The sequence below is a fragment of the Procambarus clarkii genome, unplaced genomic scaffold (assembly GCF_040958095.1).
Source record: "Procambarus clarkii isolate CNS0578487 unplaced genomic scaffold, FALCON_Pclarkii_2.0 HiC_scaffold_107, whole genome shotgun sequence".
Taxonomy (NCBI): domain Eukaryota; kingdom Metazoa; phylum Arthropoda; class Malacostraca; order Decapoda; family Cambaridae; genus Procambarus; species Procambarus clarkii.
In genome coordinates, this window is record NW_027189140.1 from 2,534,857 (window position 1) to 2,587,320 (window position 52,464).

The following is a 52,464-nucleotide window of genomic DNA, read 5'->3' on the forward strand; positions in this document are numbered from 1 at the left end:
ATTGAACTCAATAGCAGAATCAGAGGCTGAAAGCTGACCATCGTTATTAGACAGGAGAGTCGGTTTGTTATTTAAAGATTTCTTTGATCCCAATATTTGTGAAATTGTGCTCCAAGTTTGTTTAATGTTGCTCTTTATTTGAGTAAATTTATCTTCGTAGTATTTAGTTTTGGCTCGTCTAATTATCTTAGATAGCAATAATGAGTAATTCTTTGAGAATTCTTTGGAGACAATTCCTAACCTATACTTCTTCTCAAGGTCGTGTTTTTTGTTAATGGATTTCTGTATTCCCTTTGTAAGCCAAGGATTGTTAAGCCTTTTGCTTGTGACTTGTTTTGTAAGCCTAGGACAGTGGGTGTTATAAAGGCTAAGAGTTGTTTGTAGAAAAGATTGCACTGCTAGGTTGATGTCCCCTATGTTACCTAATTCGGACTCCCAGTTGACATTATCAGCAGCAGTTATAAAATTGTTTATAGCAGTTTCATTGTGCAGCCTAAAGCTTAACTCCCTTGTTTCTAGAGGTGGTGTGCTAATGTTAGTTAAGAGAAATGTGGGGTAGTGGTCTGTAGTGCTATCGGTGATTACAAATATTTGTAACACAAACTATTCAGTGCGTATGTATTTACCAAAGAGTATTTGGTAATACATAAAGTTTTATATTTGTTTACAAATATAAAAGATAAATTGAAAGTTAAAGATGTTATAGTTGCTTGACTAAATATAATGTAAGTAGGATATAATTTGGTGGTCAGAGAGCGCGACTCACTGTAAGGTGAGCGAAGACGAGGAGTCGTGCTTTATCTTTTGTCTTCCTCTCCCTTCACCCGTCTAGTCATGGACACACAGACCAAACAAGTGGTGGGCCGTGGCTGCAAGAGGAAGGAGGATGGCCGTCAGACTATCAATGGTCCCGGAAAAAGACTAAAATACACCGATGACGCCACTATATACGAGGTCAGTCCTGACGGAGAGGTCCTAACAATCTACCTGCTTTAGCCCCCTATACTCACTGAGCCTCCATCCCTGAAGGGCTTGGAGAAGATTGCCCTGAAGGGCCACAATTTCCTCCAAGCGAAGGTGAACGGTGAGTCCTGCACCTTGGCTGTGGACACCGGCACTTCAATCAATTTGATAAAAAACAATGATGCAAGAAAACTTGGTTTGGATAAGAATGTATCCGCCACCAACAATTGCAAAATCTGCTTATATAACGGAGTCAGAAACCTTAGTATTAAGACTGTCGAAAATGTTAAATTATAACTAGAAAACAACAAGGAGTTGGTCACTAAAGTCAAAATTTACCCGCCAGAAATGGATAATTTTTTCAACATAGACCCGGACCCCGTGCTTTTCTTTAGTTTCCCTCTCATGACTGAGTACCATGTAATACAGCAGTTTAAGCAGGATAATTCTGACTTCTATTTCAAGAATCTCCGAAGGTTTCAAAATAAAGGGTTTGGGTTGTGTACGTCCAGATAATTACACCTTAGAATCTCACTTCCAACTTTATCAGAACCTGACAATTGCACAAACAAAATACACATCGATACGGGGGCGCATGAGACGTATGTCTCAATGTTATATTTAAAGAGAATAGGACTTGAGAAAAGTCCTCCCAAAAAACTGAGGTTACACATGGGGGGCGACGCATATGTGGAGGAGGACTTACGTGTCCATCCAAATCTAGAATTCAACTATCCCTTCGTCATAGGCACGAAGTTATTGGCGAAATATACATGTACACTGGACGCATCCTCTTTCTATTTGTTCTTTAATATTAAGAATAAAACCTATATGTCTCTGTTATACTGATGACCTCCAGAATCCTAACTGGACTTTAATAAAGTAGTGTTCATGTGTCATTATTACTTGCCCGAAACACTATGCGTGCTATATTGACTTTATAAGAATGTAAAATAAACTTCATTCCTATGTTCTCTCTTAACCCCCAATGTATCTTCTTGTATATAAATAAATAAATAAATAAAAAAAGCTTCCTCCTGATAATTACCTTACGTTACATTTCAGTTTGCTACAAAGTCTTCCCAACTTGATACCTTTATTTAATAATTACTTGTATGTTGAGGTTCAAGCCTCAGGCCAGTGCTGGTACAGCTTGGGTTATTCAGCACCATGTTGTTTCGGTACATGATCTTCAGCTCATTTTATTGTCTGTATTTATGTTAGTTTAGAAAATAAATGTTTTATATTTTTAGTTTAATAGTGACAATACACTTAAGAGACTGGTATAATTGGCAAGTAGAAATGAGAAGGATGGACATTGAAGTATTTATTTGCAATATCTTCAGCAAAAGACCGTTTTAATTTTCAATTGTATCATAGCATGAATATATTTTATTTAATAAAATATGCTTTGATTAAGCATTCTGCTTGGGATTAATTTATATATTAATCATGTGCCTCACCTTACCTAAGAATTTTTGTTGTTTAAGTTAAGTTCAGAAAGTGTTTGTTAAATCTAAGTGATCATTAAAAAAATAAAATACTTTTAATTCATAAAAGCATAACAATTAAAACCTATTGACCTGTGTGAGGCAGCTCGTATATATATCCACCAAAACTTATTTATATATACAGTATGTCTAACGTACACTTGAAGCAATCCATCAATCTCTTGTATGTTATGTTATCCAGAAATTTATTTCATAAATCAACAACCCTGTTTACAAACCAGTATTTATCTGGATCTCTTTCCAAACCTAAACTTAGCCAATCTATATCCATTGTTTCAAGTTCTATCCTGTGTTGATATTTTAAAAATCTTGTTAACTTCCCCTTTGTGTTTGCCCAACCATTTGGGCTGGACGGTAGAGCGATGGTCTCGCTTCCTGCAGGTCGGCATTCAATCCCCGACCGTCCAAGTGGGTGGGCACCATTCCTTCCCCCATTCCATCCCAAATCCTTATCCTGACCCCTTCCAAGTACTATATAGTCGTAATGGCTGGGTGCTTTCCCCTGATAATTACCTTATTCCCCTTTGTTATAACCTCTCATGCATCTATATACAGTACTTCTAAACCCTCTCATGTATCTATATATACAGTACTTTTCTATCCTCTCATGCATCTGTATACAGTACTTTTCTATCCTCTCATGCATCTATCTTCAGTACCTCTCTACCCTCTCATGCATCTGTATACAGTACTTCACTGATGCTTGACTCCCTCACTCTTCGTGTGAACAAAGTGAATATCTTTCCAGGAGCCTTTCTTCAGTGGCTGCCCTGGCTTGTGCTCTGGCTCTCAGAGCAAAGCAATTACACTTCAGGTATTCACGAGACTATCACAGTCTATTGCAAGCAAGAGCATTGTACAATTATTCCTTGTTAACTCGGAGGATTTTCTGGGGCTGCCCCTACAGCTCCCCTGAGCTTACTAGGCTGATATGCTAATGTCAGGCTTTGGCATCAGTCATGTGTATGGAGTTCTTTGGACCTACTGGGGACCACGAGCCAGAACCTGACCTAGAGAGGCAAGGGGAGCAATGGCCTATAGAAACCCCTGTGTGGTTGGAAGCATTCTGTCGGCCAGGGTTAGCTGGTCTTGAGACTTGGGCAGCCTCGGGGGATGCCCCTTCCGGTGTAGCGGCGGAGGCAATCGAGTCTAGTCCCCCGGCCGAAGCCTCTGGGTCTGGCCAGTGGGCCCCCCTTCTGTTCGGTTTCTACGGCTGCGTCGGCCTTGTTTGGTGAGGTCGGTGCTTGGGGGAGAGGACTCGGCCCCGGATCCTGCGGAGGAGGACCTTGGGGCAGGGGAGGGGCTGACTTAGGGGCCTTGGGCCCCGCTGGACCCTGCTTGGGTTTTTCTGCCCTCTGAGCGGGGCTTGTTGTTACAAGAAGTGGGGTTCTCTTTTCCCCCCTCTGCATACGAATTGGACTTAGTGTCTGCCCCTCCCCTGGTTCGGTTTCATGTCCCTCTGGGTGCTTCGGTTCCGTCTTTCCGGAGGTTTTCGGCTTATTGCATCTAACTTGCTGCGGTGTGGATGGCCCATGCGGCAAACCTCCTGCGTGACCTGGATTATGCCTCGGCAATGGATCCCTCGGCTTTCAGGTTTGGGACTTCGTTCCTTTTCTGGCTCTGTTACGAAGTTCCGGAGTCTTCCTGGCTGGCGGACTGTCCTGTCTTTTTCTTGGAGGCTTGGCACTCCTTCTGCCGTTCCCGTGCACTTGAGTGGCGGGAGGCTTCGATGGTGCTGCAGATTTTCCTGGGAGGCGACCTTGAGCACCTCAATGAGTGCTTGTTTGCTCCTGCCATTCCCTGGGATGTTGGTGTCGTTCAGCTTTATGTGCAGGTAGCTGAGGACTTGCGCATCTTGGGCCTTTTGGCTTCGGCCTTGCGCTTTGTTTTCCTCCTCGAGGTATCTTCCGACTGGCTCACGGAGGATGTGGGGGCGCTTGGGGCTGTTCTGGGTTCTGGCGCCTTGGCCTCGGCGGCTCGCTTGTCGGCTGCCTTGCTGAAGCTTTTCGTGCTGATTTTATGGGATGCGGTTGCGCTGTTTTATGCTTCCCGGCTCACGTGTCATCATGAGGTGCTTGCCTCCTCTGTGGAATCCGCTTCGGCATTGGCTCTTAGGATCCCGCTCTATTCGGACTGCTCCCCGGTGGTTCATTGTCTGAACAGGGGGGGGGGGGGGTTTGATGCGGTCCTTGGCTCTTTGGTGCTGGTCGCTTTGCGTGACTCGTCTGCCGAGTTCTTAAGGTTTGGCTCTCCTAGCAGTTCACATGCGGGGAGTGTCCAACATCTTGGCCGACGGCCTGCCTCGTTTCGTTCCCCACTCCACGGAATGAACGGTCAATGCCGACTCCTTCCATTCGCTTTGCCAGACGTTCGGGCGCCCCGAGGTGGACCTCTTTGTGTCGGCATGGTTGCGGCGCCTTCCCCAGTAAGTGGCACCCTTCCCTGACTGCGAGGCCGTCGGGGTCGATGCCTTCCGGCAGGACTGGTCGAGGTGAGGGTTCCTTTACCTCTTTTCCCTGGTTCCGCTGTTGCTCCGCGTCCTGACTCTCTTGGAGACTTACCAGGGGAGAGTTGTCCCATGGTGGCCGGCCCAGTCGTGGTTTCAGGCGCTGCTTGTCCGGTGTCAAAACACGGTTTTCCAGCGGCTCCGCCTCTTCCAGCAGATCGGACCGGTACGTCACGTGGATGGCTCGATCTTCTAGATTCTTCGCGTATGTTTTTTTTTACTCGAGTCTATCATCATCTCTCTGGTGGTCAGGTGGATTCTTTGTTAGGGTTCCACCAGTGAGCTTCTTCTCAGCGGCAGTATGAGGTTTCCTTCCGGTTCTTCTTACGTCTTCGTCGTTGTTCTTCACTTTGTTAGTGTGGTGTTGTCCTTTCTCTCTTGGTTGTTCCAGGACCATCATCTTATGCCTAACACTGTCGCCTCGTATTGAGCGGCACTGGCGGAGCTGCTTCAGCTTGCTTTCGGTATTGATGTTACGTCTGCACCGTTTCGGAAGCTGTCTCGGGCATTGTTTCACCTCTGGCCTGCTCATGCGCCGCCTGAGCCGTCCTGGTCTTTGGACAGAGTGCTCTCTTTTCTTCTCAGTTTGTTGTGGTCCCTTCAGTTCCAGATTGTTTTTTGAAGGCTCTTTTCCTATTGGCATTAGCCTCTGGGGGTCGGGTTGGAGAGATTCATGCTCTCCTCCGGCGCTGGGGTTTCTGCTCCTTTGGTTGGAGCGGTCGGTTTGTTCGTCTACAGCCTTCTCCTTCTTTTCTGGGGAAGAGCGAGACTGCTGCTTTCCGGAGGGGTCCTTGAGTTGTTGTTGCTTGGTTTGTTAGGCCGGGGGTGCATCATGTTTTGTGTCCGGTTGCGTCTCTCTGCCGTTATTTGCGTGCCACGGCTTCTGTGTCCGTGGACGTGCTTTGGGTTGATCCAGTTTCCCTTCTTTCCTGTTTGCAGGTGCGAGGTCTCCCAGGTCGTCCGCAGAGTTATTAAGGCTAGCCAGCCTGCGGTCTATCCCCATGCCCCAAGACGTTCGCAAGTTCGCGGCTCTTGCTGCCGTCTTTGGGAATATGTCTTGGGGTGGCATTCAGGTGTGGGGATTTTGGCGGTTGAACAGGGTCCTGGCTGTTCGTTATCTTGTTAACGTTCCTGGGGCCCGGTTGGGCCTGTGTCGCTTTGGGTCGACGGATGCAGTCAGTTGTCTCGACTTCTGGTTGAGGAGTGAGCAGCAACCACCTCCCGGGTAGGTCCCTATCTTTTCCTCTGTGGGTAGTTAGCTCTGGGGAGGGTCTTCCACACACTGAGTGTGTGGAAGACCTAACCACACACTCAGACCTTGACAAGACCTAACCACACACTCAGACCTTGACAAGACCTAACCACACACTCAGACCTTGACAAAACCTAACCACACACTCAGACCTTGACAAGACCTAACCACACACTCAGACCTTGACAAAACCTAACCACACACTCAGACCTTGACAAGACCTAACCACACACTCAGACCTTGACAAGACCTAACCACACACTCAGACCTTGACAAGACCTAACCACACACCCAGACCTTGACAAGACCTAACCACACACTCAGACCTTGACAAGACCTAACCACACACTCAGACCTTGACAAGACCTAACCACACACTCAGACCTTGACAAGACCTAACCACACACTCAGACCTTGACAAGACCTAACCACACACTCAGACCTTGACAAGACCTAACCACACACTCAGACTGCAAAAGACTTGGTGTAAATTCCTTACATAAATTTCACACATAAACAAGTGTGGGTTTTTATCCTATGTTATTATATCTGTGAGAAGACATTGCCATTACTAATAATAATAATGTAATTTATGTTAACACTTGTCACTTGGACTGCAACAAATCAATTTATTAATTATGTTAACATTTGTCACCTGGACTGCAATAATAAATAATCACGTACAACACTTGACGGTAACACACAAGTACAGTACAACACTATAATGTACACACAACACAATAATCAATAACTGCAAAAATAATTCACAGGTGTTTGTGGTGTTTGTGTGTTACTGAGGAAGTCTTGGTTGTAGGGTTGATGTAAAGTCATGACTTGGTTACTGACTTTAATACTTAATATGATTACATGACTAGTAGCTACCAAGCTTGGCGGGCGTCCTGTACGCTCTTGTTTACCTCCTCTCTCTGGCGTCTCAGCCGCTGCACATAGAAAACGGATGGTACCATTTTCTGTGAACATGACATCCCTCCTTTTCTTTAAAAAGAATGAATACAGGATGTCTACCATGCTTGTAGCACAAAGCAAAGTTATTGACACAAAGTAAGTTATTACCATATCAAGAGATACTGCATACATTTAACATTAATTAAGCACACAAAGACTTTAAACAACTTAATCTTTTCCACAAAGGATTTCAATGTTAAAAATACATATGCAATGTTAAACAAACATGAAAGAAACTGTAATACAAAGTTACAAAATATTGAATGAGATATCTGCATTATTCAAACAATATTAAATTTAGTTCAGCATGACAAGTAAATATTTTTTTCATTACATAGGAACACAATTAATCATCAAATCGTGTAGGGCGTTTAACATGACGTTTAGGACGAGAGTCCTTAAATGCAATAACATCCCTTGATGAATTGTTTGTCGGGTTATAACTATTTTTTTCTTTTTCTTTTGCACGACTTTGCACTTCATCATTTTCTACACTAGTTGGAATCACTTTGAAATAAGCCATATTACGTGTTATACTATGATCTCTATTACTAGCTGTTACCATAGTTCCTTTTACACTAATCACTTTATATGGCTTTGTATCATACGGCATATCTAACTTTCCCTCTTTTTTCTTTTTAACGAGAACAGTGTCACCAACCTTTATGAACTGTTCCTTTGCACGTTGATCATGAGCAATTTTCATTTTGCCCTTGGCTAGTGCATCCTTCTGAGCGAGACGTTTATCCGTTACCTCGGCTGGCATGACGGGTAGTGCGATTCTCATAGGACGTCCAAATAAAAGTTCGCCAGGCGACTTGCCCAGTGTTCCATGTGGTGTTGCACGGTAGTTCCTGAGAAAAGCATACATAGCTTGTTTCCAGGATCGTCCTTCGGCATGAGCACAGCGTACCGCTTTCATGAGAGGTTGCATGAATCTCTCAACTTCTCCATTTGCTTGAGGATGTAGTGGCATCACACGGCGGTGTTTGAATCCAATATGCTCAGCAAAGTTGACAAAGTCTTGTCCATTGAATGGCGGTCCATTGTCTGTCTTGACAACTTCAGGAATGCCAAAGTTTGAAAAGATCTTGTCGAGTTTCGGGATGACAGCCTTTGCAGATGTGGAAGTGATGATTTCTACTTCTGGATAACGTGAGTGATCATCAATGACTACCATCAAGTACTCTCCAGTTGGTAGTGGTCCGCAGAAGTCCATCGATACTTCCGTCCATGGTGCAGCAGGTAGTGGTGAAGGTTGTAGAGGTGTTGGTCTTGAAGTATCCACTGCAGCTTGGCAAGGGACACAGGCATCATGCATATCCTTTGCTTGACGATCAATGCCAGGAAACCACACCTTTTCTCGTAGCAGCTGTTTCGTCCTAACAAGACCTTGGTGTCCTTGATGTGCAAGCTTCAGAGCACGTTGCTGGAGAACAGCTGGAATCACGATACGAGTACCTCGCAGCACAGTGTCGCGTTGTTGCGTAACACTTAATTCTGTCTGGATGCGTTCAAGTGCTTTGAATGCATCTTGGTCAACTCCTGAGGGTGGGATGCGTGGAAACTTTTTCTTAGTCAATGCATCCACTGTTGCTTGCAGAGTTGGGTCCTCCAGGGTTGCAGTACGGATTTCATCAAGAGTGAGAGCCTTAGGGACTGCATCACAGGTTACAGAGTGTACATATTCCTCGGCAACTTGCTGATGCTTGGTGATGGTGAAACTGTTGGCAGGATGTCGACTGATGTAATCAGCGGGATTGCCTGCACCCGGCTTGTATTTCACCGTAAAGTTGTATGGTTGCAGACGAAGAGCCCATCTCTCAATGCGAGCTGGTGGTTTGGACTTTGGATTATTGAAGATGGTCTCCAACGGTTTGTGGTCAGTGACCATCGTGGTGAAGGGCGCACCAAGCAGATACACATTGAAGTGTTCACAGCCCCATACAAGAGCAAGAGCTTCCTTCTCTGTCTGTCTGTATCGTTGCTCAACATCTGTGAGAGAACGGCTGGCGTAGGCAATTACTACTCTGGAATCTGGTTGACCAGGTTTGTGTTGGGCTAAAACAGCACCTAATCCAACAGGACTAGCATCCACCGTTAATTCAGTGTCCATTGATGGATCAAAATACGCAGCAGTCGCATTCTCTACTAGTGCATCTTTCACAGCATCAAATACATTTTGCTCGATATCGCTCCAGTACCATGATGCATTTTTCTTCAGGAGCTCACGTAGAGGCTTCGTAATGGTAGCAAAATCTGGAATGAAGCGAGAACAGTAGTTTGCCATTCCCAGAAAACTATGTACTTCAGTGGACGTTGAAGGAGGTGCAGCGTTCTTGATATCTGCAACTTTCTTACGATCTGGAGACAGACCTTTGTCACTAAGTACATGTCCAAAGAATTCAATTTTATGTTGATTGAACTCACACTTTGCTCGGCTTAACGTCAAATTCTTTTCTCGTAAGCGTTGCAATGTTGCACGAAGAGCTTTGTCGTGTTCAGCTTGGGTACGGCCATAAACAATGATGTCATCAGACATGTTGTCAGCATTAGGTATGTCTTGCAATACCTGGCTGATGATGTGCTGGAATACCTCGGCAGCACTGTTAATACCAAAACTCAGGCGCTTGTACCTATACAGACCTCGATGTGTCGTAAACGTTGTGATGAAGCGACTCTCATCATCAAGTTCAAGCTGATGATAGCCCTTGTTTAAATCTAACTTGCTGAATATAGTTGCACCATTCAAGCGGTAGATCATATCATCTACAGTCGGTGTAGGATGGCGTTCACGCATTATTGCCTTGTTGGGAACACGCATGTCCACACAAATGCGTATCTCATCTGGATTCTTCGGCTTTGGTGGAGTGACAATTGGGCTTACCCATGGTGTTGGGCCTGTTACTGGTTCAATGATATCTAGTTCTATCAGCCTATCCAGTTCAGCATCGACTTTCTTGCGAGTATGGAATGGTTGTCGGCGATGTGGTTGGGCAACTGGAATTACATCTGGGTTGATATGCAGATGTACTTTGCTATCAGTATAACAACCTATGGATTTAAATCGATCAGAAAATTCAGCAACAATACCATCAACATTGTTTGCAGATTCCACTGCTACAGCATTAGAAAGCTGAAGTAGCCCCAATTTGGTTGAAGTCTTGTAACTGAGTAAAGACTCCTTTGCATTCCTAACAACATGGAATGTAGTAATGAGCATTGCATTCTTTGACCTAATCTCTGCAGTGAAAGTTCCAATCACTGGCAAGGCTAACTTCGAAGCATAGGCAGTGGCTTTGCCATTATAGTTTTCAAGCTTTGGGAACTGTTTTTTAAATTTTTCATAACAGTGGAGAGGGGGTTACATTACACCCCACCCCCTCTCAACACTCCCGGTAACCCCACCACTCGGTTACCTGGGACGGTGATAATGACACCATTCACCCAGCCGACACCTCCCACCACACGAGGTTGTCCAAGCCAGAGTTCCTGCCAGCAGAGCACAGCTGTCCAGACGTCAACGTACCATGGTGGGCCCCAGTCTTGCAGTTCATCATCAGAGGCACCCACCTGCCTGCTGCGACACACCGTGCAGGCACACCGGAAGTGGAGGCGCGAGGTCAACAAGCGGGTATGCCAGCAGCAGTCACCTACCAGTTCCCCCTCGTCCTTGGGGATGCCACATCACTGACTCCACCAAGATGCGCAACGAGGCGGTCACATTCCAACGGCACCTCCCTACTGAGTGTGCTTGACTCGCCAATAGGGTGCACGTTTCGCACCATCGGCCCAAGGTCAGGCACATTAGGGCATGCGCGATAAGGCGTACCGGCTCAGTAGAATGTGACACAAGCAACGCCTGTGTAGTGATGGGCCCCAGGAGCTGAAGTCGGGATCCACCTGGCCTGCCGCCACGCCACCCACGCCCCAACACCTGCACCTGCTTACTTCTGTTGCAAGACATCGTCGACGTCACACTCTCTGCCCTGCTGTCACGACTCCTGCTATGTAGCTGATGTCACTCATCATCGACCGTCAGCTTCAAGCAACTGGAGGTGAGATGTGCCTCCATACATCTCTCCTAACACCGTTCACTTGTGACCGGCCAAGTCCCCGGCCGCTGTCACTTGCCGCTGCTCTTCACACCACCACCTTCGAGGAGTTTGATAGCTTGACGAGGAGTCTGTTACCAGTAGACTCGCTCTGTCACCAGACGTACCCCCAGAGCTGTTACAAGAAGATCTTAGGGTATATGCAGGCATCATCGACGGGCAGACGCTGGACCAACATCAGGTCTCCAACATCGTCACCAACATCACGTCACCAACATCACGTCTCCAACATCACGTCTCCAGCATCACGTCACCAACATCAGGTCTCCGACATCGCCACCAACATCGGGTCTCCAACATCAGGCCACCTCGCGAGAGTATAACGGATGCACGATAGAAAACGCGTATATAAACACGAACATTAATGTGTCAAGATTTACGAATGATGGTTCAGAGAAATGACTCTATTATTAACGGTGTCAAATAGTTTTGTCTAATTGGGTTAAAAGTGTAACATTTATGGGGATGTAAAGTAACTAGGCCTAGAAAAAGTGGTCCTAGACAATGTTCTTAGCTAGATGACTTCGGTCTCTAGCACAAACTTTTTCTTGAAATTTCTTATTATTTTATTTCATACATGTGTCTATGTGATAAGTCGGTCCTGGTGATGAGTGTCCAGGTTTCCTGTTTGGTACCAGTGTATGGGTACATATTTTTTTTTTTATTTGCATGCCTTTTTATTTCATTAAAATGTTGTAATGTTAAGTAATGTTTCTGTTGTGGTAAGAGGTAGTCTTACTTTTAGTGTGTGCAGGGTGCATAGAGATTGACCCTGGCACTATTGTCTTGTGTGGTATATGGATTGGCCCACAAGTGTCGTGTTAACGTACGGTTCTATTTATGAGTCTTCATGTCTATTGTTGTATTTTTACCATGTTTTATAACTTGTATAACTCATACGTTTGGCTGTGGGTCATGAGGTACCCAGCAGATGTTTGGGGTATGCCCACTTAGGTATAATGTTTCCTGTTATTTTTAATTAGTTAGATTTAAATGTTAGAGTAGGAATATTACTTATATATATTTTTTTTTCTCTTCATGTTGCTGTTCATTTTTTTTGTATGTTTTGTTCTTTAGACCTTCTGAGGAAGACTTGCTAGCCTGCCTAGTGTGCAGGCAGGATATGTCATTGGTTCTTAGTATTCGTTATTGCCATGTATTGTCACTCAGGGTTGTATTATGTAGCCTTGTGTTATTCCTTGTATTTTGACATTATATTATCTTTAGTTACTTGTAATTTTCCTATTCCATTAGGAATTTTTTTTTTTATGTCATACTAGTTTTAAGGCGATTTTTTGTTTTGGTCTTCCAGCCTTCTGAGGGAGCCTTGCTGGACTGCCCGGGTGCAGTCGGGATTTGTTTTTTTTCATTGTTACTTTATTGTCATATTAGGATATCAGAATTGTATCATGTGTGACGGTATCATTGCTTGTACTTTGGCCAAGGTATTTTTTTTTGTACTTTTGTTTCTTTCATTATACATTTATGTTTTGTTCTTACTGCAGTATAACTGTATAATGTACTTTGCATCATGTTAATTTAGTTAGCTTACTTTTATCATTATGTCACTGGCATTTTTTTTTCTTTTAGGGTTAGTTGTGGTATTTTGGATGAGTTAGGATAAGACAAAATTGGGCTTAATTATCATACACCCGATTTTGTCTTAACTCCGGGGAAAGGGAGCTGTAACACCCAGGACCTCCCCCCCCCCTTAGAGTTCACACCCAGGAAAGCCTTCTCCAAGAGGTCAGCCCAGATGACCTCCGGTTTATCTTGTATATTGATTAAAAATTCCTGGGTTAGTCTTAGTCAGCATAGTTTCAAGTATGTAATATTTCATGCAAGGGAATTAGACTCCAGATTCTTATGTGTAAACATCCCTGGATCTCCCCCTTTTGGCCAGGTCAGAGGTCAGTCACACACGTAATTAATAACTCCTCTCTTGAAGAGTGTATGGTGAATGTCAAACAAGCTTATTGAAATATTTCTTGAGTGTTTATACACTTTTGGTGGGTAGCAACAGCAGATCTCCCCCTCCCCCCTGTGGGGGTTGTATATAGAGGGCCTGTAGGAACATAGGAGAGGCAGAGGGCGGTACACCGGGATCGAAAGCGGGGCTGTGAAGAACATCTCAGCCCGGGAGAGAGATAGCTTAAGGTAATGTGTGTGATCTCTGAGTTTTTGTTCCATGTCCAAATTTCTTAACTTTTTGCCAGTGTTAGTGTAGCATTTATAAGTAGTGATTGACATAATTTTGGTCTCAATAAACTCGTTAAATTTCCCGTCTGTGTCAATTGTTGAATCCTCTTAGCCTTTTGGATATAGTGGCTGACAACCGTTTTCATAATTAATGACAGTCATAGAAGTACTCTCCAAGTCAAGCAATGTTTCTTGCCTCGTTGCTTGATATAGTTTCAATGGTCAAAGGCAGATGGTGGCAGCGTATTTAATCTCTGTGTTAGCATTTCCTTATTGGCAGTGTACCTTTGGTTCCGGTGTAACCATCATATGTCAGCCCATAACAGTGTTACCAAGCGCAACCAATGGGGAAGTGTTACTCAGGATAGTTAGTGTTCCATTATAGTGGTGTTCCATTATAGTGGTACATTTTAGGGTGGTGTTACAATAGAGTGGTGTTACAGTAGAGGTGTTGGTCTTGAAGTATCCACTGCAGCTTGGCAAGGGACACAGGCATCATGCATATCCTTTGCTTGACGATCAATGCCAGGAAACCACACCTTTTCTCGTAGCAGCTGTTTCGTCCTAACAAGACCTTGGTGTCCTTGATGTGCAAGCTTCAGAGCACGTTGCTGGAGAACAGCTGGAATCACGATACGAGTACCTCGCAGCACAGTGTCGCGTTGTTGCGTAACACTTAATTCTGTCTGGATGCGTTCAAGTGCTTTGAATGCATCTTGGTCAACTCCTGAGGGTGGGATGCGTGGAAACTTTTTCTTAGTCAATGCATCCACTGTTGCTTGCAGAGTTGGGTCCTCCAGGGTTGCAGTACGGATTTCATCAAGAGTGAGAGCCTTAGGGACTGCATCACAGGTTACAGAGTGTACATATTCCTCGGCAACTTGCTGATGCTTGGTGATGGTGAAACTGTTGGCAGGATGTCGACTGATGTAATCAGCGGGATTGCCTGCACCCGGCTTGTATTTCACCGTAAAGTTGTATGGTTGCAGACGAAGAGCCCATCTCTCAATGCGAGCTGGTGGTTTGGACTTTGGATTATTGAAGATGGTCTCCAACGGTTTGTGGTCAGTGACCATCGTGGTGAAGGGCGCACCAAGCAGATACACATTGAAGTGTTCACAGCCCCATACAAGAGCAAGAGCTTCCTTCTCTGTCTGTCTGTATCGTTGCTCAACATCTGTGAGAGAACGGCTGGCGTAGGCAATTACTACTCTGGAATCTGGTTGACCAGGTTTGTGTTGGGCTAAAACAGCACCTAATCCAACAGGACTAGCATCCACCGTTAATTCAGTGTCCATTGATGGATCAAAATACGCAGCAGTCGCATTCTCTACTAGTGCATCTTTCACAGCATCAAATGCATTTTGCTCGATATCGCTCCAGTACCATGATGCATTTTTCTTCAGGAGCTCACGTAGAGGCTTCGTAATGGTAGCAAAATCTGGAATGAAGCGAGAACAGTAGTTTGCCATTCCCAGAAAACTATGTACTTCAGTGGACGTTGAAGGAGGTGCAGCGTTCTTGATATCTGCAACTTTCTTACGATCTGGAGACAGACCTTTGTCACTAAGTACATGTCCAAAGAATTCAATTTTATGTTGATTGAACTCACACTTTGCTCGGCTTAACGTCAAATTCTTTTCTCGTAAGCGTTGCAATGTTGCACGAAGAGCTTTGTCGTGTTCAGCTTGGGTACGGCCATAAACAATGATGTCATCAGACATGTTGTCAGCATTAGGTATGTCTTGCAATACCTGGCTGATGATGTGCTGGAATACCTCGGCAGCACTGTTAATACCAAAACTCAGGCGCTTGTACCTATACAGACCTCGATGTGTCGTAAACGTTGTGATGAAGCGACTCTCATCATCAAGTTCAAGCTGATGATAGCCCTTGTTTAAATCTAACTTGCTGAATATAGTTGCACCATTCAAGCGGTAGATCATATCATCTACAGTCGGTGTAGGATGGCGTTCACGCATTATTGCCTTGTTGGGAACACGCATGTCCACACAAATGCGTATCTCATCTGGATTCTTCGGCTTTGGTGGAGTGACAATTGGGCTTACCCATGGTGTTGGGCCTGTTACTGGTTCAATGATATCTAGTTCTATCAGCCTATCCAGTTCAGCATCGACTTTCTTGCGAGTATGGAATGGTTGTCGGCGATGTGGTTGGGCAACTGGAATTACATCTGGGTTGATATGCAGATGTACTTTGCTATCAGTATAACAACCTATGGATTTAAATCGATCAGAAAATTCAGCAACAATACCATCAACATTGTTTGCAGATTCCACTGCTACAGCATTAGAAAGCTGAAGTAGCCCCAATTTGGTTGAAGTCTTGTAACTGAGTAAAGACTCCTTTGCATTCCTAACAACATGGAATGTAGTAATGAGCATTGCATTCTTTGACCTAATCTCTGCAGTGAAAGTTCCAATCACTGGCAAGGCTAACTTCGAAGCATAGGCAGTGGCTTTGCCATTATAGTTTTCAAGCTTTGGGAACTGTTTTTTAAATTTTTCATAGTGGCACTCAGCAATGGTATCAATGTTTGATCCAGTGTCAATGAGAACTTTGAGACAAATACCAGCAATGTATACACATGTCTCTGGGTTGTTTGGAAGATCATTCCATTCTGTGATTGATTGTACTCCATAAGTATAATCACCTTCACTGTCATCTGAGACTGGTTGTAATGAAATGTTGTCTTGTACATTATTAACATTCTGGATATGAGGTGCAATATTGTGTTTACCACCTCGACCCCTATGACCTGATCCTCGTACAGTGCTTTTATTCATTGACTGTGGTTTCTTTAGTGCAGAACGACACATAGCACCAAAATGACCTAGTTTTCTACACTCATAGCACTTCATACCTTGAGCAAGACAAACATTATCTTGGTGTGGGTAGTCTCCTCCACAATTGTAACATTTATTGTTGACACCCTCTGATGTGGGTCGTTGTGACTGCTTGAGCCTTGTTCCTTGACCCCAGTTGTGACGTGGTTCTCGGCTAAATTTACTGTTAGGTTTGCCATGATATCTTCTTTGATCACGGTGTCCTCCCTGAACCTTACGTACCTCATCACTGTTAGTAACAGTGGCAGAACCGTTATTGGCACTGCACTCCATGACACGAGCATCATGTGCAGCATCTTCCATTCGACGAGCAATATCCAGTATCTTGGTAAGAGAACTTTCATCATCAACAAGTTCTAGAGCTCTTCGACGGAGACGTGTAGATGTGCATGTTTCAATTATTTGCTGTTTGATTTCTTTGTCAACATCAGCAAACTCACAATGGGCTGCTAAACCCTGCAGACGTGTGTGGTATTGATCCACAGTTTCATTAGAGAGTTGTTTTGCTCTCCTGAAATGCATAATTTCCATAGCAGTATTTTGCCTTGGTTTGAAATGCTCTGTTAGTTTGGCTTTGGCAGTGTCATAATCTTTGGCACCACCAGTGTCTTTCAGTGTGTCAAAGATGTCACAAACTCTATCACCTGCATAATGAAGTAGAAAGGCACGCTTTCTTTCAGCACTTTTGATGTCAGAAACTATCAACAAATTTTCAAACCTTTTAAGCCATTTGACCCACCTCTGTGACAGGTTTGTCTGGTCACAGTCAGGATCAAATGCAGGAAACTGAGGTATATTTGCCATTTTTACTGAATAAATGTAAACTTATCACTTAAATGTTCCTCAGAATATTAAACACTTACTGCACTGTATATGTTAGTCAAGAATTCACTGTAATTACTTTAATTTTGCAAAGCACACAAGCATTTTAATGCAAAAGTTCACAACAGTGCACAATATAGCAGCAACTGACTTCTTACCTAGCCCTTGTGTACATGTGTTGTTCCTACTCACAGCAGCAGCACAGCAGTTGTCAGCAGTTGGTACAGCAGTTGGTACAGCAGTTGGTACAGCAGCAGTTGGTACAGCAGTCAGTTCAGTGTGATGAATTTTGTAGCACGAAGCGTCGTTTCGTAACCAAAACATCAGGTTTTGTACACATCAAAGCGTCGTTTCGTACACAACGTCGGCAGATTCCTCAGTACAGTTTCTTCAGCACAGCTTGGGTAGCACACAGCTTGGGTAGCACACAGCATCGGTTAGCACACAGCATCGTTTAGCACACAGCATTGGTTAGCACACAGCATCGGTTAGCATACAGCATCGGGTATGGCGCTCACAGCTTCTCTTCCTCCTCCAGGCAGCATGCTTCTCCCTTGTGTTTGAAACTGAACAAATACCTGCGTTCACAGTTCATCCTCGTCGCCAATGTAGTGTTTGTGTGTTACTGAGGAAGTCTTGGTTGTAGGGTTGATGTAAAGTCATGACTTGGTTACTGACTTTAATACTTAATATGATTATATGACTAGTAGCTACCAAGCTTGGCGGGCGTCCTGTACGCTCTTGTTTACCTCCTCTCTCTGGCGTCTCAGCCGCCGCACATAGAAAACGGATGGTACCATTTTCTGTGAACATGACAGTGTTAACTACACACAACACTCAGTGACTTATTCATCCACTGGTATCTGGAAAGAATATAAAATGCACTGTATCACACAGATACTGAAATACTCAATAATGAAATAATGATATACTGTAATAATATAATATCAATACCAACACCGTACAACTCAAATGCACAAAAATATAAGATATATTAAATGTGTGGAGTGTGTGTAACACTTACACCAATGACAGTGAACGGATACAGTATCACGCAGACTGCTGTACTGACACTTATCCCGTTGCTTCTTCGACCAATCTACCTCTCACCTGTACCGGGTGATAACAATGCGGCTCGGATGGCTGATCCAAGATCAACACAAGAGAAAACACTTTAAGAACAAGAAATGGTCACTGCTTGCATCACAAGCGGGGATGTTTCTGGCGGGGGAGAAAGAAACAATTGCGCAGCGCGTCCCGCGGCGTTGCGCGGGCAGTTTGGGGCCGTATAAATACGGGCGCACAACGGGGCTCCGCCTCACTCCGCCTGCCCTCGCCGCTGCCCTCGCAAAACTCACTGCTGCTCAGCGAGTCGTAAACACATAAGTTTAGCCCGCTCAACTGTTCTCACAGCATGGACCCTACAACAGTTCCTCGCGACAACGACTCGGAGCGACCCGTTAGGGGCGTCCTGCCCTTCTCAACATTTAAGGTAGTTTTTGTGTATTGTTGGCGCGCGGGACCAGTGTTTGTGTTGGCGCGTCAGACCAGTGTTTGTCTCTTTGTTGGCGCGCGCGCCCTGAAGCACGCCTGGTGGTTCAGCGTTGGTGACCAAATGCAGGTGCAGTGGTCCTAGAGGGGAAGGTGACCCTCGGTGTTATGGGGCACTGGGTTTTCTCCAGTAGGTGGCTGTTATTTGAAGCACACTCGGGAGGAGGCCTGTCCACCCCTACCCTCTCCTTCCCCATCTGTCAGCCCTGTCCTTAAGCTCCCCACCCAGTCGACGTGAGGTATGCTGTTGGGCGACTTCTGTTATGCCGTTATTTATTATTTACGTTCTTTATATGTCCTTCCTTACAGTCTGACTGTTAGTCAGGGTGTGTTTCCTCACGCTACAATATTTACTGTAATTTTACCTTTGCTGTCGCCCCTAGCTTTAATTTTCATGGATTTGTATTTTCATAAGTTCCTTAATTTATTAATGAATTTAATGGTGGCAAGCTGCATGTTTCTTTTGCAGGCTTTTCATTCAGGTCTGTTTTAACTTTTGCTTATTGCCTATTAGTTATTAGGTAAAGTCAGCTAGGTTAGGCTAGCTGCCGAGTCACAGGCCTCTGGCCACCAGCTTTAAGTTTAATGGACTAGTTTTTCCATAAGTTTCCTTAACTTATTAACGAATTTATTGCAGTGTCAAGCTCCCTGTTTCTTTTGCAGGTTGTACATTTAGTTTTATTTAACTTTAGCTTGTTGCCTTTAAGTTATTAGGGAAAGTCAGCTAGGTTAGGCTAGCTGCTGTGTCACAGGCCTCTGGCCCCTAGCTTTGTTTTCATGGACTTGTTTTCCCACAAGTTTCCTTAATTTACTACTGAAATTTATGCAGTGTTAAGCTGCATGTTTCTTTAGCTGGATTTAAATTTAGGTTTGTTTTAACTTCTGGTCTTTGCCTTTAAGTTAGTAGGTAAAGTTAGCTAGGTTAGGCTAGCTGCAGTGTCTCAGGCCTCTGGCCCCTAGCTTCGTTTTCTGGATTTGTTTCCATAAGTTTCCTCATTTTATTATTGAATTTTATGCAGTGTCAAGCTGCGTGTTTCTTTAGCTGGTTTTACATTTAGGTTGTTTTAACTTTTGGTCATTGCCTATAAGTTATTAGGTAAAGTCAGCTAGGTTATGCTAGCTGCTGTGTCTCAGGCCTCCGGCCTCTAGCTTTAAATTTTCTTGGACTTGTGTTTTCCATAAGTTTCCTTAATTTATTATTGAATTTAATGCAGTGTCAAGCTGCATGTTTCTTTTGCAGGCTTTTCATTCAGGTCTGTTTTAACTTTTGCTTATTGCCTATAAGTTATTAGGTAAAGTCGGCTAGGTTAGGCTAGCTGCAGTGTCTCAGGCCTCTGGCTCCTAGCTTTGTTTCATGGACTTGTTTTTCCATAACTTTCCTTTATTAATGAATTTTATGCAGTGTCAAGCTGCATGTTTTCTTTAGCTGGTTTTACATTTGTTTGTTTAACTTTTGCTATTGCCTTTAAGTTATTATGTAAAGTCAGCTAGGTTATGCTAGCTGCTGTGTCACAGGCCTCCGGCCTCTAGCTTTAAGTTTTTATGGACTTGTTTTCCATAAGTTTCCTTAATTTATTACTGAATTTTATGCAGTGTCAAGCTGCTAGTTTCTTTGCTGGTTTTACATTCGTTTGTTTAACCTCTGCTTTGCCTTTAAGTTATTATGTAAAGTCAGCTAGGATGTGATAGTTGTCGGGATCGGGCCCTTGCCTCTTGCTTTAAGTTTCTTCTGGCCCTGCATTTATGTTTAGTTTCCTCAGCAAATGTCCTGCATTTTACATTGCCCTTGCTGCATGTTTTTACTTTACTGGTTTACAATTGTTTACCTTATGCTTCACCTTTAAGTAAAGTCAGCTAGGATGTCCTAGATGCTGTCTTCGGGCCTCATGCCTCTCCCTTTAAGTTTATCTCGGACTCGTATTGATTAGTTCCATCAGCAATTTATTACTAATTATGCATTGCCTAAGTGCATGTCATTTTACTTACTGTTTTACCTTTATACTTGTTTCCTTGACTTTGTCAAAGTTATTAAGTACTGACGCTAGACAGTACCAGTTTCGTTTACCAGTCCAGTAAACGTTTTTACAGTCGTTTTGTCTGCCCGGTGTAGCCCAGAAGAATCTGCAGCCTCCCGGCTGCTGGCTTATCCAGACATGTGTGGCCTCCCAGGACGCTGGTTATCAGACGTATTGTCTGCTCGGTGTAGCCCGGAATATACTGCGGCCTCCCAGGCCGCTGGTTATCAGACGTTTTGTCTGCTCAGTGTAGCCCGGAAGATACTGCTGCTTCCCAGGCCGCTGGTTTATTCAGACGTTTAGTCTGCCCAACGTAGCCAGGAAGGTTGACAGCCGCTGCCGTCTTAGCTGACTGCGTTCAGGGGCTGCTCCCCAGCCGACGTCCTTCCTGCGATGAGTTAAGCCGACGTCTTTCCTGCGATGAGTTAAGCCGACGTCCTTCCTGCGATGAGTTAAGCCGACGTCCTTCCTGCGATGAGTTAAGCCGACGTCCTTCCTGCGATGAGTTAAGCCGACGTCCTTCCTGCGATGAGTTAAGCCGACGTCCTTCCTGCGATGAGTTAAGCCGACGTCCTTCCTGCGATGAGTTAAGCCGACGTCCTTCCTGCGATGAGTTAAGCCGACGTCCTTCCTGCGATGAGTTAAGCCGACGTCCTTCCTGCGATGAGTTAAGCCGACGTCCTTCCTGCGATGAGTTAAGCCGACGTCCTTCCTGCGATGAGTTAAGCCGACGTCCTTCCTGCGATGAGTTAAGCCGACGTCCTTCCTGCGATGAGTTAAGCCGACGTCCTTCCTGCGATGAGTTAAGCCGACGTCCTTCCTGCGATGAGTTAAGCCGACGTCCTTCCTGCGATGAGTTAAGCCGACGATGTTCTACAGGTATTATATTTATATTGGTCATATAAATACACGGCCTTTCTGGCCGCGGGTTTATCCAGACGTGTTGTCTGCCGGTGTAGCCCGGAATCTACTGCGGCCCCCCAGGCCGCTGGTTTCTCCAGACGTTTTGTCTGCCCAATGTAGCCACGAAGGTTGTCATAGCCGCTGCCGTCTTCGCTGTCTGCGCTCGGGGGTTCATGTCCAGCCGACGTTCTTCCTGTGGTGAGTTAAGCTGGCGATGTTATTCAGGTATCTTATTTACATTGGCCATATAAATATGTGGTCTTTCAGGCCGCTGGTTTATCCAGACGTGTTGTCTGCCTGGTAGCCCGGAAGTCACAGTGGGCCCCCCCCCCCCCAGGCCGCTGGTTTATCCAGACGTTTCATCTGCCGGTGTAGCCCGGAACGTTTCCACAGCCACCGACTGTGGAAACTTACAAGTGTTAATCCCGTTTCTCTAACGAATTATAGTCCAGCTTTATTTTGAGCATACTTTGTTTTGCAATTTATAATTATTTATGTTATAATTGTATTAATTGTAATTATGTTATAATAGCACAGTTTGCCTAGTTTCCTCAGTAGTTACAGTACTTTCGTTTGGCTCTTGCAGTTATTCACGTCGCTTATTTGGTTATATTTATGTTATGCATCTCCTCCGTTCCCTTAATGTAATATGGCTATATATCCACGCCGATTGTATACCCTTATTTTGTACTTGCAGATACCACGTGCCATGCCTTGCCCTATTCATAATTATGTTCTACATCTCGGCGCTAACATGCCTCCTGTTTCAGGTTACCTCGGACTTTCTTTCCCAATCAGCCTCCTTAATTTACTCCGACAGTTGATGCGTTGCTCATGTCGCATGTTTATTTTTGCATTGCTGTGTCCAGTATGCTTGCCCACTTTTACCCTGCCTTACGTCATCAAGTAAAGACAGCCAGGATGTGCTATTTGCAGAGTTACCAAGTAATTTATTAAGTAAAGTCAGACAGGCAGTGCAAGTTGCAGAGTTACTAAGTAAATTATTAAGTTAAGTCAGCCAGGATGTGCTATTTGCAGAGTTACTAAGAATTATTAAGTAAAGTCAGACAGGATGTGCTATTTGCAGTATTCGCGGGCCCTTATTTTAGCTTCACGTCTCCTGGCCCTGCATTTTTGCCTAGTTTCATCGGTAGTTACAGTAGTTTATGCTTAGCTTTGCAGTTTAGTTTCCTCAGTGGTTACAGTATTTACGCTTGGCTCTTGCAGTTTATTCACGTTACTTATCAGGTTATATTTGTTATGCTTTCCCTCCGTTCTCTTAATGTAAAAATGGTTATATATGCACGCCGATTGTATACCCTTATTTTGTACCTGCAGACTTCACGTGCCATGACTTGCCCTATTCAGGTGACCTGGACAGGGGGGTGGCCCCCACGTTGCCTGGGGCACGGTACACTCCAGCAGATGGCGGCGTCGAAGCGTCGTCGGGAACGTCGTATATTTAATGATATCCCGTTCTTTGCCTTCCTAAGACAATGTAAATTAAGATTTTATACGCTTATATGGAAGGTTTCTTATTTTGTACTGGCAGACATCTCGCGACATGCCTTGCCCTTCCTCTTAATTACGTTCTACATTTCAGCACTAACATGCCTCCTGCTTTCAGATTACCACGGATTCCTTTTCCCAAACAGCCTACCTTAATTTACTCCGACAGTTGATGCTTTGCTCATGTCGCATGTTTAATTTTGCGTTGCTGTGTTCAGTATGTTTGTTCATTCTCCTTGCCTTACGTCATTACGTAAAGTCAGCCAGGATGTGCTATTTGCAGAGTTACTAATTAAATTATTAAGTAAAGTCAGCCAGGATGTGCTATTTGCAGAGTTACTAAGTAAATTATTAAGAAGTCAGCCAGGATGTGCTATTTGCAGAGTTACTAAGTAAATTATTAAGTCAGCCAGGATGCGCTATTTGCAGAGTTACTAATTACTAATTACTAGTCTTTTGCTGGGCTACCTTTATGCTTCTCCCCTTCCTGTCTAGGTATGTTTAGGTATGGCTAGCGGTGCGCGAGCCGCGGCTTATCGGTTCCTCCTACGTCTGCGTGTCTGTTAATTTTGTTATTGTTGGACTCGCAATTTGATTTGTATTTATTACGGAAAAATTTTTCTCCCGCAATTTACTCTTTGTTTAAGTTTCACGTTCAATTTGTTATTAAGGGACTATCAATTAGGATTTGTATTAATCTATTGCTTTGCCTCTATGACTTTAAGTTATTTTCAGCTAAGGTACGCTAGTTGCAGTGCATTCGGGTGGCCCCCCCCCCCCACAATTTTTTTTTTCTCCTCCGGTTATTTCGTCCTATTACACTCGTTTCCCTCATTATATATTCTATTCTGAATTTTGTGCATTATATCTGACCACCCATTCTTCATCGTATCGACAGTACTTAAGTTACATTTGGATGCTACCGAGAAGTTTAGCATGGCCTCGCGCACGGTGTCATGCAAAAAACTGGCCATTCGGCCTTCCTTTCGGCAAGCTCAAGCCAGTCAGTTAGCATGACGTCGGCCAGCTTGTGGTTGGCCAGCGCAGCCAGCATGCTGTTGGCCATACGGTCGCTAACGTTCTTTGGCCATCCGGCCTTCTGGGCTATTTTACTCTTCTTGTTCCTTCGCCATTGTTGTTTCCTACTACGTAATAGTATTCTATTTAATTTTACCTCATCTATCATTAGGTTAGGGGCCCTTTCCTCCAACCGCTATTCCTTCCACTGCGCTCTGCCCGCTTGGCGCTCAACGCCGGCTTCTTCTGTTCCCTTTATTCGCAGCCACGACAAGCCGGAACCCCCCCCCCCCCCTTCACACCCTACTGCGGCGAGGAAGAGAACGCGAGCCGGATATTCCTCTGATCACCATCAACGCACGCAGCGGTGCCGGGATGCAGCCGCCCAGGGCCTACATTAATACTATTATCTTCTTTATTTGCTGGGCTATATGGCAGTATTAATATTATTCCGTATCGTTACTGTCATTCCAGCATTATTTTATTAAAATATAAATTGTTATTATGGTTTGGCGTTGCTTTCTTAATTTCTTCCATTCTGCGGCACTTGCCGTCATCTGTTATTTACGATATTACATTGTATTCTTCATTGTACGATTATTTACGACATTGTATTCTTATTATTATCCTTATTACAGTTACTGAATGGCAGCTCCCTGCCGCCGATTTCACTTTGCTCCTGTTCTAAAGATGTTGCCGAAGTTCACGGCGTACTAGCTGCGGCTCGCAGACGCTCATTGACAACACAAGACTACACTCAGCGGCCACTCAAGGCAGACTCCTTGGCTTCTATCCAGCCCAATCACCCGTCTGGAGGCAGAGATGGGATAGAGACCAAGGGTAATGTTCCCCGCTCACATTCTACATCCGATTAGGACACAAGCATGTTATAGATTTGGCTTTAAGAATTGGTTCTTCCATTTTATTGTTTATGTATATGTTGCTTAGTTGTTATACCCTTTCTTGGTATATGTATTGTTTATATTCAAGATTTATAGTGTTTCGTCTTACCCTGTTATAGTTGCTTTGTGCCTCCTTGCTGTTCTACCGGTTTCTCCCACCTTTGCTCTTAGCAAAGGTACTTCCCCCTTCCGTTTGCTGGAAGATTCTTAGATTTGTTAGCCCCCTTCATTGCTACAGTATAATTATTCGGATGCTCTTTATTCATCCAGGATTGTTAATTAAGGTTTCTCTTAATTCCTGCTGCCGGGCTCCCTCCCCCGTTTTTCGTCTCCGTATTGATTCAGCTAGGGTTTCCCTCTCGTCTGTGCTCTTGCCTGTCACGATAACACTGCACGCCGCTTCTGCCCACCCTTACTGCCTTATATCTTTCAGCCCGGGGGAGGTGAGCTACGCGACAAAAAAAATCGACGCACGCTCCGACTGGACCAGGTATCGCTTACATGGTCAGGAATCAACACTCTTCGGATCCTACAAGCACAGATCCTACAAGCGCTCCTGTCACCAGGCGAGATTTCTACAGGATCCTACGCGCTGCCCTCTCGGCGCTAGGCTTGACTTCAGATGACTACGCTCCGCACCCAGCTGTCTCGGGACGGGCTCGCCACATCAGAAATAATGGCAAACGGCAGGCGGAAGAGTAGTGCTCACATCCTACGTCAGACGGGACGTTGTTGCTCTGCTACATAGAGTGCCTCATGCGGCCAGCTGGCACTCGCCCTTCGGGGGGGGGGGGTCCGGCCGCTGGCCTGCGGTGGGGGTGCAGCGCCGGTCCCCAAGTGTCCCGCTGTCCGCAGCTAATACTTTGCCCAGTCTAGGTGCTAGTAAGCCCTACTTGTAGTCACACCCCCTTCTCCTTATCCATTAGGTCTTTTACGGCCTCTTGGCCGGGTACATTACGTGTTATGTGGTCTCTCACTTATTAGTTATTCTTTGTGTCCTGCCTGTTATATCCTAGTGTTATATAATTACTACACATTTGCACTCGGCCTTAATTCTAGTACCAGTTAACCTTTAGGTTTCTGCAGAATTAGTTTCCATGTCACTATAGGCCAAGGTCTCATACTTACTACGGGTGTACCTTTTAAGTTAAATCTAGTCCTTGGAATTGTTACTGTTAATTCTTACTTTATATATTTACTTTATATATTTACTTTATATATTTTAATATAAACGTTATATATTCCTTAAATTATATTTGAAACTTTGTATATTTACATGTTCAATATTAAGTTTTATATAATATCAACTTTGTTAAGTCTATAATATAAACCGTGTTTAATATAAACTTTATATAATTACTTACTTTATGTGAACTTTATATATTTACATGTTCTGCAGAATTTAATCTTCAATAAACTTTAACGCCCCATACTGCCAGTATCTTTCTCCCCCTGGTCAGAAAAAATGTTTGTGGTCACTTTAGGGCCAGCCTGTCACTCACACCTTGCATACACACAATGTTGGACTGTAGATGCTCAGATATAATACTCCAGCAATTACTGCACGTGATGACATGCGAGTAACACAGTCGACACAGGGTGGCAGGTGCAACTGGATCAACGGGTGTTCCGTGGCCGAGCGTGGCGCGACGAGCAAGCTGGAGTAGCGGTGACGGCAGCTACACACAGGGTGGTAGGGTTAGCTCACACACACAGGGTGGGCTCACGTGATAGGGTGGCGTGGCTTGGCGAGAAATTCACCAAGGCCACAAATCGCTCCGAAAATAAAGTTATCTCACTCCGAGAAATTAATGGTAGCAGTGGGGAATCAATGTACAGTACTTCACTGATAACCCGGTCTCATTAATCTCAATATGAAGATGTTCATGATGATCACTGATATAACGTTGGCAAGTCTCGCTGCTTCTTGCTGTGATCACGTGGTGACACAATGTCTCTCTCTTTTCTCAAGTGACTTAACCGGATTCTGCAGCGAATCGCACTAAGTGAAATTAGGCAGGTGACGAGATAATGTAATAATGTCATAAGGCGGGAATCTAGGCTATTGGCCAGTAGCATAGATCCTCACATCTGTGTGTAACGAAAGATCTCGACAGAATGCCGAGGCCAGGGCCTGCTTGGCACTACAATGCTCTCCTTACCTTCTGTGCCAATATATGAAATTGACCAATGAGGCACTAGGCACTGAGGTCTAAACCAATCAGGACTGTTCCCTCTAAGTGGAGAGAGGCTGTAATGTCACAACTACATTATGTCCGAGGCCTAGTGTTTATCGTGATGGTTGACTTCCCTCTACCTTTCTGACAGCAAGCTTGAGAATGTTCCTCCTCACTCCATTTCTCGACACTTGCTCCCTGGAGTCAACAAGTTGATATCACATAACAACCAGATAAAACTCCTTCCTTTCCCTGATATCCTTAAAAAAATACCTTCCTGATATCCCTAAAAAAAACAAGAGTAATGCCAGTTCATAAAGGAGGCAGTCCGGCAGACATAAACAATTACAGACCATTATCAAATCTACCTATACAGTATTATCAAAAATATTTGAAAAAATTATTTACAAACAGCTCTAATCCTACCTCATAAAATTCAACATACTAAGCCCTCTGTTAGTTTGGCTTCTGCTCACAAAAAGAGTACCAACTATGCAATTATTAGTCTACTTGATATAATCTACACAGTCATTGACAAAAATGATTTCCCAATTGGACTCCTCATTGACCAGAGTCATGGCCTTTGATACTGTTAACCATAACTATCTCTTACTTGAACTTCACAATTATGGAATCCGAGGCCTTGCCCTGAACTATATTCGATCCTATCTTAGTGACAGACATCAATATGCAGCCATCAATGATATAACCTCCCCCACTCTACCATTAACTGTAGGGGTGCCACAGGGTAGCATCCTAGGACCTCTCCTATTTCTTATATACATCACTGATCTGCCTAATTTGTCTAACATTCTTACACCTATATTATTTGCTGACGATACTACCTTCATCTACTTAGACCCCAACCCACACACACACTAAATAATCTTGTAAATAACAAATTAAAAAAAGTCCACTCATGGACGTCAACCAACAATTGCACACTAAACATAGAAAAGACCTACTACATTTTATTTGGAAGTAAATCAACAAATGTAATTCAGCTTCGGATAGACAACGTTAACATCAGCAATACTAATGATGGAAAGTTCCTTGGCTTATACATACACAAGAGACAACTTCAGCACCCACATAAAACACACAACCAAGAAAGTCTAAAAAATGGTTGGTATACTATTTAAAATCAGATATTATGTTTCAAGCTCTCTTTTCATTATACTACACACTAATCTATCCCTATCTTACTTATGGTATCTGTACGTGGAACTCAATCACTGCAACCTACCTCAAGCCCATCGTCATCCAGCAAAAATCTGCTATCAGAACTATAACAAACTTTGCTTTCAGACAATACACAGCCCCTCTGTTTAAATCCCTAAACATGCTAAACATAAACTTACTCCATACATTCTCTTGTGCCATTTACATGTACAGAACCTTGTTCCTAAATGCTAATCTTGATCTGAAGCTTTTCCTTGATAGGTGTAATAGAACCCATGATCACCACACCAGAAATAAATATATCTTTGATATTCCCAGAGTCAAACTAAATCTGTGTAAATACTATGCAAATAAAGGTACCTAGTCTATGGCACTTACTCCTAATGAATTGAAAAGCTGTCCAACCTATGCTTTATTCAAAACTAAAACCAAAAAATACCTAATTTTATCCTCATAGTTTCCTCCTTAGTGCTTTAAACTCTAAAACTCACTGAACTTTTGTGCTACCCACTCCCTCAACATATGTGCCTAAGCCATACAACCTCACCATTGTAATCACTGCTCTCATCTTATATCATGGATGTTATATTGAACGCATATTTTACTACTATATACAGTACCTATAAATAATCCTCATATTGTACCTGTTGATAATCCACAAATTTTACTATAATGTACCTACTAAACTTTTCAATTTTTCTTACAATGTGCCTGTTAACATTTTTCAATTTTGCTAGAAATTCTTGTGGTCGATCTCGAACCTATTGATGTGACAATGTGTATTGAATTTTGTAACTAGCTCATCAAGATTGTAACTTGCTTAGCTAAATGAATTATGGGGTTCAGTCCCTGAGCCCATTATGTGCCTCTGTAACACTTTCCACTTCTGCCCACAAGATGGGTATGGGGGGTGCATAAGCAATGAACTAACTAAACTGCTATAAATTACGCACTTAAATTTATTGGTTAGATTAAGGACCTGCCTGAAACGCTATGCGTTAGTGGCTTTACAAGAATTTAAAAAATCAATGCTATGTACTCTCATAAACCCAATGTATCTTCTATATATATATATATATATATATATATATATATATATATATATATACATATATATATACATATATATATATATATATATATATATATATATATATATATATATATATATATATATATATATATGCCTATACTTGCATAAACCACAAGTGAAGATAAACAATCTTTGGACAACACCCACCAGTGGGACTCGAACCCAGAAAGCACAACTACCTTCCAGTAGCTGGCATAACTAGTATGCTTTAACCCACTACGCCATCAGACCTTACAAAAGAAGTAGATAGTTCGAGATATATATATCTCAAACATCTCTACCTCCCGAAGGCACCAGATGAGTGAGGGGTCAGTCTGCAATTTTCGTCAAGCCACTGTCAATGTGAGAGAACTCGTGTCCAGCTTATAAGCCTATACTTGCATAAACCACAAGTGAAGATAAACAATCTTTGGACAACACCCACCAGTGGGACTCGAACCCAGAAAGCACAACTACCTTCCAGTAGCTGGCATAACTAGTATGCTTTAACCCACTACGCCATCAGACCTTACAAAAGAAGTAGATAGTTCGAGATATATATATCTCAAACATCTCTACCTCCCGAAGGCACCAGATGAGTGAGGGGTCAGTCTGCAATTTTCGTCAAGCCACTGTCAATGTGAGAGAACTCGTGTCCAGCTTATAAGCCTATACTTGCATAAACCACAAGTGAAGATAAACAATCTTTGGACAACACCCACCAGTGGGACTCGAACCCAGAAAGCACAACTACCTTCCAGTAGCTGGCATAACTAGTATGCTTTAACCCACTACGCCATCAGACCTTACAAAAGAAGTAGATAGTTCGAGATATATATATCTCAAACATCTCTACCTCCCGAAGGCACCAGATGAGTGAGGGGTCAGTCTGCAATTTTCGTCAAGCCACTGTCAATGTGAGAGAACTCGTGTCCAGCTTATAAGCCTATACTTGCATAAACCACAAGTGAAGATAAACAATCTTTGGACAACACCCACCAGTGGGACTCGAACCCAGAAAGCACAACTACCTTCCAGTAGCTGGCATAACTAGTATGCTTTAACCCACTACGCCATCAGACCTTACAAAAGAAGTAGATAGTTCGAGATATATATATCTCAAACATCTCTACCTCCCGAAGGCACCAGATGAGTGAGGGGTCAGTCTGCAATTTTCGTCAAGCCACTGTCAATGTGAGAGAACTCGTGTCCAGCTTATAAGCCTATACTTGCATAAACCACAAGTGAAGATAAACAATCTTTGGACAACACCCACCAGTGGGACTCGAACCCAGAAAGCACAACTACCTTCCAGTAGCTGGCATAACTAGTATGCTTTAACCCACTACGCCATCAGACCTTACAAAAGAAGTAGATAGTTCGAGATATATATATCTCAAACATCTCTACCTCCCGAAGGCACCAGATGAGTGAGGGGTCAGTCTGCAATTTTCGTCAAGCCACTGTCAATGTGAGAGAACTCGTGTCCAGCTTATAAGCCTATACTTGCATAAACCACAAGTGAAGATAAACAATCTTTGGACAACACCCACCAGTGGGACTCGAACCCAGAAAGCACAACTACCTTCCAGTAGCTGGCATAACTAGTATGCTTTAACCCACTACGCCATCAGACCTTACAAAAGAAGTAGATAGTTCGAGATATATATATCTCAAACATCTCTACCTCCCGAAGGCACCAGATGAGTGAGGGGTCAGTCTGCAATTTTCGTCAAGCCACTGTCAATGTGAGAGAACTCGTGTCCAGCTTATAAGCCTATACTTGCATAAACCACAAGTGAAGATAAACAATCTTTGGACAACACCCACCAGTGGGACTCGAACCCAGAAAGCACAACTACCTTCCAGTAGCTGGCATAACTAGTATGCTTTAACCCACTACGCCATCAGACCTTACAAAAGAAGTAGATAGTTCGAGATATATATATCTCAAACATCTCTACCTCCCGAAGGCACCAGATGAGTGAGGGGTCAGTCTGCAATTTTCGTCAAGCCACTGTCAATGTGAGAGAACTCGTGTCCAGCTTATAAGCCTATACTTGCATAAACCACAAGTGAAGATAAACAATCTTTGGACAACACCCACCAGTGGGACTCGAACCCAGAAAGCACAACTACCTTCCAGTAGCTGGCATAACTAGTATGCTTTAACCCACTACGCCATCAGACCTTACAAAAGAAGTAGATAGTTCGAGATATATATATCTCAAACATCTCTACCTCCCGAAGGCACCAGATGAGTGAGGGGTCAGTCTGCAATTTTCGTCAAGCCACTGTCAATGTGAGAGAACTCGTGTCCAGCTTATAAGCCTATACTTGCATAAACCACAAGTGAAGATAAACAATCTTTGGACAACACCCACCAGTGGGACTCGAACCCAGAAAGCACAACTACCTTCCAGTAGCTGGCATAACTAGTATGCTTTAACCCACTACGCCATCAGACCTTACAAAAGAAGTAGATAGTTCGAGATATATATATCTCAAACATCTCTACCTCCCGAAGGCACCAGATGAGTGAGGGGTCAGTCTGCAATTTTCGTCAAGCCACTGTCAATGTGAGAGAACTCGTGTCCAGCTTATAAGCCTATACTTGCATAAACCACAAGTGAAGATAAACAATCTTTGGACAACACCCACCAGTGGGACTCGAACCCAGAAAGCACAACTACCTTCCAGTAGCTGGCATAACTAGTATGCTTTAACCCACTACGCCATCAGACCTTACAAAAGAAGTAGATAGTTCGAGATATATATATCTCAAACATCTCTACCTCCCGAAGGCACCAGATGAGTGAGGGGTCAGTCTGCAATTTTCGTCAAGCCACTGTCAATGTGAGAGAACTCGTGTCCAGCTTATAAGCCTATACTTGCATAAACCACAAGTGAAGATAAACAATCTTTGGACAACACCCACCAGTGGGACTCGAACCCAGAAAGCACAACTACCTTCCAGTAGCTGGCATAACTAGTATGCTTTAACCCACTACGCCATCAGACCTTACAAAAGAAGTAGATAGTTCGAGATATATATATCTCAAACATCTCTACCTCCCGAAGGCACCAGATGAGTGAGGGGTCAGTCTGCAATTTTCGTCAAGCCACTGTCAATGTGAGAGAACTCGTGTCCAGCTTATAAGCCTATACTTGCATAAACCACAAGTGAAGATAAACAATCTTTGGACAACACCCACCAGTGGGACTCGAACCCAGAAAGCACAACTACCTTCCAGTAGCTGGCATAACTAGTATGCTTTAACCCACTACGCCATCAGACCTTACAAAAGAAGTAGATAGTTCGAGATATATATATCTCAAACATCTCTACCTCCCGAAGGCACCAGATGAGTGAGGGGTCAGTCTGCAATTTTCGTCAAGCCACTGTCAATGTGAGAGAACTCGTGTCCAGCTTATAAGCCTATACTTGCATAAACCACAAGTGAAGATAAACAATCTTTGGACAACACCCACCAGTGGGACTCGAACCCAGAAAGCACAACTACCTTCCAGTAGCTGGCATAACTAGTATGCTTTAACCCACTACGCCATCAGACCTTACAAAAGAAGTAGATAGTTCGAGATATATATATCTCAAACATCTCTACCTCCCGAAGGCACCAGATGAGTGAGGGGTCAGTCTGCAATTTTCGTCAAGCCACTGTCAATGTGAGAGAACTCGTGTTCAGCTTATAAGCCTATACTTGCATAAACCACAAGTGAAGATAAACAATCTTTGGACAACACCCACCAGTGGGACTCGAACCCAGAAAGCACAACTACCTTCCAGTAGCTGGCATAACTAGTATGCTTTAACCCACTACGCCATCAGACCTTACAAAAGAAGTAGATAGTTCGAGATATATATATCTCAAACATCTCTACCTCCCGAAGGCACCAGATGAGTGAGGGGTCAGTCTGCAATTTTCGTCAAGCCACTGTCAATGTGAGAGAACTCGTGTCCAGCTTATAAGCCTATACTTGCATAAACCACAAGTGAAGATAAACAATCTTTGGACAACACCCACCAGTGGGACTCGAACCCAGAAAGCACAACTACCTTCCAGTAGCTGGCATAACTAGTATGCTTTAACCCACTACGCCATCAGACCTTACAAAAGAAGTAGATAGTTCGAGATATATATATCTCAAACATCTCTACCTCCCGAAGGCACCAGATGAGTGAGGGGTCAGTCTGCAATTTTCGTCAAGCCACTGTCAATGTGAGAGAACTCGTGTCCAGCTTATAAGCCTATACTTGCATAAACCACAAGTGAAGATAAACAATCTTTGGACAACACCCACCAGTGGGACTCGAACCCAGAAAGCACAACTACCTTCCAGTAGCTGGCATAACTAGTATGCTTTAACCCACTACGCCATCAGACCTTACAAAAGAAGTAGATAGTTCGAGATATATATATCTCAAACATCTCTACCTCCCGAAGGCACCAGATGAGTGAGGGGTCAGTCTGCAATTTTCGTCAAGCCACTGTCAATGTGAGAGAACTCGTGTCCAGCTTATAAGCCTATACTTGCATAAACCACAAGTGAAGATAAACAATCTTTGGACAACACCCACCAGTGGGACTCGAACCCAGAAAGCACAACTACCTTCCAGTAGCTGGCATAACTAGTATGCTTTAACCCACTACGCCATCAGACCTTACAAAAGAAGTAGATAGTTCGAGATATATATATCTCAAACATCTCTACCTCCCGAAGGCACCAGATGAGTGAGGGGTCAGTCTGCAATTTTCGTCAAGCCACTGTCAATGTGAGAGAACTCGTGTCCAGCTTATAAGCCTATACTTGCATAAACCACAAGTGAAGATAAACAATCTTTGGACAACACCCACCAGTGGGACTCGAACCCAGAAAGCACAACTACCTTCCAGTAGCTGGCATAACTAGTATGCTTTAACCCACTACGCCATCAGACCTTACAAAAGAAGTAGATAGTTCGAGATATATATATCTCAAACATCTCTACCTCCCGAAGGCACCAGATGATGTTTGAGATATATATATCTCGAACTATCTACTTCTTTTGTAAGGTCTGATGGCGTAGTGGGTTAAAGCATACTAGTTATGCCAGCTACTGGAAGGTAGTTGTGCTTTCTGGGTTCGAGTCCCACTGGTGGGTGTTGTCCAAAGATTGTTTATCTTCACTTGTGGTTTATGCAAGTATAGGCTTATAAGCTGGACACGAGTTCTCTCACATTGACAGTGGCTTGACGAAAATTGCAGACTGACCCCTCACTCATCTGGTGCCTTCGGGAGGTAGAGATGTTTGAGATATATATATCTCGAACTATCTACTTCTTTTGTAAGGTCTGATGGCGTAGTGGGTTAAAGCATACTAGTTATGCCAGCTACTGGAAGGTAGTTGTGCTTTCTGGGTTCGAGTCCCACTGGTGGGTGTTGTCCAAAGATTGTTTATCTTCACTTGTGGTTTATGCAAGTATAGGCTTATAAGCTGGACACGAGTTCTCTCACATTGACAGTGGCTTGACGAAAATTGCAGACTGACCCCTCACTCATCTGGTGCCTTCGGGAGGTAGAGATGTTTGAGATATATATATCTCGAACTATCTACTTCTTTTGTAAGGTCTGATGGCGTAGTGGGTTAAAGCATACTAGTTATGCCAGCTACTGGAAGGTAGTTGTGCTTTCTGGGTTCGAGTCCCACTGGTGGGTGTTGTCCAAAGATTGTTTATCTTCACTTGTGGTTTATGCAAGTATAGGCTTATAAGCTGGACACGAGTTCTCTCACATTGACAGTGGCTTGACGAAAATTGCAGACTGACCCCTCACTCATCTGGTGCCTTCGGGAGGTAGAGATGTTTGAGATATATATATCTCGAACTATCTACTTCTTTTGTAAGGTCTGATGGCGTAGTGGGTTAAAGCATACTAGTTATGCCAGCTACTGGAAGGTAGTTGTGCTTTCTGGGTTCGAGTCCCACTGGTGGGTGTTGTCCAAAGATTGTTTATCTTCACTTGTGGTTTATGCAAGTATAGGCTTATAAGCTGGACACGAGTTCTCTCACATTGACAGTGGCTTGACGAAAATTGCAGACTGACCCCTCACTCATCTGGTGCCTTCGGGAGGTAGAGATGTTTGAGATATATATATCTCGAACTATCTACTTCTTTTGTAAGGTCTGATGGCGTAGTGGGTTAAAGCATACTAGTTATGCCAGCTACTGGAAGGTAGTTGTGCTTTCTGGGTTCGAGTCCCACTGGTGGGTGTTGTCCAAAGATTGTTTATCTTCACTTGTGGTTTATGCAAGTATAGGCTTATAAGCTGGACACGAGTTCTCTCACATTGACAGTGGCTTGACGAAAATTGCAGACTGACCCCTCACTCATCTGGTGCCTTCGGGAGGTAGAGATGTTTGAGATATATATATCTCGAACTATCTACTTCTTTTGTAAGGTCTGATGGCGTAGTGGGTTAAAGCATACTAGTTATGCCAGCTACTGGAAGGTAGTTGTGCTTTCTGGGTTCGAGTCCCACTGGTGGGTGTTGTCCAAAGATTGTTTATCTTCACTTGTGGTTTATGCAAGTATAGGCTTATAAGCTGGACACGAGTTCTCTCACATTGACAGTGGCTTGACGAAAATTGCAGACTGACCCCTCACTCATCTGGTGCCTTCGGGAGGTAGAGATGTTTGAGATATATATATCTCGAACTATCTACTTCTTTTGTAAGGTCTGATGGCGTAGTGGGTTAAAGCATACTAGTTATGCCAGCTACTGGAAGGTAGTTGTGCTTTCTGGGTTCGAGTCCCACTGGTGGGTGTTGTCCAAAGATTGTTTATCTTCACTTGTGGTTTATGCAAGTATAGGCTTATAAGCTGGACACGAGTTCTCTCACATTGACAGTGGCTTGACGAAAATTGCAGACTGACCCCTCACTCATCTGGTGCCTTCGGGAGGTAGAGATGTTTGAGATATATATATCTCGAACTATCTACTTCTTTTGTAAGGTCTGATGGCGTAGTGGGTTAAAGCATACTAGTTATGCCAGCTACTGGAAGGTAGTTGTGCTTTCTGGGTTCGAGTCCCACTGGTGGGTGTTGTCCAAAGATTGTTTATCTTCACTTGTGGTTTATGCAAGTATAGGCTTATAAGCTGGACACGAGTTCTCTCACATTGACAGTGGCTTGACGAAAATTGCAGACTGACCCCTCACTCATCTGGTGCCTTCGGGAGGTAGAGATGTTTGAGATATATATATCTCGAACTATCTACTTCTTTTGTAAGGTCTGATGGCGTAGTGGGTTAAAGCATACTAGTTATGCCAGCTACTGGAAGGTAGTTGTGCTTTCTGGGTTCGAGTCCCACTGGTGGGTGTTGTCCAAAGATTGTTTATCTTCACTTGTGGTTTATGCAAGTATAGGCTTATAAGCTGGACACGAGTTCTCTCACATTGACAGTGGCTTGACGAAAATTGCAGACTGACCCCTCACTCATCTGGTGCCTTCGGGAGGTAGAGATGTTTGAGATATATATATCTCGAACTATCTACTTCTTTTGTAAGGTCTGATGGCGTAGTGGGTTAAAGCATACTAGTTATGCCAGCTACTGGAAGGTAGTTGTGCTTTCTGGGTTCGAGTCCCACTGGTGGGTGTTGTCCAAAGATTGTTTATCTTCACTTGTGGTTTATGCAAGTATAGGCTTATAAGCTGGACACGAGTTCTCTCACATTGACAGTGGCTTGACGAAAATTGCAGACTGACCCCTCACTCATCTGGTGCCTTCGGGAGGTAGAGATGTTTGAGATATATATATCTCGAACTATCTACTTCTTTTGTAAGGTCTGATGGCGTAGTGGGTTAAAGCATACTAGTTATGCCAGCTACTGGAAGGTAGTTGTGCTTTCTGGGTTCGAGTCCCACTGGTGGGTGTTGTCCAAAGATTGTTTATCTTCACTTGTGGTTTATGCAAGTATAGGCTTATAAGCTGGACACGAGTTCTCTCACATTGACAGTGGCTTGACGAAAATTGCAGACTGACCCCTCACTCATCTGGTGCCTTCGGGAGGTAGAGATGTTTGAGATATATATATCTCGAACTATCTACTTCTTTTGTAAGGTCTGATGGCGTAGTGGGTTAAAGCATACTAGTTATGCCAGCTACTGGAAGGTAGTTGTGCTTTCTGGGTTCGAGTCCCACTGGTGGGTGTTGTCCAAAGATTGTTTATCTTCACTTGTGGTTTATGCAAGTATAGGCTTATAAGCTGGACACGAGTTCTCTCACATTGACAGTGGCTTGACGAAAATTGCAGACTGACCCCTCACTCATCTGGTGCCTTCGGGAGGTAGAGATGTTTGAGATATATATATCTCGAACTATCTACTTCTTTTGTAAGGTCTGATGGCGTAGTGGGTTAAAGCATACTAGTTATGCCAGCTACTGGAAGGTAGTTGTGCTTTCTGGGTTCGAGTCCCACTGGTGGGTGTTGTCCAAAGATTGTTTATCTTCACTTGTGGTTTATGCAAGTATAGGCTTATAAGCTGAACACGAGTTCTCTCACATTGACAGTGGCTTGACGAAAATTGCAGACTGACCCCTCACTCATCTGGTGCCTTCGGGAGGTAGAGATGTTTGAGATATATATATCTCGAACTATCTACTTCTTTTGTAAGGTCTGATGGCGTAGTGGGTTAAAGCATACTAGTTATGCCAGCTACTGGAAGGTAGTTGTGCTTTCTGGGTTCGAGTCCCACTGGTGGGTGTTGTCCAAAGATTATATATATATATATATATATATATATAAATAAATTAACAAATAAATAAATAAATGTCTATACTTCTCGCTGTAAATAACAAACAATTAGGCACACAATGGCCCCTTGCACTACCTTGGCCTCCTGATGAGCTGAGTTCTCCATAGATACCCAACAAAGTATACTTAAGTCTTGCATTAACAAAACTTGACCTTGTGCACACACACTGTGCACTCTTGAGAATTCAACTGTCACTGTGCACTCACTTTGCACAGATTAAGACAGCTGGCAAAATCCATTCTCTCACAATGCATAAAGCCACTAATACACACAGCGTTTCAGGCATGATATGAAGGAAATCAACTTAAAAACTAAGACTTAAAACTAATTGAGATCAAAAGCAAATGTTAAACTGAAACAGAGAAAATAAATAAAAAGAATTATAATACTGTAATTAAATGATGAGTGAAACAGCAGAAATTGCAACATAACAGCAGATAGTAATTTTAACTAAATATACAGAATGACTACAATTTTCTTAAGGTTTTACATAGCAGATATCAGCAGTTATACAAGCTAGTCATTAATCATTAATGTTTGATAATGACAAAACATAGGTTGATTTTTAGGAGGTAAGGTTGGCTACATGGAGTTTATTAGGTAGTACTGGTACTTAGTTTCTCTCTTAAACTGGTTGAGAGAGGGACAGTCTTTGATGTGATTGGGAAGGTCATTCCACATTCTGGGACCCTTGATTTGCAAAGCATTTCTAGTTTGGTTAAGTCACACTCTTGGAATCTCAAATAGATATTTGTTTCTAGTGTGGTGCCCATGGGTTCTCTTACAATGCTCCAGGAAGCGTTTAAGGTCAGGATTAGCATTGCAGTTCAGTTTTATATATATATATACAGTACATGTATGTAGAGAACACTTAAGAGGATGTGCAGTGACTTAAATCTTTGAATATGGTAGATATTAAGTAAGGGGGCTAAGTGCTGCTTGGGAACAGGGTTTGTTATTGTTCTAATAGCTGATTTGGGTTGAGTAATTAAAGGTGGTAGATGATTTTGGGTAGTAGAACCCCAGGCACAGATACTATGTGAGGTAAGGATAGATGAGAGTAATAAAAGATTTACAGAACAGGGTGAAGTATATAGTATCTTATTTTAGAAAGAATGCCAAATGTTTTATAATTTTTTTGTTATATTTTGAATGTGTCACTGGAAATTCAGCTTGTTATCAATGAGAACTCCAAGGAATTTACCATCTACAGTACTTTGTTACTAATTTTGGTATTGTTAATTCTTATGTTAATTTGATCAGTGGCTTTATTACCAAACAAATATAGGTTTTATCAATGTTAAGGGTGAGTTTGTTAGCAGTTAGCTAAAGATGGAATTAATTCAGTTTAGTATTCACTGTAATTACCTAAGTGTAGTTACAGAATGAGAGCTACGCTCGTGGTGTCAAACACCTAGGGAAGAGGTCCCTGAATGCTTGCAGCTTGAATTGAAGAGAAGCCAATCCAACACAGCAAAACTGGATACAAAAACATGCACATAAATGAACAAATCCACAAGGGCCGTGATGAGGGTTTGAACCTACGTAGGAAAATAGAATACAGAAATTAACAATGGAAATTTGAGTTAAATACAGAATAAAGGTGGTCCCACGTGGTGAGCCAGTGCCACCAGGCTCATGTGTACAGGCATAAGCGATATATATCAAATATAGCGAGCAATGATACGTTGAACAGTGAAGTGGAACGTGTAACACAACATATAAATTAGTGGATAGTGTTAGAGAATTGTACAAAGAAAAAGTATAAATGTAAAGTTGTGGAGGAGGCATCACACTAGGCTGTTTACACCACAGCCACGAGGCCTACACAGTGTAGAGGACGTCCCGCAGTAACAGTGTACTTCCTCAGTGATAATATACTGGCAATATATACTGTAATACGGGCAAGTGGAGCTAGGAACTAGTAACAGAGTAAGTGAATAACATTGCAAGCCGGAAGAAAGCAGAAATTCCCTTAGGATATTACAGGCACATAATCAGTGTATAAATCAAGTAACTGGCAACCAGTGACATCCTGGTTGCCCATCCTGCCCCCGACCTGGGACAAACAACGGTCAACTGGACGGTCCCAAGACGACCATATTTTCTCCACAAGGCGATAAGTACCCCCAAATAAACTTGAACAAATAAACATATGTAATATTATAAATATACTGGATACATATTATATATACATACATATAATACTTAAATATATGCATATATTATTATAACATCACAAACCCAACATGGAGGTGTGTGGAGGCTGCCTTAAGTCACTTCGGAAGAGTGTTGTAGGCATTGTATGTAACATTTGTAACATAAGGTTTCACCTAAGTTGTACAGGATTACCTACACAATATGCAAACCGGGAAGGTAACTACTGGATCTGTCAAAGAGACAGACAGATGTGGGAAAACATCACCAAACTAATGAATAACATTCCTGAAGAACACAGGCTACAATTCACACAAAAACTACCAGAAATATATGCAGAGTATATAAAGACAGCAACGAACTCTGAACACAACCCAGGGACTGAGAATTTAGAGAGTCAAAGTAGCAATGTAGACGGTTATAGTGTCGAGGTACACAAAAATGAAGGCAATAGTGTAGAGCACACTGGTGATATGAATAAGGAGAGAAAAAATGAGACGAATGAGAACACAAATGAGAAAGACGAAAGCAACAAGGAGAAAGATAAGGGCAATACCGAGAATGAATGCAGAAACGAGAAAGTTGGAACAAAAAACACAGAGGTAGCCAAGTCGTGCACGGGTACAAACAAGAATAATACAATCACAAATGAAAATATTTGCTGGTATTATGCAAAAGGACAGTGTAGATATGGGCCCAGAGGCACGGAATGCTCATTCATGCACCCACGGAAATGCCGAAACTGGTTAGGGAAAGGCAGATGTCGTTTTGATATAGAGTGTAGATATTTTCACCCTAAGCTATGCACACTCTCAGTCAATGAGAGGAAATGCTACGATCTTCACTGCCCCGATTTCCACGTCAGAGGTACACAGCGCCATATAAGAGAAGAAGTCCAACATAATAGCCCTGAAAATTTTTTAGAGGCAGGTACAAACAGAGGGAGAAACAGACAGGCAGAAACGTGGCAGGAGTACGGATGGAGAGGGGGAAATGCCCAAGACTGGACTACAGTTCGGCATCAAGCCCACACATACTACACCCCCAACTACACAGAGACTACCACACTCCCCAGTATCACTTCCAAAACTGGACAAACCATTGCCACAACAACACACCCTGGGTCAGGGTAGAGAGGAGGGAGAACTACCAAAACCTTCCAGAAGTGACACACAATATGGACAATCATTCATATTTGCAAACATTCAAGGTTTAAAGCCAAAGTCAAGAAATAAAGTTAAGTTCATAAATGGCCTTCTATTAGAGTCAAACTCAATATTTGGGGCATTCACGGAAACTCATACAAAAGATTACATGGATGGTGAAATCTGGATTCCAAATTATAATCTATATAGATGTGATAGAAAAACTAGGTCAAATGGAGGAGTAGGTCTGTATATTAAAGAAGACCTGGTATGCACAGAACTACTAAATTGAACTAATGAGGTGGTAGAGGTACTTGGAATGAAGGTAGAGAAACTAAACTTAATTATTATTCTAATATATAAACCGCCAGATACAACGATTGAGGAATTCACAGAGCAGATGCACAAAATAGAGAACATACTTGACAACCTAGCAAACCCAGCTCCAGATATTATCTTTCTTGGAGATTTCAATTTACCGAGTCTAAGATGGAGAACGGCAAACACAAATATCATAGCAGGGAATGACCCGGGAAATAACCAACCACAGGTTAGAGAACTTTTGAGATTCTGTGACAAATTCTCGCTCAATCAACAGATTACAGAACCAACTAGGAACGAAAACACACTAGACTTGTTATTCACAAACAATGATGAACTAATCAGGGATATCACAATCTCAGATACTTCATACTCAGACCATAAGCTCATTGAAGTGCGAACTAGCATAAATAACGGTAGTAGGTCTAAGAGACCAAACAAGCGAGAAGGAATATTCAATCAATTCAATTTCAACAATAAGAGGATTGAATGGGAAAAAATAAATGTAGACCTTGCAACCATTCAATGGGAGACGGTCTTAAGCGACAAAACTCCCACACAGGGAATAGCTCAACTGACAGCTGAAGCTTACAAGGTCTGCTTGAAGCACGTGCCTGTGAGGAGGGGCAGAAAGAGGACCACTCTAGAAAGAGAACGGAGACGACTGTACAGGAGAAGGAAAAAAATAACGGAAATGCTTCGGCAGACACAACTATCACAAGCAAGGAAAACAAGCCTAAGCAGGGAGATTGAGGAAATAGAACAAACGTTGAAGCGATCATATGAGTCTGAGGAAATGGAATTGGAACAGAAAGCTATACAAGAGATAAGGAAAAATCCGAAATATTTTTTCACATACGCAAAATCAAAATCCAAAACCTCGACCAGTATTGGACCGTTAATTACAAATGAAGGTACGTACACAGAGGACAACAAAGAGATTAGTGAAATTCTAAGAAGCCAGTATGAGGCTATGTTTAGCACACCAATAAACAACATGAAAGTTGATGACCCAGACAGCTTCTTTATGAATGACATTCAAGCTGCAGATAATATAACGGATATTACCACAAACTCGGAAGACTTTGAAAGAGAAATTGATAATATGCCTATGCACTCAGCTCCTGGGCCTGACTCATGGAATTCAATATTCATAAAGAAATGTAAAGTACCAGTAGCGAGAGCACTCAGCGTAATATGGAGAAAGAGCCTGGATACAGGGGAGATACCAGCAGCACTTAAATCTGCAGATATAGCTCCGTTGCACAAGGGGGGGAGTAAAGCCTTGGCAAAAAATTATAGGCCAGTTGCACTAACATCACACATAATAAAAGTGTTTGAAAGAGTGATTAGGAATCAAATTTCTAGTTTTATGGAAAACAATGAATTGCACAATCCAGGACAACATGGATTTAGAGCGGGAAGATCCTGTCTGTCACAGTTACTCAACCACTGTGACAAAATCACAGAAGCCCTAGAAGAAAAGCAAAATGCAGATGTTGTATACACAGACTTTGCAAAGGCGTTCGACAAATGTGACCATGGGGTGATAGCTCACAAAATGAGGTCAATGGGAATAACTGGAAAAGTAGGACGCTGGATACTCAATTTCCTGTCGAACAGAACACAAAGAGTAACAGTCAATCAGATAAAATCGAGTCCAAGCGATGTTAAAAGCTCTGTACCTCAAGGTACAGTCCTTGCACCGCTACTGTTCCTTATTCTCATATCTGATATAGACAAAAATACACGCCACAGCTTCGTGTCGTCCTTTGCAGATGACACAAAAATCAGCATGAAAATTACCTCTGCTGAAGACATTGAAAAACTACAAGCAGATGTCAACAAAGTTTTTGATTGGGCAGCAGAAAATAACATGATGTTTAACAGTGATAAATTTCAGGTACTCAGGTACGGCAAAAATGAGGATCTGAAACATAATACAGGGTACAAAACACAATCGAATCTTCCCATAGTAGAAAAACAGCATGTCAAGGATTTGGGAATAATGATGTCCGACGATCTAACGTTTAGGGAGCATAACCAAGCAAATATCGCGTCAGCCAGAAAAATGATCGGATGGATTACGAGAACTTTCAAATCCAGGGATCCCATCACAATGGTTGTACTCTTCAAGTCACTTGTGCTGTCCCGTCTCGAGTACTCCATCGCAGTTTATCACAGGATGCCTCTGCTTGTGTTGCTATGGAAACTTTTCAAGCTCAACCCTCCACTCATTATCTTAATTATGTCATTGAAAAGGTTGGTTTGTAACAAAAATTATTACACTGTTCTGGTATGCTGGATATGAGGTTATCTTGAGATGATTTCGGGGCTTGGCGTCCCCGCGGCCTTTTCCTCGATCAGGCCTCCTTTTTGTTACACATCCCCCAAGTAGCAGCTATCTTACTCCTAGGTACCTGTTTACTGCTAGGTGAACAGATGCATCAGGGTGAAAGAATCTGCCCATTTGTTTCTGCCTCCACCGGGGGATCAATCCTGGAACCTTAGGACTATGAATCTTGAGCGCTGTCTACTCAGCCGTCAGGCTCCCCCAGGCAAGAGAGTTACACTGTGGTTAAATAAAGGTGAAACAGTGCAAAATAAAAATATTTCTGGAGTGGCTCCCTCAGTTGCTCTTCTGAGCCTAATACTGATACACTGTGTACAGTCTGGTATGATAGGTTCCTATAATGACTTGTTATTCACTGGGGACAGGGCCTTTTCTAGCCCATCTGGTTCCCTCCAAGGGGGTCACTCACTCTCCACTGAGGTGAACCATTCTGCTAATAAGGAAGAGAAGTGCAAGAACACGAGTTTTCTCAGAGTAATGTGTGGCAAGAAGCAAATCACCAAATGGAAACACTTAATTGCCTCCCTCCACCACTACCATTTGGCAACACGACCAACATTGGTGCTGGTGAAGCAGAATCTTCCCTTCAATTTCTAGGGCGTCTTTAGAAAGTTTTGATTCTGATTGATTCTGGACGTTAATTCCAAATTAAGTGTCCACCCTTCTCTTGAAAGCATGTCCATGCACAGACTACCCATACTTTAGATGTTTTATATGTGTCTACTTACTCAAGTACTCATCTAGTTGTGCTTGTGGGGGGTTAAAACTTCATTTCTTTGGTTCCACCTTTCAACTGTGTATGGAGTCTGCCTCCACCACATCACTGCCTAATGCATTCCATCTGTTAGCTACCCTGACACTGAAATTTTTTTTTCTAATGTCTCTGTGGCTCATTTGGGAACTCGGTTTCCACCTGTGTCCCCTTGTTCATGTTCCACTCATACTAAATAATTTGTCTTTGTAATGTCAATTCCTTTGAAAATTTTGTAGGTTGTGATCATATCTCCCCCTAGCTCTTTTGTCTTTCAGGAACATGAGGTTTAGTTCGCGTAGCTTTTCCTCCTAACTCATACCTCTCAGTTTTGGGAGTAATCTGATGGCATACTTCTGAATCAGTGTAGTTACAGTGTAGTTAAGGGAGGAATCACCTCGCTTCAGGTCCTGGTGTTTTTTCCAGATAAATGTTGGCTATTCATTGAACTATGTTTTGCAGGGGGTCTGTGCCTGTGTTGGTTCCATTTTCTGAGGGGGGGGGGGACTTTGGCTCCCTGGAGCTATCTGGACTAATATGAATGTATTAGACCCTGGCATCAGTCAAGCGAATCAAGTTCTTAGGCCTACTGGGGACCATGAGCCAGAACCTGGCCCCCTCAGAGAGGCACGAGGAGCAACGGCCTGTGGAAACTCCTGTGTGGTTGGAAGCATTCCATATCTGCCATAGTTAACAAATTGCTACAGAAAGCCGAACTGTTGGACAGAACTCCCCAAACGAAAACGAGCAAACGAGCATAACATCACAACTGTCACCGCATCGCCGTCTGTGCAGCTCCCCCCCCCCTCTCCTGGAGGGGAGAAGGGGAGCCCCAGACCCCGGCGCTGGCTATCCACACCCGGGGGAAGGGGAGCCCCAGACCCCGGCGCTGGCTATCCACACCCGGGGGAAGGGGAGCCCCAGACCCCGGCGCTGGCTATCCACACCCGGGGGAAGGGGAGCCCCAGACCCCGGCGCTGGCTATCCACACCCGGGGGAAGGGGAGCCCCAGACCCCGGCGCTGGCTATCCACACCCGGGGGAAGGGGAGCCCCAGACCCCGGCGCTGGCTATCCACACCCGGGGGAAGGGGAGCCCCAGACCCCGGCGCTGGCTATCCACACCCGGGGGAAGGGGAGCCCCAGACCCCGGCGCTGGCTATCCACACCCGGGGGAAGGGGAGCCCCAGACCCCGGCGCTGGCTATCCACACCCGGGGGAAGGGGAGCCCCAGACCCCGGCGCTGGCTATCCACACCCGGGGGAAGGGGAGCCCCAGACCCCGGCGCTGGCTATCCACACCCGGGGGAAGGGGAGCCCCAGACCCCGGCGCTGGCTATCCACATCCCATGTGAGACCTGGCAGTTGTGCGACTCTGGCTTCAAACTCAATTCAGTGCTGTGCCTTGTGGTGTGGTACTGTCTTGTGGCGGTGTGCGAGCCAGCAGTAATTTTCCTCAGTACTCGGGCTGCATGCGCTTAGGGTTACTTTCCCTAGTTGCCCTGTAAGTACTGTCCTTGTGGCTTGGGGTTATCTTCCACAAGTTGCTTGGGGGCTGCCTACGCTGAGGTCTTTTACTGCTCGGCAATTGCCTGCTCTTGGAGTCAGCTGGGGTGTTTCATGCATCACTGTTTGCCTCTGGGTAGGGGGTAGTTTTGTCACTGGTTGGGGCACAGGGTGCTGTGCAACTAGTTTTCACCTCTCATAGCAGCCGGCTCTGTTCTGCCTAGGCACGTTGTCCTTGTGTGGGGGTTTTCTTTTGTTTTTGTTTTCCTGCCTGGTGGGGGGAAAGTCTGCTCCTTGTTTTGGTAACACCTATTTATATCTTGGTGGTCCTCCACTAGGCCCCTGTGAGTGTACACGTCCCTGTGGTTCAGCTTTAGCAGTTTGATTGGTAACTTTGGGTACCGGTTAGCAGTACCCTGCTTGGGCTTCTCTTAGCGAGATTCTTAGCGTCCGCTTGCTACCTTGCCAATGTTCCTGGGTCAAGTCGGGTTTGTGTCGCTTTGGGTCAGCGGTTGCAGCCAGTTGTCTCGATGAGGAGCAAAGATCGACCACCTCTCGGGTAAGTTCCTCTTGTTTTGTCTTTGGGTAAGTAGCTCTGGGGAGCCGAAGGGGCTTTCCCCAGAAAATCAACGTTGAATGTAATGAAACGCCGGTTTCTGGGTGAGACTGGGAGGCTCCCCAGCATCCCTCCCTCCCTCCGGTGGTGTTTTTTTTTTTGCGGTTTTTGACATCCAGCCTCAGAACTGCAGGGTGGATAGCCAGTGTGGGGGGTCTGTGACGTGGTGACATCATGCTCGTTTGCTCGTTTTCATTTGGGGAGTTCTGTCCACTAGTTCGGCTTTCAGTAGCAATATTTTAACCAGACTAGGGAGTTTGTTTTGTGGTGCTTACCTTTCTGGGTGCCTGACATGGTCGATGGCAGACATAGAATGCTTCCAACCACACGGGGCGTTTCTATAGACCATAGCTCCTTGTGCTTCTCTGAGGGGGGGCCGAAATTCTGGCTCGTGGTCCCCGGTAGGCCTAAAACTCCATGCTCATTGATTGATACCAGGGTCTAGTACATTCATATCAGCCCGGTTAGCTCCGGGAAGCCTCCAAGTCTCACCCAGAAACTGGCGTTTCATTACATTCAACGCTGGTTTTCTGGGGAAAGCCCCTTCGGCTTTCCCCCCAAGTTGTCGCCCCTTCGGCTTTCCCCCCCTAGTTGTTGCCCCTAATTGGACACTAATCTGGTTCTGGTTTGAAGAAGTGCAACCTTATGTAAAGTTCTTAACACATTTTTATTTTCATACTTCAAGAGTGTTCCTCTCAATCCTACACATTATATTGTAGCAAGTATATTATGTAAGTAATATACTTTTCCATATTCTCATTAACTTATGTGCAGATATGGGTCTGTAATTATATGAAACATATCTCTTAAGTTATCACATTCCTAGAAGTCCTACACTGATTCTAGGTCCACTAATTACAGTTCCCAACCTGCTAGATGATGGTCAGGTAAAGTGGAGGCTTGTGATATAAGCTTCGAGAGCACATCAGTCAGTCAGTCTTAACTCTAAGATGTGAGAGATACCACACACCTTCAACATTCACCAACAACAATGTAACACTCGACGTGTCCAGTTCCTACCCCTCACAAAACACTTCAGCCTCGATACAGAGCAGACAGCCAGGCTCCGGCCACATCGAACTACCACACTCTCGGCCCGCACCCGAGCTCTTTGCCTCCGCTCGCATTCAGAGCGCCATTCTCTACACACACATCCCGCATCCCAACCCTCCACCCCCGGCCTCACTCAGCTCTCTGCCCTGCTCCAGACTTTGTCTCAACTACTACAACATTTCACACCACATAGCCAACAAACTGATGGCTGCAACCAAGACTATAATAAACACTAAACTCTTCGTGTCTAATCAATCAAATATGTACACATAAACAAACATTACAATATGTTTAGCATTCGCCAGGGAACTAGCTCCAGGAAGCCATCAGGATGTCCACTAGAAAGACGCATTTCATCATGTTCAACATTAAATTTGTCTTCCAAATATGGAATGATTACCCCATTTGTTTATGCATGCTGTCACTACTTTAAATATGAATCATTGTGTATCCTCCCCCTCCCCTCCAAAAAACCTAGCATTGAATGTAAGGAAATGCCAGTATCTGAGCGAGTCCCGGATGCTCCCTGAAGTCATCGTACACTGTTCAGTGCCATACTTCTTAGTACCACCAGTTGTGGATGGCTCACATATGGCTGCCCATCATTCTTATGGTCCCCCATAGGCAAATAGAGTTCTGCAAGTGATGGCACCAAGTAGTACGGCACTGATCAGTGTGTGATGGCTTCAGGGAGTCGACAGGGCTTCTCACAGAAAATAAACATTGATCCCTCAAGATGAAGATAATTTGAAAGCTTATTTGAGGTGCTTCATATTGCATGCCTAATTATTTGATTAAATTGAAATTTAACTGAAAATTTACGTACTATTTCTTTCAGGTTTTGATGTCAGAAAAAGTGCCATTCCATGTTGGAGGAAGACCTTTTAAACTACTCCTAGATATTTTCCTCTACAATGACCTCTCTGTTAAAATTTCATTAAAGGTCTTAAAGTAAGTACTTTATAGTATTCTTTATTTCTATATTTCTTAGTTTCCTGCTGTAACAATTTGAAAGCAACCAAAGCTTCGGATCACACTAGAATCTGGCCCACTCAGAGGGGAGCCTGGGGAATCAGGGATTACCATAGAACCAAGTAACAGACCACCAAAAAAAATAAGGTTTAATATAATGAAATGCCTTTGACTGGTAGAGCCCTGGTGGCTCCCTGAAGCTATCTTATTGAAAATGTACCTATCCTACTTGGTCCCATCAGTTGCGGGAGTTGTGTTTGGCCTACCGAGGACCAGAGCCAGAACCTGGCCCCCTCAAAGAGGGGCAAGGAGCAAGTAACATTTTGTCACCCCACTGGGAAAGCATCCAGAAAGTCAGTAAAGCATTATGGATAACTGCAAGGTTCACAGAAAGAAAATTCAAAGGAGAAAAACAACTCTGAACAATTCAAAACCATGATCAAAACATTCTAAACTAGCTCAGAATTGTTAGTGTCGATTACCCCTACAGAGGTAACCTCCTCGGTAACCTCAGAGGTTGCCGAGGAGTTAAACTTATACATAGAAGAGGGAAAAAAGTCCCTCAGCCACCAAAGTTGAAGAGTAAGGTCGAAAGGAACTCAAGGAATTTTATTGAGCTACCCCCCCCCCCTCTCTCCCAAATCCTAGGTAGTTTCCATGAAGGCCCTGGGGCAGAACAGTAGTCTTTGCCTAGTGCTTGAGATAGATATGTATCCTCCCAAGGAGCAAGAACAGAGTAGGGAAGTGATTGGGAAAACTGAATTCCTGAAGGGACGAGGCTGCTTATCTGCCTCTGCTCTGGAAAAGGAAGGGATCACCCCCAGAAAAGGCCGTGCTACACCCCGAGCTAAACACTGCCCCAAATCCAAAACCCGCAGATGATTGAGAGTGGTAATTGGGGAGGGATGGAGGTGGGGGGGGGAAGAAGAACAGAAGTATGGCAAACCACTCCCATAGGAAGGAAGAGGAAGTGTGGACAGAACCAAGGTGGAAGTCACCAACATCTCCAATTACAGGTTCCTAAACAGTACTGTACTAGCCAACTCCAGGGCATCTCATCAAGCATAAAATCATGAATGCTGAACATGGGGAAACCTATCCCACAAAATGGTGTAGCCACTTGATAAGCCTCTACTTCAGAAGATAAAATAGAGACTCTTTGGGGGCACAAACACCACAGAACTTGGGATCGTAGGTGTCACCGACCCAACAGTCAGCATAGTGGAGGCAGAAAGAATGATCATTGCAATGTAGCAAAGCCACTGAACACACCTCAAACTCACAAGTAGTGAGAGTGGTCTTGATGGGCAGATCCATAATGAGGAAGCACGGCCAAAACTCGCAGGGAAATTACTAGGGGTCTGAAAGCAATAAGCCAAACAGGACACACAGACACTGAGGATGCTCACCGGGAGAACAGTCAGAATGCAGCGACAAAAACTAGGCTGGGCAGAGTGGCTGTGACATGCCGTATCAACAAGTGTGTGAACCCCAAAATAAATGTCCCAACCTTGGATCTAAACAGAGGAGTTAAAACTTTTGAACTACCCGAGGTAAGACCTCTACCTTGGTGACTTGGCTTCTAAAGGGCTATCTTGAGGTAACCTTGAGATGATTTCTGGGCTTAGCATCCCTGCGGTCCGGTCCTCGACCAGGCCTTCTTTTTGTTACATACCCCCCAGGAAGCAGCCCATAGCAGCTGTCTAACTCCCAGGTACCTATTTACTGCTAGGTGAACAGGTGCATCAGGAGGAAAAAAACTCTGCCCATTTGTTTCAGCCTCCACCGGGGATCGAATCCGGAACCTCAGAACTACAAATCCCGAGCGCTGTCCACTCAGCTGTCAGGCCCCTACCCTAGGAGCTCCCTACTTAGGGGTATCTCCAACACTCCAGGAAAGTAATTCTGTCAGTGGAGGGGCAATGATAACGAGCACTTAGTGCTTGACGGTTGGAACAAGCTAAGTAAGAAGTGGGGGTGGAGGCCAAAAATGTCAGTAGTTTCAAAGCATTTAATGAGAAAGAGTGCTGGGAAGACGGGACACCACGATCATAGCACTCATCCTGTAACTACACTTAGGTAATTACTTAGGAAAGTAGACCCTGAGTCCCACGCAGCCCAAAGCACAAAATGAACAAAGTCCACACAACAGGCCGGTTAAAAAATATGCCGTGAAACAAATACAAAAATTCAAACAATACAGAAACAAATGGTCCTTGCAGGACGAAGTTCAAGGATGGCCGGGAGTTAGAAGCACAGGGACCTGTCACTTCTGATGAAGACCCAGAAACACTACACCTGGTGTGTATAACACTTAGTCGGTGACAGTTGACATGGAAGGGTTTATGGAAGGAATACTGGGGCTCCAGGGCACCTGGGGGAGGGGGTTATTGATAGTGATAGATTCAAACTACAGTAGTTTCAAATATTTTGACAATATTGAATTGTTTGGGGAGTGGTTTGGCAGTTTCGAGGTTTCTTTTCTGGGGGGAGCCCCTACGGCTCCCCGGAGCTATCCATGGCTGATATGGATACCCTAACTATTTTGTATCAGTCGATGTGGGTGGAGTTCTAGGCCTACCGGGGACCACGAGCCAGAACCTGGCCCCCTCAGAGAGGCACAGGGAGCAATGGCCCATAGAAATGCACATGTGATTTGGAGCATTCTATATCTGCCATCGACCGGGACAGGCACCCAGAAAGGTAAGCGCCACAAAACAAACAAACAGTATAGCAGTCTCCGTGGTGTAGTGGTAAGACACTCGCCTGGCGTTCCGCGAGCGCTTTGTCATGGGTTCGTATCCTGGCCGGGGAGGATTTACTGGGCGCAATTCCTTAACTGTAGCCTATGTTTAACTCAACAGTAAAATGTGTACTTGGATGAAAAAACGATTCTTCGCGGCAGGGGATCGTATTCCAGGGACCATAGGATTAAGGACTTGCCCGAAACGCTACGCGTACTAGTGGCTGTACAAGAATGTAACAACTCTTGTATATATCTCAAAAAAAAAAAACAAAAAAAAAAAAAAAAAAAAAACCCTATTCTGGTTAAGCAACAACAACAGTCTCCATGGTGTAGTGGTAAGACACTCGCCTGGCGTTCCGTGAGCGCTATGTCATGGGTTCGTATCCTGGCCGGGGAGGATTTACTGGGCGCAATTCCTTAACTGTAGCCTCTGTTTAACGCAACAGTAAAATGTGCACTTGGATGAAAAAACGATTCTTCGCGGCAGGGGATCGTATTCCA

The 52,464-nt window shown here is 43.9% G+C and overlaps 1 protein-coding gene across 3 annotated transcripts; it reads left to right on the plus strand.

Annotated features, from left to right (window-relative positions):
* Positions 1-823: 823 nt before the first annotated feature.
* On the plus strand, positions 824-26,478 carry LOC138360310 (uncharacterized). 3 transcript variants are annotated; one of them, XM_069320227.1, is made up of 3 exons: positions 824-954; positions 24,835-25,036; positions 25,532-26,478. In XM_069320227.1, the coding sequence occupies exons 1-3, from the start codon at positions 835-837 to the stop codon at positions 25,543-25,545; spliced, it is 336 nt and encodes a 111-aa protein (XP_069176328.1). In that variant the 5' UTR covers positions 824-834; the 3' UTR covers positions 25,546-26,478. The 3 variants fall into 3 exon arrangements, with proteins under 3 accessions (XP_069176328.1, XP_069176327.1, XP_069176329.1); XM_069320226.1 differs by having other exon boundaries at positions 24,835-26,458; XM_069320228.1 differs by lacking the exon at positions 824-954 and adding an exon at positions 18,390-18,693 and having other exon boundaries at positions 24,835-26,446.
* Positions 26,479-52,464: the final 25,986 nt, after the last annotated feature.

Bases quoted from the DNA above. Each gene is read 5' to 3' on its own strand.
- LOC138360310 (XM_069320226.1), top strand. From the start codon at position 835: ATGGACACACAGACCAAACAAGTGGTGGGCCGTGGCTGCAAGAGGAAG. The intron at 955-24,834 runs GTCAGTCCTGAC...TCCTTATTACAG, and splicing joins ATGACGCCACTATATACGAG to TTACTGAATGGCAGCTCCCT.